Source organism: Coregonus clupeaformis, chromosome 8, assembly GCF_020615455.1.
Source record: "Coregonus clupeaformis isolate EN_2021a chromosome 8, ASM2061545v1, whole genome shotgun sequence".
Classification (NCBI taxonomy): domain Eukaryota; kingdom Metazoa; phylum Chordata; class Actinopteri; order Salmoniformes; family Salmonidae; genus Coregonus; species Coregonus clupeaformis.
Window position 1 is genome coordinate 53,737,839 of NC_059199.1, and position 71,782 is coordinate 53,809,620.

Genomic DNA, 71,782 nt, shown 5'->3' on the forward strand with positions numbered 1-71,782 from the left:
AATGAGGAGAATTGAAACCGAGGATAAACCAGGAAATCAGCCCCCCTTCAACAGTTTCCTTCATGCATTATTTACATGAATTTTCCACAGGCTGAGCTTAAGTTCACCAAGGCAGAGGTGCAGAAGATTATCCAGGAAAGACATGCAAAGATGGAGGAGATCAAACACTCAGTGGAGCTCAGCAAAGTAAGTCCTGACAGAAATAAAGCATGTTAGATTACCACACTGGATTGTCATAATGTGGATTTAGCCAGCAGTGGGAAAATGTATATAAAAACAATCAGTATTATTCAATTAATTGATCAGTTTATAGTACAGTATTATCCAAATAACCTGCTTTTGAAGTAGTTAACCTTACGTTTAATATTTTTTAATTAGAAAAGTACTGAGAAAGAAGTGGACAGTGAAATAATTTCACTGCACTGTTACATTCTATAACAAAAGGTAAACTAAGATTCTCAAGGTAGCTAACAGAGGAGAGGCAAAATGCAGCGGAGAGGCAAGCTAAGGGGCTCACAGTTAGAACAGGAAATCGCTGAGCTACAGAAGAGAAGCACTGAGCTGGAGCAGCTCTCACACACTTAGGACCACCTCCACTTCCTACAGGTCAGTGTCCCTGTCTCTCACACACATTAGGTACATTAGGTACACCACCCCATTCATGAAAATGGATTGCTCCTACAGACAGTGAGTCATGTGGCAGGCAGACAGGCATTAAGGCAAAGGGTTAGGGTTGGTCTATCTCATCAATATAAATGCATGAACTGAAAACTCGCTGAACTCCTGAGATAATGATTTTCTATTCTCTTGGCTGTAGAGTTCGCACCCCTCCATCCACTAAGAAATGGTCCAGGGTTAGTGTTAACACTGATCTGTGTGTGGGAACTGTGAGGAGAGCCTTTTCTCAAATTGATGAGAACATATGGGAGAAATAAAAGCACTTAAGGAAATATTTTTTTTAATAAGCATTTTAAAGAATCTATTATTCTATTCTTTTGACTTGCTATCTATTTTCTTACAGAACTTAAGAGAATGCAAGAGTTCAGAGGTGATATAAATTGTTATTAAAATTATAACAAAATGATAGTTTATTAAGAACAATGATCTGGCCCTTAGTTGTGGTATACGTTTGCAAATGTTACATACCTAATTGAAATACTGGCCCACATTTCTACCCCTCGGATGAAGTCATTCTGGACCCCAACACTGCTAATCATTGGCTACAGCTCTCTGAAGAGGGGACACAAATAAAGTAAGCCAAAACATCCAAGACTGTGTCTGACAACCCAGAGAGTTTTGACTGCTACTCAGTGGTCTTGGGAGAAAAGGGCTTCAACTCTGGACGCAATTACTGGGAGGTGGGAAGTCAGAGTTTCCAAGAAGACAGTCAACCGGAAGAAGGCGGTCAAAAAGACTTACCACCCCAAACAGTCCGTGTGTATGTGGATTACGAGAAAGGACAGGTGTCTTTTTATGACGTGCTGGAAAAGTCACACATCTACTCATTCTTTGGCCTGTCCTTCGCCGGTAATCTTTACCCTTACTTTTAACTCTACAGCATGAAAGAGAAGTCTGAGTCGCTGGTCATTTACATCGATTGGATAAAGAAGTACAAATACAGTTTGAGAGCTCTATCCAGTACTGCGAAGTGAAGATACAGGAACCATAAAAGGCTAGGTGTTCATTCAATATTACACAAAATTAAAGGACTTGGCACACCTCACTAGCTTCCTCTGACGTATTGAAATCCTAAAGTGTATATAGAATGTGTTTCCTCATAACCTAACATAGCAGACGTAAGAGAAACTCCTGAAACTAGATCCCCTACATACTGGTCTTGACTAGACTAAAAAACAAAATGCTGGGGGAGGTTCTCTTAAATGTGGAGGAGGAGTTAAGATGGAGTGTCACCTTGTTAACGTCCAAAAGGGGAAGTCGTGTCACAGGCTCTCTTCTCATTTCACCTGTCCCCTTAGAACCGGAAAATCCAGTTGTTGGGGACTCGGCAGAGGCTGGCTTCCTCATAACAAGCAATGGGGAAAGGAATACACGCTGTCATTATGCTGTCATCACATGTGTGTGAAATGATGCTTTATTTACATTTTTTTATGTGTAAGATTTGCAAGAGGGTAAAGTACAACTGATCATGGTGAACAAGGAAGGAACAACTCCACTTTAGGGAATGTTTATAAGAACATGTGGGGTAAGGAAGCTGCAATACTGCTCGTTCATAGTCCAAATGTTCCTCCCCTTTACCAGCAGTGACAAGGTGTGCCCTCATCTTGTGAGAGTACGAGTTTACAGCACATACACACTTGTGCCACTGTAGGCCTAGGACCTGACTTGACAATTCTTCATCCTTGGTACAGAGCTGGTAGGTAAAATGAGTTTTGGATTATTTATATTATTATATGAATATCACTAGTATTAATAAATGAAAGTACTTTTCATTTCATGTTTTTCTACACTGTGGTGTCATGCTGTATGTGCCTGTAGAGTTGTATTCTCTAGGATCTAGAGCCAGAGGTAGAGGAGCAGAGTTGCTGAAAGTAAGATGTCATCTAACATGTGTATGTGGTCATTTGGTTATGTTGTGGTTGATGATGCTGTGCCTTTATTTAAGCCTAATTCAGGACTAAAACACATGTTCTGTGGAGATTCTCCATTAAAAGTGCTTCTTAGTCCAGGACTAGGTTTAATCTGTGTTCGGGAAACCTGCCCAATAAGTTTACTGTGTTGCTGATAAAGTGGTCTCAAGAGTCACAGCGGATCTGTGGTATGTTTTGTTTGTATGAATGGTTATGGGCAGTTTACTGTACAATGGCCTCTAGTCACTAATGGGTTAACTATCTCTGTTCCAAGTCACAGAGGAAGCAGCATTATCACTAATGTTCAGATTACACTGAGGATTTATAAAGTGTTGCACAACGCACAGTTCCGGGAACACATTTGTTTTTATATGGTGTGCATCCTAAACGGAACCCTATTCCCTTTATAGTGCACTACATTTGAACAGGGCCCATAGGGATACATAGGGAATAGGGTGACATTTGGGACTCAGCCATGGCGTTTTATAACCATCACTATGATGACAATGCGATCTTGCATTTCTGTGTATGAGCGTGTAAATTCCTAGATTCTGCCTTCCTGTAACGATTCCGGCAGTCTGAGTCGGTTCCTGTCTGTGTATTAGTTTTTCTGCTCGGGATCTCCAGTTTCCCGAGGGTTCTGGAACGCTCCCTGCCTGGTTGCCGGGCAACGTTGCTAGGCGGGAGCTCTCTTGATTTCCGCACCTGCATCCCATCAGCAATCTGCACACCTGGTCCTGATCATCACCCTTCTTAGGCTCTGTCCTAACATCCATTCCCTGCCGGATCGTTAGCCATGAACATCACTCATCCGGAACCTTCACCCAACCTCTGCCTGATGGTCGGCGGCTGCCGAGCCATTACTGGACCTACCACTGCACCCTCAACAACCCATCCACGCCACCCGCTCTGTTCCCTGGATTATTCAGCCTCACTCGTGGATCTATTAAATAAACACTCACCTTTGTTTCAACCTACCTTGTCCTGGTCTGCTTCTGGGTTCTGGCTTAGTAAACCGTGACAGAACGATCCGGCCAGTAATGAACCCAGCGGACCTGGACTCTGTTCGCCATGCCATTACCCATCAGGAGAAGATGTTGGGCCATCATAGCACGGAGCTACAGGAGATCGCGTTGGCAGTTCGGAACCTTTCTACCGGTCTGACGGAGGTCCAGAACCAGCGCAAGTTTCCGGTGGAGGATCCACTACCGGTTTCACCCATCTCGCCTGCCGCTTCTGGAGCTGTGTCCTTCCGTGAGCCCAAGGTTCCGACGCCGGATAAATATGAGGGGGAGCTGGGAAGATGCCGTTCTTTCCTTATGCAGTGTGGGTTAGTGTTCGATCTACAGCCCTACTCTTATGCCACAGACAAGGCTAGGATAGCCTTTGTGATTGAGTTGCTGCGTGGTCGAGCGCTGGAGTGGGCTTCAGCCGTTTGGGAACGACAAGACCCCTGCATGGCTTCATACCAGGGGTTCACGGCCGAGATGAGGAAGCTCTTCGACCATTCCGTCCGAGGGAGGGACGCAGCTAGGCGCCTGTTTTCGCTTCGCCAAGGAACTCGCAGCGTGGCCGACTTCGTGATCGAGTTCAAGACGTTGGCTGTGGAGAGTGGGTGGAATGAGGAGTCTCTGCAAGCGGCCTTTTACCAGGGTCTGTCGGAGCAGCTCAAGGATGAGTTGATCTCCTATCCGAGCCTAGTGACCTGGACAGCTTGGTAGCCTTGTCTATTCGGGTGGATAATCGAGTCCGAGAGCGAAGGAGGGAGAAGCAATGGGTTCCGTCCAATCGATCAGCTTCTCAGGTTCCAGTCGGGTCGGGGATTGGACCAGAATACGTCGATCATCGTCCACCACACAGGATTAGTGGAGAGGTCCTGTCTCCCGATTCTGAACCAATGCAAGTAGGGCGGCACGGGTTAACCAAGGAGGAACGCCAACTCAGACGTAGGACTAACTGTTGCCTCTACTGTGGTGGTTCGGGACATTACCTCGCCACCTGTTCCCGGCGGTCGTCAAACTGCGCGGCTCGCTAAAGTTGGGAGGACTTTTAGCGAGCCAGTTTCGACCTCTCAATACCTCTGTCAGACCCCGTTTCCCGGCCACCCTTATGAACAGGAATCAGAGCTTAGCGATTAACGCTTTTATCGATTCAGGTGCCGATGGAAGCTTTCTTGATGCCGAGTTGGTGGAACAGCTGGGGCTTTCCAAGGAGCAATTGCCGGAAGCCATTGAAGCGACCACTCTGAACGGCAGTAGTCTGGCACGTATCACGATGAGGACTGAACCGGTTAAGATGCTGTTGTCGGGGAATCATTCGGAGATGATTTCATTCTTCATTCTGCCGTCTTCCCATGTTCCTCTGGTCCTTGGATACCCCTGGCTGAAGGAACACAATCCCACGTTCGATTGGGTGACGGGCAAGGTAACGAGTTGGAGCCTTGATTGTCATGCTAACTGTCTCAAGACTGCCTGTCCCCATTCGGTTCCCAGTCAGGTGATTGAGGCTAAACCCCCAGATTTGTCCCTGGTTCCCGAGACATATCACGATTTGGGGGAAGTGTTCAGTAAGCAGAAGGCTCTGTCACTCCCTCCCCACCGACCATATGATTGTGCCATCAACCTGTTCCCTGGAGCTGTCTACCCCAAGGGAAGGTTATACAGTATCTCCCGACCTGAACGTGAGGCTTTGGAGACCTACATCAAGGAGTCCCTAGCTGCTGGTCTCGTTCGTCCCTCGTCATCACCCTGGGGGCAGGATTCTTCTTTGTGGGTAAGAAGGATGGCTCTCTTCGACCGTGTATTGATTATCGGGGGTTGAATGACATCACGGTCAAGAACAAGTATCCCCTGCCCTTGATGAGTTCTGCCTTCGACTCCTTACAGGGTGCTACGGTGTTCACCAAGCTAGACCTACGCAATGCGTATCACATGGTCCGGATCAGAGAAGGGGACGAGTGGTTGACGGGTTTCAATACACCGATGGGTCACTTCGAGTATCAGGTGATGCCGTTTGGACTGACCAATGCTCCAGCGGTATTCCAGAGTATGGTGAACGACGTCCTGAGAGATATGATCGGTCTCTTTGTGTTTGTTTACCTGGATGACATTCTGATCTTCTCGAAGGAACCTTCCGACCACGTCCAGCATGTCCGGCAGGTTCTGCAGCGATTGTTGGAGAATCGCCTGTTCGTGAAGGCCGAGAAGTGCGAGTTTCACGCCCACACGACATCCTTTCTCGGGTACATCATCTCCAGGGGAGAGATTAGGATGGACCAGGAGAAGGTTAGAGCGGTTCTGGAATGGGCCCAGCCCGGTACGAGATTGCAGCTCCAGAGATTTTTGGGGTTTGCGAATTTCTACCGCAGATTCATCCGGGATTACAGCCGTGTGGCCGCTCCGTTAACTGCCTTGACTTCCAGTATCAGGACCTTCAAGTGGAATCCGGAGGCGGATCGAGCGTTTCTGGATTTGAAGAGGCGATTCACCAACGCACCGATTCTCTCTCAACCGGACACGGCCCGTCAGTTCGTCGTTGAAGTGGGACGCGTCTGATGTGGGGAGTTGGCGCCATCCTGTCGCAGCGATGCTCCACGGACAGTAAACTCCATCCCTGCGCCTACTACTCTCGTCGCCTTTCGCCTGCGGAGAGGAATTACGATGTGGGTAACCGGGAGCTTCTCGCGGTGAAACTTGCCTTGGAGGAGTGGCGCCACTGGTTGGAGGGGCGGAGCAACCGTTTATTGTCTGGACTGACCACAAGAATCTTGCTTACGTGCAATCGGCTAGACGTCTCAACTCCCGTCAGGCCAGGTGGGCGTTGTTTTTCGGACGATTCAATTTTTTCCCTGACGTTCCGACCTGGATCTAAGAACGGCAAGGCGGACGCCTTGTCCCGGATGTTCTCCAAGATGGAAAAGAGTGGGTCCAAGACCGAGACAATTCTCCCCCGGAACTGCGTCGTGGGAGCAGTTATGTGGAAGATTGAGGAGGAGGTGATGGCGGCCCTTCGGACGCAGCCCGGTCCCGTAACGGTCCACCCGGTCGGTTGTTTGTGCCTGAGTCGGTTCGTCCTGCTGTCCTCAAATGGTCCCACGCCAGCAAGATGGCTTGTCACCCTGGCGTGGCTCGGACGATGGCGTTTCTTCGCAGACGCTTTTTGGTGGCCTGCCATGGCCGAGGATACTCGGGGTTTTGTTGCTGCCTGTCCAGTGTGTGCGCAGAATAAGAGTACCAATCGGCCCAGCTCTGGACTACTTCACCCCCCTTCCTATTCCCCCGGCGACCATGGTCGCATCTGGCCCTGGACTTTGTCACTGGGTTGCCCGCTTCTGAGGGGAACACGGTCGTTCTGACTATCGTGGACAGATTCAGCAAGTTCGCCCACTTTGTGCCTATTGCCAAGCTTCCCTCTGCCTCGGAGACGTCCGAGATCCTGGTTAGGGGAGGTTTTCAGGGTCCACGGTTTGCCCAGTGATATCGTTTCCGACCGTGGCCCTCAGTTTACCTCTGCTGTCTGGAAGTCCTTCTGTTTGGCCATTGGAGCTACAGTCAGCCTCACATCTGGTTTTCACCCCCAATCTAATGGTCAGGCGGAGAGAGCCAACCAGAAGATGGAATCCACGCTACGCTGCCTTGTCTCCTCCAACCCCACCTCCTGGGTCTCTCAGTTGCCTTGGGTTGAGTATGCCCACAATACTCTCCCTACATCTGCCACTGGGATGTCTCCCTTCCAGTGCCTGTATGGCTACCAACCTCCCTTGTTCCCTTCTCAGGAGAAGGGAGCTCTCAGTGCCCTCTGTTCAGGCCCATATTCGTCGTTGCCACCGGACCTGGCATCGGGCCAGAAAGGCACTCCTTAGAGTTTCGGACCGGTATCAGCTCCAGGCGAATCGTCGCCGGATCCCCGCTCCCACCTATACCATCGGAGATAGGGTCTGGTTGGCCACACGGGATCTTCCTTTACGGACTGAGTCTAGGAAGTTGTCACCGAAGTTCATTGGTCCGTTTGTGGTGGAGAAGGTGATCAATCCGGTGGCAGTTCGACTCAAACTACCGAGGACGCTCAGAGTCCATCCCACCTTTCATGTCTCCTGCCTCAAGCCTGTTTTCCTCAGTCCTCTGTTGCCTCCTCTGCCTCCTCCTCCTCCTCCTCGGATGATCGGAGGTGGTCCTGCCTACACGGTGCGACGCATCATGGATTCCAGACGGCGGGGCCGGGGTTTCCAGTATCTCGTGGACTGGGAGGGGTATGGTCCTGAAGAGAGGAGTTGGATTCCGCGGCGACAGATCCTAGATGCTGACCTCATTCGTGACTTCTACCGCCTCCATCCTGGCGCTCCGGGGAGTCCGCCCGGTGGCGTTGGCCGGAGGGGGGGTACTGTAACGATTCCGGCAGTCTGAGTCGGTTCCTGTCTGTGTATTAGTTTTTCTGCTCGGGATCTCCAGTTTCCCGAGGGTTCTGGAACGCTCCCTGCCTGGTTGCCGGGCAACGTTGCTAGGCGGGAGCTCTCTTGATTTCCGCACCTGCATCCCATCAGCAATCTGCACACCTGGTCCTGATCATCACCCTTCTTAGGCTCTGTCCTAACATCCATTCCCTGCCGGATCGTTAGCCATGAACATCACTCATCCGGAACCTTCACCCAACCTCTGCCTGATGGTCGGCGGCTGCCGAGCCATTACTGGACCTACCACTGCACCCTCAACAACCCATCCACGCCACCCGCTCTGTTCCCTGGATTATTCAGCCTCACTCGTGGATCTATTAAATAAACACTCACCTTTGTTTCAACCTACCTTGTCCTGGTCTGCTTCTGGGTTCTGGCTTAGTAAACCGTGACACTTCCTTTATTTATCTGTACAAGAACTATCAAAATTGACCCAATATCCTGCAACTGATATGCTTCCAAACAACTGTAATTTATTCAGGAAATTGTTTCCTATACCCATGTACTATACCATTTTCTAATTTCACTCCAAAAAATAAGTTCCTTCATGGGAAAAATCAATTTATTGTATTCTATTCTCAGGGGATGTCTGCACTGCCTCAATGCTGCATCTGTCTAGATGACTTCACTAATCCAGTCTCTATCCCCTGTGGCCATCGTTTCTGCCTGGGCTGCATCGGGGAGTACTGGAGAGTCCATGGTGCCTGCCAGTGTCCCCTCTGTATGACATGTTTCCCCATACGGTAAAAAGCAAGAGTTTACACACACCTAAAACAGTAGGAGAGGTGCTGACTGAAGAAATAGTACATTAAATAGTACATTAAATACAGCACATAATAAAAAGAAAGTTTCACACTTTATATAATGCTCTACTCCCAATTATTTAAAGTGTATAAAATGGGTAAAAAACTTCATAGCTATAGAGTGTGTGCAACCTTTTTATACCGTTTCCCCCATCAGGCCACAGTTAAAAACGAAGCCAACCCTACATAATGGTGCCCCGTGGGAGGAAAACCAAACTCCACTCAGAGCAGGTGAGGTGCCCTGCGATGTCTGTCCAGAAAAGCGGTGTAGAGCGGTGAAGTCATGTCTGGTGTGCCTGGCCTCATACTGTGAGACCCACCTGGAGCCTCACTACAGAGACTCGGCTCTAGGGCGCCATCCACTGGTCACTGTGTGGAAGAACCTGGATGAGCCTGTCTGTAGACTCCATGGGAGGCAGTTGGCCAGGTTTTGTCGGAGCGATCAGACCTGCATCTGTGCTATGTGTGTCCAGACTGATCACAGGGGTCATCGGGTGGTCACAATCGCCATGGAAGCAACAAAAACGAAGGCAAGGCAAATACATGACATTTTTGTGTTGAAAATTATAGTTAGCCTATTGAGTTTTCACATTGCATTCATTCAACAGTTTTATGTACCAAGTCTGTCGTGTAGAGTAGGCTAAACTGAAAAATCTTAACTGAAACTTAAGCCTATATTAAACTTAAACTCTAACAAATAAAACGATGTCGGAGCCGCAAAATAACTTCTGTGCAAGGATGTTTATTTACATAGTGATTCCGAAAGAAAACAGTACTGTCACAAAAGCATACATTATAGCGACAGCTAAACACTTCTTATTGAAAAGGGTCCCCCCTTGAACTGAAAGAGAGGCTCGTTTTGTAGGGGAAGCCTCTCCCATTAGAACGTACCAAACTCATTAATTAATTAATTAAGCCATTACAAACATCGAAGCCTACATTTTCCGCTCAGCTAAACATATCATGAATTATCTTAATTGAACCTTTGCAATCGGTTTATCATAATACAATAAAGGACAATATAAAACATTTACATAACCCCATCACTACTGACATGGTGTCTTCCAATACGCCCATTCACATGAACGCGCAATTCAGGACAGGCACTACAATGCCAGCCCGATTGCCGTAGCTCGGGTCCTGGAGTCATGTATTACTGGATCTTAGTTATGGTAATAGTACTACAATGGAATGCTCAAAGCCTGTTGGCTAATGGGCAGGGGTTCAAGCAGTTCATTGTAAATATGCCAGCTAAGCCTGCTGTGATTTGTGTGCAAGAAACATGGCTCAAACCGACTGGAGTTTATCATACAGGGATATGTAGTGGTTCATAGGGACAGAGATGTAGTGGGAGGAGGCGATGTGCCACCTTCATAAAGCAAGGACTTCTTAACAGGATGCTAGGCAAAGGTATTGAACAGGGCATTTAGAGTACTGAAAAGGATGCATAACTTCCAACATCGGATTCAGTATAAGCAGGCCCAGGCCCTGGTGAGGAGAACTGTCCATCAGGCAAAGAGGTCATGTTGACGTCGGTTCTGTGACACCATTGGAAGGGCAACACCTGTGGGAGAGGTGTGGGGGATGATTAAGAGAATGAGTGGGGTCAGAAGGGAGTGGGATTATCCAATGTTGACGAGTGAGAAGGATGTGGCAGTAACAGATAAGGAGAAGGCAGAGATGATGGCCAAAGCGTTTGTCCAAGTGCATAGCTCAGCAAATTTGTCAGAGGAGGGGGAGAGGGGGAGAGAGAGAATGAGAGAGGAGCATCCTGGAGTGCTGGATAGGAGGGAGGATGTAAATGATGCGTTGAATGCACCATTTACCATGGCAGAGGTGAGAAGGGCAATAGGTAAGGCTGGGTTAACTTCACCTGGGAAAGATGAGGTGTGCTATGTTATGTTGATCCATCTTAGTGACGAGGCACTGGATAAGGTATTGGTGTTGTACAACAGAGGGTGGGAGGAGGGGAAACTACCAGCTAGCTGGAAGGAGGCAGTAGTGGTACCAATCCGGAAGCCAGGGAAGGACCCAACGAGGCCAACAATCTATCGGCCAATAGCTTTAAAATTACATGTATGTAAGATTATGGAACGTATGATTACGGAGAGGCTAACTTACTTCCTGGAGAGCAGGGGGCTAGTAACGGCACATCAGAGTGGGTTCAGGAAGGGCAGGGGAACTATGGACCCAGTGCTCTGCTTAGAAGCAGAGGTCAGGAAGGCTCAGGTAAACAAGGAGACTGTTGTAGCTGTATTTTTTTATGTGGAGAAGGCGTATGATATGATTTGGAAGGAAGGGTTGTTAATCAAGCTTGATATTATTAAAATTTTTAGCAGACGCTCTTGTAGTTAGTGCATACATTTTTCATACTGGCCCCCCGTGGGAATCGAACCCACAACCCTGGCGTTGCAAGCGCCATGCTCTACCAACTGAGCTACAGGAGGGTAGGAGGAAGACTGTACAACTGGATAAAATATTTCCTGTTTGGAAGGTCTATCCAGGTGTGGGTGGGGAAGTCTCTATCAGGCAGCTACCTGGTGGATAATGGTACAATGCAGGGGAGCGTGATTAGTCCTCTTTTGTTCTAAATTATGTTTACTCTCAGGTACGGCCGGATATTGGGAGATGATGGGGCCTTATGGAAGAGGGGAAGACATAATCAGGAAGGTACAGGAAGCAATTGATGAGGTAGAGCGGTGGGCATTAATGTGGGGATTCAGGTTCACTGTAGAGAAAACTCAGACAGTGTTCTTCACCAGGAGGAAGGTGGGAGATGAGGTATGCTTGAGGTTATATGGGAGAAACTTGAAGAGGGTGGGGGCCTTCAGGTTCCTTGGGGTGTACTTTGACACTAGACTGACCTGGGCAGAACACATAGAGAGAGGGGTGAGAAAGTGTAAGAAGGTGCTATAAAAGTGATGCGCTGTCTGACGGGGAAGGAGTGGGGGGCTGGGCGTTCCTCATTGAGGACCATGTATGTTGCATTGATCCGATCTGTTATAGACTATGGAAGTGTAGTGTATGGTTCGGCAGCCCGGACCTCATTGGAAGGCTAGATGTCATACAGGGGCAAGGACTCAGAGTATGTAGTGGGGCGTTTCGGACCTTGCCAGTGGCTGCACTACAGGTGGAGATGGGGGATATGGGACAGAAGAGAGGAGGTTATTTTTACAAGATTAAGGGTGGGACACAGCCAGTTGAATAATACCTTAAATGTGATAGGAAAGCATCCAACAGGAAAGTGTGATTATTACCAGGAAACAGAGACATTGGAGCATGTATTGCTAGAGTGTGGGAAGTAACAAAGGTAAAGAGAGAGGCTGAGATGTAGTATGAGGGAGAAGGGGATACAGAAAATTAGTTTAAAGAGTATATTGAGTAGAACGTCATTAGATATACTATCAAATATTTTGTTATCTTTTTTATTAAGAGCAACGGGGCTGGCAGGTAGGATTTAGTTTCTCCCGGTCTCTGGCCCACACTCCAGTACAGTAGGTGGCGGTAATGCGCCATAACGTTGGATGCCAACCGCCGATAAACCCCACTGAAGAAGCTCGGGTCCTTATTCCAGCATACCCGGAAGCTACATAGACGGAGCGAGAGTAACTGAATCAAACAGAGCGCTCATCCAAAACATTGATAAGTACAATAAACGTTACTTAAATTAAACATGAAAGCTTGTCTGCGTATTCTTAATACCATACCAAACTGTTACTGAAGGGAGGTAAGAATAATGTGTGTAATGTATGAACTGACATCGCTAAGTTAACTTGTGTATCGACCCACATTGTTAACGTAGCTGAAAACGGAGCAGGGAGGGTGGAGATGAGTGTGTGGGTGTATCACCAAACGCTGCCCTCAGCCAGTGACTTTTTTATAAATGTACCAAACATACACCTAACGTTCAGAGGTACTGTATCTGTAATAATCTGTACATACATCCGTACATACAGTATGTACTGTAAGCGATTCGGGGTTTTTAAACATTAGGCCAAAATGCAGATTTGATTTAACTGCGTCCATAGATAAGTGTTTTTCCAATTTAGAGAGTTGACTGATATTGTACATTTTTCTGATTGAATTCCACTGATTCATCCACAGATTAAGATAAAGAAGTCCATGATGAAGTTTCAGCAGATGATCCAGGAGAGACTGAAGAAGATGGAGGACCTCCAACACTCAGTGGAGCTTGTTGAGGTGACTGAAGAGAAACAGAAAGCAGCAGAGAGGCGGGCTGAAGGGCTCATCAAAGAGCTGGAGCAGGAAATAACTGAGCTACAGAGGAGAAGCACTGCACTAGAGCAGCTCTCACACACTGAGGACCACCTCCACCTTATACAAGTCAGTGTCCTCATTTGCTGTCTTTATAAATCAACATGATCACTTTTTTGGGGCAACATTTATATAGATTTAATTTCACAACACAAACAAGCCAAAACAACAAGTTGTTACTCTTTTTGACGGGTTTCCCCCCTCTACATATAGAGATTCCCGTCACTGTCCACTCCTCTACACAGCAAGGACTGGTCACACATCATCAAGTCCCTGATCCAAGAACTACAGGGGAAACTAGAAATATCCTCAAGAGATGGTAGAAAACTACAATGAGCCTCCTCTAAAAACTCAGGAACATTTTGATTGCCAATGTGCTTGCTTCAGCAAGACCACTCTAGATATTCAACATACTTCTGACTGATTATTTAGATCACTACTGCTTTTACATTTTTGTCTGTCCTCAAGAGATTTTTACCATGAGAAAACCAGGAACTATTTATTTATTGTAACCTTGAGTTACCATTTTACCAAAGAAAATGTGACTTTAATGTCTATCCTTTATGCTTATCTAGAGAGATTATCATTGTGTCTATCCTATCTACAGTGTAAATGGTTGATTATTTATGTCTTGTTAAATTTTTACCCGAGTAAATGTGAATGTGTTATATATCATTTATCTTATTTATTTTAATTGTTTAGTACTGTGCCAGAGAACGTATGACCCACCAATCAAGTATTATGTGGGGTTAGCCCAATTTGTGATTGTGCATTTAGCAGAGTTTGTCATAGGCTGTAGCCTTTCGTTAACGTAATAGAAAGGTGTTTGACTGTCAAATCTCAAACAAAACAAACAGGCATGCACACACACCAGAGGAGACTGGTGCAAGGAGCTAAAGGAGGACGGGCTCATTGTAATAGCTGGAATGGAATAGAGTCAAACGTGGTTTCCATATGTTTGTGTTTGATACCATTCCATTTAATTCCATTCCAGCCATTACAATGAGCCCGTCATCCTATAGCTCCTCCCACCAGACTCCTCTGGCACACACACACAGACAGGTTTTCCACATAGGCATGCATAGACCAACTTTAATACCGATGAAGACACCTCCTTCAAGGAAAGGGAAATGGTTATTATGTTGGCTGAAATGAAACTCAAGGGAGAAAGTAAATTATCCCCATATGAGCCCAGAGTAAAGGAAGATCACATCATCTGAAAGGTACCAGCAATACTTTTTTTTACATATATAACAGATTTTATGGCTTTTAAGTGTACATCATGCTACTGTCAGGAAATGATGTACGATGCATATACATGTAATAAATGAGATGATGAAATAATGTAGTGTACTATAGATATACTTATCGTACATTTTGACACATTACAGTAATTACTACAATGTTGTTTTTATTTCTGTATCGAAACCAGTCAACAATTTCCCTTATTTAATAACTCCTTGGAAGATAGTGAAAACATAGAAAAAGGACACTTCTACTATCATATACTGTTATTATGTTTGCGGTTTGTGATTGTTTTATTCTTTATTGTGTTCTGATTATTGTGATACGCTAGTTACTGTAGGTACACAAGTGCCTTCAGGCTTTTCTCATTACCTAGGTGTGCCAGTCATACCATCTGTGGGCATACCCGTATGTCTGTGTGCTTACTGCTCACTCTCATTTGGCTAAGGCAAATACCTCAATAGACAATGCACCCTAGAGTCTAGACCATGGATGGCAACTCCAGTCCTCGGGGGCCTGATTGGTGTCAGACTTTTGCCCCAGCTAACACATCTGACTCCAATAATCGTTTCATGATCTTCAGTTTAGAATGCTATAAGTTTAATCAGCTGTGTTTGCTAGGGATGGGAAAAAAGTGTGACACCACTCCGGCCCCCGAGGACTGGAGTTGCCCATCCCTGGTCCGGTTGTACGGTACTCCTACCACCAGAGGGCAGTAGTTCACTGTAATTCAGTGGTGCACTACCTTCCACAACCTCCAAAATTGTGACTTGTGAGTAGTTGAAGTGGGTAGTGAAAAGTAAGACCAAGAATGTACATAAACTCCTTCCTTTCATCAGAACTTGAGAGCCCACATAGGAAAGAGATTACATCTCTGACATGCTTTTAGTCTCTCAGTGAATGATGAATACTTACCCTGCTGAAAAAAACAGAATAGACCAGACTACATTTCAAGCTGGTCCATGCTGGTCATTGCTGTGCTGTTCAAGTATGACCAGCATGATCTAGCTGGTTAGGCTGGCCGACTAGCTGATCAAGCTGGTATGTTGATGATGCTGGTATGCTGATGACCAGTTTAGGCTGATGATGCTGGTATGCTGGTCTATACTGGTCCAGCATGGTCTAAGTCAAGCTGGTCTGACCAGCATGGTCTATCTGGCAAAACCACTCCCATCATTATCATATTTCCCAGCATGCTCTATTGCAGTTAGATTTTTTAAATTGTTTGTTTCAATATATGTTTTTGCATGTACGTTGATTGATTAATTGATTAATTCATCTTATGCTACACAAAGATAAATAACATAAATGTTTCTTAACTAATCGAATAATCCAATCTGTTAGTTGGATTTATTGCACCCGTTACTGAAATAGTTGGTTTAGATGGTTTAGGTAGAATATTTTATTCATCTTTCTAACTCTGGCAGTCATTCTGAATGCAGATAAAAATGTCCCATCAGCACAGTGACTTGAAGGCCTGGTGTGGTGGCTGTATTAGGGAAAAACTAGGCCCTCAAATTAAGGCCTTATATATAATGTATTATCTTCAATAATTAAGCATTTTGATGCTGGTTAACTGCACCACCAGCATATGCTGGTCACCAGTGCCCAAAACACAGTGAAGACAGGTCACCAGCAAAACCAGCACTAGTCACCAGCATATGATAAATATCTCTTAACACCCCCCTCTTTCAACGTAAAAAAAAAAATCAAATTGCAGACAACAAACACTCTCTGAAATACTTCATATTGACAGATTAAAGGAATCCAGCTCCAGACATGGCCTCCTTTTCCTTCTCCTCTGTCTCTGTCTACAAGGACACCCCTGTTCTGATCGAACAACATCTCAAGTGCTCTATTTGTCTGGACCTGTTTGAAAACCCAGTCACCACCCCCTGTGGCCACACCTTCTGCCAGTCCTGCCTGGACCGCAACCTCCAATTGAACGACAACATATGCCCCCTCTGCAAGGAGTATCTGAAGAGGAACCCAAAGGTGAAATATTAGTCTTCTTCTTCTTCTTCTTCTTCTCCTTCTCCTTCAAGACGCATATTTGGAGAAACCGACAGGTAATAAGTCAGTCCAGACATTTAAGTGCTAGAAAAACTAAATATAACACATCCTGTCTTGGCCATTTTCCCAATCAAAATAGTTGTTTGAGGGGATGTATTGTATTGGGGAATGATGTCTGTTGTGTACTATATTTTTCTATGTGGAGGGTGTTGTGTTGATTATGATACTTGTAACTTGTAACCTTTGTTGAACTGAAATTGGTACATAACCAAGTATATGTTATTTTCCAAATCACAAAAATGTATCTGATGTTTTATGCATTGGGCCCGTAACCGAAAGTTCGCTGGTTCGAATCCCTGAGCCGACTAGGTGATAAAGCTGTCGATGTTCCCTTGAGCAAGGCACTTAACCCTAATTGCTCCTGTAAGTCGCTCTGGATAAGAGCGTCTGCTAAATGACAAAAATGTGAACAAAATTGGATGGTACCCTCATTGATCGTGTCACCGCTTATAAATATTTGGTCATCTATATTGATTATAGGCCTTCCTTCAAACAGCATGTTGATGAGTTAGTTAAGAATTAAAACGGGCTGCTTTTATAGGAATATGTCATGCCTTTTGTTAAATAGCAGAAAATCATTCAGTCGACATTCAGTCCTGTCTTAGACTACGGCAATATCATCTATATCAACTCAGCTACCACTGTATTGAAACCACTGGATGCAGTTTATGCATTACGCTTTATTACGTGCGATAGTTTCAGCACACATCACTGAACTCTGTACCAGAAAGTAGGCTGGCCATCTTTGAAGTCTCATAGATGCATTGCACGCTTTTTGTTTATAAATCCACCGTACCTCACTTCTCTGTTAACCTACGGAAATACAAGCTATCAGACACGGTCTCAGGGATGGCTCACTCTGGAGATCCCTTAGATCTCAACAGAGTTAGGTAAATCTGCCTTTAGCTATTTTGCACCTTGCTTGAGGAATGGTCTATAGCCCTCAAACTCAACTCTGGACCTCAAAGCAGGTTCCACTGCATTTTTTCATTGTTCCCATCTAATGAGGGACTGATTGAGACCTGGGACACCAGGTGTGTGCAATTAATTATCAGGTAGAACAGAAAACCAGCAGGCTCCGGACCTCGTAAGGTAAGAGTTGAGTACCCCTGGTCTACAGAGTTCGCTGAAATTGGAGGAATTGGTGAAGAATGTGTTTCTTATGATTCTGTGCTCGATGTTGTTTCTATAAAAATGTGTTTTGTGTTTGTGTTTTTTGCTTGCTTATATATTTGGTAGGTTAACTATACATTTTAAATATGTTTTATAACTTTCCCTAAGTCATTGATGTAAATCAGGAATAAAAAAATACATATTAACTGACTTGCCTTTCTTAATTGTCCCTGAGGTGATAAATAAAGTTGTATTAGATTGAATAATGAACGGATAAACAAAGCATAATAGCGCAATACAATATTACCCACAGGTGAACATCATCCTCAGGACCCTAATCCAAGAACTGAAGAAGGCCCAGGAAAGGAAGCCAGGGGAGTATTCCGGAGCCTTGGGCGAGGTGGCCTGTGATATCTGCACTGAGAAGAAATTCAATGCCCATAAGTCCTGCCTGGTGTGCCTGGCCTCATACTGCGAGACTCACCTGCGAACCCACACCTCTGCAGATAGGCTGAAGGGCCACAGGTTGACTTTGACTTTATTGATTCTTAATCACAGTTCATACAGTTCAAAAACTTGAAGAAACTCAGAACATCATACGAAATAGCATCAGAAAACACACACTTGGATACACTTGTTTTTTATTCTTACTTTTCTTGATTGGAAAGTGTAAAAATGTATACACAGGCTGGTGGCCCCCGTGGAGGACCTGGATGGGAGGGCCTGTCTGACCCACGGTCGACCCCTGGAGCTGTACAGCAGGGCGGAGGGGCGTTGTGTCTGTGCTCTCTGCATGGAGGAGGGTCACGAAGTCGTCTCCACAGAAACGGAGTGGGACAAGAAGAAGGTGAGGTCATAATTCCTAAGGGTTCAATGATGGCTGTAAATGTTTCGCTGTGTTTCCATGTGTATAGTATTGGGTGAGTCTGAAGGAAAGTGTGTATTGAGTGATTATTACATAAAATTACATCAACTATGATAAAACTAAGATATAATTTCCTTTTCTTTCCGTGTTTTTGAATATCCAAGGGTGAGCTGGTCAGCAGCCAAGCTGAGATGCAGGAAAGGATCCTGGAGAGAGAGAGAAAGGTGGAGGAGATCAGGGAATCCATGGACCTCTGCAAGGTGAGTCCTGAGTGATTCAGAGTGAGGTACTACATGTCTACCTGCAAACACAGAGCTGTGCTGTAACAGTGCTCTACAAGAAGAGAGAGAGCGAGAGCAAAGATAGTAAAAAAAAACTAGGCTCTGTGTTTGCAGGTAGACATTAGGTATATACACCACCGGTCAAAAGTTTTAGAACACCTACTCATTCAAGGGTTTTTAATATTTTCTACATTGTAGCAATAATAGTGAAGACATCAAAACTATGAAATAACACATATGGAATCATGTAGTAGCCAAAAAAGTGTTAAACAAATGAAAATATATTTTATATTTAAGATTCTTCAAAGTAGCCACCCTTTGCCTTGATGACAGCTTAGCACACTCTTGGCATTCTCTCAACCAGCTTCATGAGGTAGTCACCTGGAATGCATTTCAATTAACAAGTGTGCCTTCTTAAAAGTTAATTTGTGGAATTGATTTCCTTCTTAATCCGTTTGAGCCAATCAGTTGTGTTGTGACAAGGTAGGGGGGGTATACAGAAGATAGCCCTATTTGGTAAAAGACCAAGTCCATATTATGGCAAAAACAGCTCAAATAAGCAAAGAGAAACGACAGTCCATCATTACTTTAAGACATGAAGGTCAGTCAATACGGAACATTTCAAGAACTTTGTACGTTTCTTCAAGTGCAGTCTCAAAAACCATCAAGCGCTATGATGAAACTGGCTCTCATGAGGACCGCCACAGGAATGGAAGACCCAGAGTTACCTCTGCTGCAGAGGAAAAGTTCAATAGAGTTAACAGCCTCAGAAATTGCAGCCCAAATAAATGCTTCTCAGAGTTCAAGTAACAGACACATCTCAACATCAACTGTTATATAATAATAATAATAATATGCCATTTAGCAGACGCTTTTATCCAAAGCGACTTACAATCATGCGTGCATACATTTTTTGTGTATGGGTGGTCCCGGGGATCGAACCCACTACCTTGGCGTTACAAGCACCGTTCAGAGGAGACTGTGTGAATCAGGCCTTCATGGTTGAATTGCTGCAAATAAACCACTACTAAAGGACACCAATAATAAGAAGAGACTTGCTTGGGCTGAGAAACATGAGTAATGGACATTAGACTGGTGGAAATTTGTCATTTGGTCTGGAGTCCAAATTGGAGATTTTTGGTTCCAACCGCCATGTCTTTGTGAGACGCAGTGTGGGTGAACGGATGATCTCCGCATGTGTATTTCCCACCGTAAAGCATGGAGGAGGTGTTATGGTGTGAGGGTTCTTTGCTGTCTGTGATTTATTTAGAATTCAAGGCACACTTAACCAGCATGGCTACCACAGCATTCTGCAGCGATACGCCATCCCATCTGGTTTGGGCTTAGTGGGACTATCATTTGTTTTTCAACAGGACAATGACCCAACAAGGGCTACTTGACCAAGAAGGAGAGTGATGTAGTGCTGCATCAGATGACCTGGTCTCCACAATCCCCTGACCTCAACCAAATTGAGATGGTTTGGGATGAGTCGGACCGCAGAGTGAAGGAAAAGCAGCCAACAAGTGCTCAGCATATGTGGGAACTCCTTCGAGACTGTTGGAAAAGCATTCCAGGTGAAGCTGGTTGAGAGAATGCCAAGAGTGCGCAAAGCTGTCATCAAGGCTGTCACGCCCTGACATTGAGATCTCTAGTTGAGTTGGTCAGGGTGTGAAATCTAGTTTATATATTTCTATGTTGGCCGGGTGTGGTACCCAATCATAGGCTGCTGTCGGTCGTTGTCTCTGATTGGGGATCATACTTAGGCAGCCATGTTGCCTACCTTAGTTGTGGGATCTTGTTTCTGTTTGGCTTGTTTGATGTTTAGCCTCTCGAACTTCAAGTTCTGTTGGATTTTGTTATTTTGTCGGTGTTTATTAAAATAAACGACTATGTACGCATACCACTCTGCACCTTGGTCCGATCCTTTACACAACGAACGTGACAGAAGATCCCACCACCAATGGACCAAGCAGCGTGGCCAGGAGGAGCAGACATGCTGGACACAGGTGGGGAAAACATTCTGGACACAGGAGGAGATATTGGCCGGTAAGGGACCCTGGGCGAAGGAAGAAGCCCAGCCAAGAGAGAAAAAACGGCGACTCAAAAGTTCCCGCTCACGAAGGAAGCCCGAGAGGCAGCCCCAATAAAAAAAAATTGGGGGCACACGGGGTGGTTGACGGAGCAGCAGGAGGCCCTGGAAGGGCTGATTGTGGAGAGGGAGATGGCGAGAGAAGAAGCCGCTATGATAGATGCCCTCCAAGACCTGCAGCTCAGTACTCTGAGAGAGGAGACCACCGCCTTACAGGAGCTGTTAGTTAAGAGGGAGCAGATGCTCTCCCTTCAGAAGGAGGCGCTGCAGGAGGCCCACAGGGAGAAGGAGTCAGTGGATGCACGGAGAGAGGAGCTGGCCAGGCAACAGGAGGAGCTGAGAGAGGAGTTAACCCTCCAGCAGCAGAGAGCTCAGGCCTTAGAGCAGAGGCTGGCGGAGCCAGGTTTAGCATAGCCAACTCCCCGCACTCGCTTTGAGGAGCGTGTGACCGTGCAGGCACCAGGCTATGCGCCGGCTTTACGCACTGTGCCACCAGTGCGCCTTCACAGACCGGTACGGCCCGTGCCTGCTCCTCGCACCAAACCAGTGGTGCGTGTCTCCAGCCCGGTACGGCCTGTGCCTGCTCCTCGCACCAAACCAGTGGTGCGTGTCTCCAGCCCGGTGCGCCCCGTACCTGCTCCTCGCACCAAACCAGTGGTTCGTCTCCCCAGCCTGGTACGGCCCGTTCCTGCTCCTCGCACCAAACCAGTGGTGCGTGTATCTAGTCCGGTGCGCCCCGTACCTGCTCCTCGCACCAAACCAGTGGTGCGTGTCTCCAGTCCAGTATGGCCCGTACCTGCTCCTCGCACCAAACCAGCGGTGCGTGTATCTAGTCCGGTGTGCCCAGTACCTGCTCCTCGCACCAAACCAGTGGTGCGTGTCTCCAGTCCAGTATGGCCCGTACCTGCTCCTTGCACCAAACCAGTGGTGCGTGTCCCCAGCCTGGTACGGCCCGTACCTGCTCCTCGCATCAAACCAGAGGTGCGTGTCTCCAGCCCGGTGCGCCCCGTACCTGCTCCTCGCACCAAACCAGTGGTGCGAGTCTCCAGTCCGGTACAGCCCGTACCTGCTCCTCGCACCAAACCAGTGGTGCGTGTCCCCAGCCTGATACGACCCGTGCCTGCTCCTCGCACCAAACCAGTGGTGCCTGTCTCCAGCCCGGTGCGCCGCATACCTGCTCCTCGCACCAAACCAGTGGTGCGTGTCTCCAGCCCGGTGCGCCCCATACCCGCTCCTCGCACCAAACCAGTGGTGCGTATCTCCAGTACGGTACGGCCCGTGCCTGCTCCTCGCACCAAACCAGTGGTGCGTGTCCACAGCCCAGTGCGTCATGTGCCAGCGCCAGTGATGATCCATGGCACGAAGCCACCAGTGATGATCCATGGCACGAAGCCTCCAGAGATGATCCATGGCCTGAAGCCTCCAGTGATGATCCATGGCCCGAAGCCTCCAGTGATGATCCATGGCACGAAGCCTCCAGTGATGATCCATGGCACGAAGCCTCCAGTGATGTTCCATGGCACGAAGCCTCCAGTGATGATCCCTGGCAAGTAGCCTCCTGTGATGGTCCATGGCCCGGAGCCTAGTCCAGCTCCAGTCAGCTGCTCCACTCCAGTGCCAGAGCAGTCCGCTCCACCGGTGCCAAGTCCAGCTCCGGTCAGCTGCTCCACTCCAGTGCCAGAGTAGTCCGCTCCACCGGTGCTTAGTCCAGCTCCGGTCAGTTGCTTCACTCCAGTGCCAGAGCAGTCCACTCCACCGGTGCCAAGTCCAGCTCCGGTTATCTGCTCCACTCCAGTGCCAGAGTAGTCCGCTCCACCGGTGCCCAGTCCAGCTCCGGTTATCTGCTCCCTACCAGAGCCGGGGAAGTCCACTTCACTGGTGCCCAGCCCGGGTCCGGTCGTCTATTCTTCCCCCATGCCGGAGCCATCCGCTCCACCGGGGTCCGAGCCGGAGCCAGACGTCAACCCCTCTCCAGGGTCGGGGTCTCCCACACCAGGGTCCAGACAGGACTTGGTGCATCGCGGGAGGACTGCTGGGCCGGGACCAGACGTCAGCGCCTCTCCAGGGTCCAGATAGTGCTTGGTGCATTGTGGGAGGACTGAGAGGGGGAGCATCGCGCTGGGGTCCAGACCGGACCGGGCGTGCAAAGGGGAGGCAGGATGGGAGAAGAGTTTACTGCCTACGTCAGGTCCGAAGCCGGAGCCGGAGCCGCCACCGAGGCTAGATGTCCACCCGGACCCTCCCCTAATGAGTCAGGTTTTTGCGGCCGGACTGTCACGCCCTGACATTGAGATCTCTAATAGAGTTGGTCAAGGTGTGAAATCTAGTTTATATATTTCTATGTTGGCCAGGTGTGGTTCCCAATCAGAGGCAGCTGTCGGCCGTTGTCTCTGATTGGGGATCATACTTAGGCAGCCATGTTGCCTACCTTAGTTGTGGGATCTTGTTTCTGTTTGGCTTGTTTGATGTTTAGCCTCTCGAACTTCAAGTTCTGTTGGATTTTGTTATTTTGTCGGTGTTTATTAAAATAAACGACTATGTACGCATACCATGCTGCAACTTGGTCCGATCCTTTACACAACGAATGTGACAAAGGCAAAGGGTGGCTATTTGAAGAATCTCAAGTATAAAATATATTTTGATTTGTTTAACACTTTTTTGGTTACTACATGATTCCGTATGTGTTATTTCATTGTTTTGATGTCTTCACTATTATTCTGTATGAGTCAGAGTAAGGTACTACAAGTCTACATGCAGATACAGAGATGGAGGACTGTAACAGTGAGATAGTTCAACATGAGACAGAGACCTGTTGCTCATAGAGAGGGACAAGAGATACAGAGCGTGAGACATGCATACATAAAGAGACCTGGAGACAAAGCACAGATAAAGGTAAAGTGAGAAAGACAGTGAGGCAAACACAGAGAGGGAATGAGATAGACATTGAGGTGATACTGAGTTGTTGTCCACCATCTATCTCTTTAGGCCCAACTGGATAGGGAGAGGAGGGAGATAGACTCTGTGTTTGAAGTGGTTATGATAGCTGTAGAGGAGACCCAGCGAGAGGCTCTCAGGCCCCTGGAGGAGAGGCAGCAGGATGTGGAGAGAGAGGCAGGAGAACTCACCCAGGAGCTGCAGAGAGAGATCAGACAACTGAGAGACATCATCGATCAACTGGAGGACGTTGCTAACCTAGAGGATCACATTCACTTCCTGCAGGTGAGTGACTTTACTTGAACTTAAACCATTTTGCTCTATGAGGAGCATAGGTCATCCACAAATGATTCCTCCCGGCACCGCATTGTATCGCTCTAGTTGACTGAACAGTCTGCAAGCTGCTCGCACTCTGTATTGGGCTAGATGATTGAAAAGTCTGCAAGCTGCTCGCACTCTTTTTTGTGCTAGATGATTGAGTAGTCTGCAAGCTGCTCGCACTCTTTTTTGTGCTAGATGATTGAATAGTCTGCAAGCTGCTCGCACTCTGTATTGGGCTAGGTGACTGAAAAGTCTGCAAGCTGTTCCTAAGTTGGTTTATGCATGTGTTTGTGTACCAGTATGTGTGAAATGGATGGATTGTACTGGGCTGGGTTGTCTATTGTCTGTCAAATTGTTTTTGAATTAGAATTATATAATTATACACTATAATGATATAATGAAATAAAGCTGTTGAATCATCTTTCTCTGTGACACTGTCTCTCTTTTCCTCTCTCTCCCTCTCTCCCCTCCCCTCTTCTATCCATATGTCTCTCCACCAGACCTTCCCATCTCTGTCATGGCTGGGTGATGGTAGAGACTGGACTGAGGTCTCTCTTGATACCAAAGTCTCCTTTGGCACCATGAGAAGCAGCTGTTCAGCCATGATGGAGAAAATTGAACAGGAGCTTGAGAAGCTCTCCTCGATTGGTAAGATAAAGACAGTGTTGAAAACCATACATATACAGTGCATTCAGAAAGTATTCAGACCCCTTGACTTTTTCCACATTTTGTTACGTTCCAGCCTTATTCTAAAATGGATTAAATAAAAAAATTTCCTCATCAATCTACACACAATACCCCATAATGACAAAGTGAAAACAGGGTTTTTGAAAAACTGAAATACCTTATTTACATATGTATTCAGACCCTTTGCTATGAGACTCGAAATTGAGCTCAGGTGAATCCTGTTTCCATTGATCATCCTTGAGATGTTTCTACAACTTAATTTGAGTCCACCTGTGGTAAATTGATTGGACATGATTTGGAAAGGCACACACGTGTCTATACAGTGAGGGAAAAAAGTATTTGATCCCCTGCTGATTTTGTACGTTTGCCCACTGACAAAGACATGATCAGTCTATAATTTTAATGGTAGGGTTATTTGAACAGTGAGAGACAGAATAACAACAGAAAAATCCAGAAAAACGCATGTCAAAAATGTTATAAATTGATTTGCATTTTAATGAGGGAAATAAGTATTTGACCCCTCTGCAAAACATTACTTAGTACTTGGTGGCAAAACCCTTGTTGGCAATCACAGAGGTCAGACGTTTCTTGTAGTTGGCCACCAGGTTTGCACACATCTCAGGAGGGATTTTGTCCCACTCCTCTTTGCAGATCTTCTCCAAGTCATTAAGGTTTCGAGCCTGACGTTTGGCAACTCGAACCTTCAGCTCCCTCCACAGATTTTCTATGGGATTAAGGTCTGGAGACTGGCTAGGCCACTCCAGGACCTTAATGTGCTTATACTTGAGCCACTCCTTTGTTGCCTTGGCCATGTGTTTTGGGTCATTGTCAGGCTGGAATATTCATCCACGACCCATTTTCAATGCCCTGGCTGAGGGAAGGAGGTTCTCACCCAAGATTTGACGGTACATGGCGCCGTCCATCGTCCCTTTGATGCGGTGAAGTTGTACTGTCCCCTTAGCAGAAAAACACCCCCAAAGCATAATGTTTCCACCTCCATGTTTGACGGTTGGGATGGTGTTCTTGGGGTCATAGGCAGCATTCCTCCTCCTCCAAACACGGCGAGTTGAGTTGATGCCAAAGAGCTCGATTTTGGTCTCATCTGACCACAACACTTTCACCCAGTTCTCCTCTGAATCATTCAGATGTTCATTGGCAAACTTCAGACGGGCCTGTATATGTGCTTTCTTGAGCAGGGGGACATTGCGGGCGCTGCAGGATTTCAGTCCTTCACGGCGTAGTGTGTTACCAATTGTTTTCTTTGTGACTATGGTCCCAGCTGCCTTGAGATCATTGACAAGATCCTCCCGTGTAGTTCTGTCTGATTCCTCACCGTTCTCATGATCATTGCAACTCCACAAGGTGAGATCATGCATGGAGCCCCAGGCCGAGGGAGATTGACAGTTATTTTGTGTTTCTTCCATTTGCGAATAATCGCACCAACTGTTGTCACCTTCTCACCAAGCTACTTGGCGATGGTCTTGTAGCCCATTCCAGCCTTGTGTAGGTCTACAATCTTGTCCCTGACATCCTTGGAGAGCTCTTTGGTCTTGGCCATGGTGGAGAGTTTGGAATCTGATTGATTGATTGCTTCTGTGGACAGGTGTCTTTTATACAGGTAACAAGCTGAGATTAGGAGCACTCCCTTTAAGAGTGTGCTACTAATCTCAGCTCGTTACCTGTATAAAAGACACCTGGGAGCCAGAAATATTTCTGATTGAGAGGGGGTGAAATACTTATTTCCCTCATTAAAATGAAAATCAATTTATAAAATTTTTGACATGCGTTTTTCTGGATGTTTTTGTTGTTATTCTGTCTCTCACTGTTCAAATAAACCTACCATTAAAATTATAGACTGATCATTTCTTTGTCAGTGGGCAAACGTACAAAATCAGCAGGGGATCAAATACTTTTTTCCCTCACTGTATAAGGTCCAACAGTTGGCACTGCATGTAAGAGCAAAAACCAAGCCATGAGGTCGAATGAATTGTCCATAGAGCTCCGAGACAGGATTGTGTCGAGGCACAGATCTGGGGAAGGGTACCAAAAAATGTCTGCAGCATTGAAGGTCTGCAGCATTGAAGGTCATTCTTAAATGGAAGAAGTATGGAACCACCAAGACTCTTCCTAGAGCTTGCCGCCCAGCCAAACTGAGCAATCGGGGGAGAAGGGCCTTGGTCAGGGAGGTGAACAAGAATACAATGTTCCCTCTGACAGTTTTTCAGCGGCAGGGACTGGGAGACTAGTCAGGATCGAGGGAAAGATGAACGACGCAAAGTACAGAGAGATCCTTGATGAAAACTTGCTCCAGAGCACTAAGGACCTCAGACTGGGGCGAAGGTTCACCTTCCAACAGGACAACGACCCTAAGCACACAGCCAAGATAACGCATGAGTGGCTTCGGACAAGTCTCTGAATGTCCTTGAGTGGCCCAGCCAGAGCCCGGACTTGAACCCGATCTAACATCTCTGGAGAGACCTGAAAATAGCTGTGCAACGACACTCCCCATCCAACCTGACAGAGCTTGAGAGGATCTGCAGAGAAGAATGGGAGAAACTCCCCAAATACAGGTGTGCCAAGCTTGTAACATCATACCTAAGAAGACTCGAGGCAGTAATCACTGCCAAAGGTGCTTCCACAAAGCACTGAGTAAAGGGCCTGAATACTTATGTAAACGTAATATTTCAGTTTTGTATTTTTTTAATACATTTGCAAAAAAAATTCTAACAACCTGTTTTTGCTTTTTCATTATGGGGTATTGTGTGTAGATTGATGAGGGGGAATAAAGCTGTAAGGTAACAAAATGTGGAAGAAGTCAAGGAGTTTGAATACTTTCTGAATGCACCGTACATTTTAGATATTTAATCCGCATACAGGGTTTTTTGTTTAGCTTTGTCATACTACAATTGACCATGACAGCCCAAAAATGTGTTTCTTCCACAGAACTTGAGAGGATCCTAAAGTTTGCAGGTGTGTATTGTTTCATTTCATGGTAAAAATACATGAGCATATAAAGACTTCAATCTGCATTAGCGTACATTGATCTCAACCACATTCATTTTGTAGTAGGCCACATTTGAACCTCATTCAGGCCAACTCATAGGCCTTGTATATGCCCAAATACTGTGCTGTATCTTGTCATAACAATAACGTCCATATCTGATATTATTCAGTTGATGTGACCCTGGACCCAGACACAGCCAACATACAGCTGGTTCTCTCTGAGGACGGGAAAGAGGTGAGAGACGGAGGGAAGATACAGGACCTCCCTGACCGTCCAGATCGCTTTGATCACTTCGGCAGCGTCCTGGGGCACAACATGTTAACCTCTGGGAGATCATACTGGGAGGTGGACGTCGGGAACAAGACGGGTTGGGATCTGGGAATAGCAAGAGGAGACGCCAACAGGAAGGGGAAACTCTCTGTGAATCCTACTAATGGTTACTGGGCAATAGTGCATTATAATGGGGCCCAATATGGAGCCTTGGGGGATCCTCCTTTTCTCCTGTCACTGAGAGAGAAACCTCAGAAGGTGGGGGTGTTTGTGGATTATGAGGAAGGGTTGGTGTCTTTTTATGATGTGGATGCTAAGGCTCATATACATTCTTTCACTGGGTATTCCTTCACTGGGGAAATGTATCCATATCTCAGCCCACATCTTCTGAATGGGAAGAAGAACTCAGATCCACTGGTCATCACAAACACAGGCTGATCACTCATTGTTTGGCCTTGAAGGTGAAAGACTTGCTTCAGGCTGGGATTAGGGCTACAGCTAGGGTTAGGGTTGGGTTAGGATCAGATACAAATATTGTATTTTTTCACTTTATTACACATAGAAATATTTGAATTATTAATACATATACAGTGCCTTCAGAAAATTCACACACTATTTCTACATTTTGTTGTGTTACAGCCCGGATTTAAAATTAAATTGAGACTTTTTGTCACTGGCCTACACACGATACCGCATAATGTCAAAGTGGAATTATATTTTTCGAAACGTTTACAAATTAATAAAAAATGAAAAGCTGAAATGTCTTGAGTCAACTTTTGTTATGGCAAGCCTAAATAAGTTAAAGAGTAAAAATGTGCTTAACAAGTCACATGAACTCCCTCTTTGTGCAATAATAGTGTTTAACATTATTTTTCTATAACTACGCCATCTCTGTACCCCACACATACAATTACAGTGCCTTCAGAAAGTCTTCATACCCCTTGACTTATTCCACATTTTGTCATGTTACAGCCTGAATTCAAAATTGATTAAATATTTTTTTTCTCAGCCACACAATAACCCATAATGGCCATGTGAAAACATGTGTTTTTACATACAGTTGAAGTTGGAAGTTTACATACACCTTAGCCAAATACATTTAAACTCAGTTTTTCACAATTCCTGACATTTAATCCTAGTAAAAATTACCTGTCTTAGGTCAGTTAGGATCACCACTTTATTTTAAGAATGTGAAATAATAATAGTAGAGAGAATGATTTATTTCAGCTTTTATTTCTTTCATCACATTCCCAGTGGGTCAGAAGTTTACATACACTCAATTAGTATTTGGTAGCATTGCCTTTAAATTGTTTAACTTGGGTCAAACGTTTCAGGTAGCCTTCCACAAGCTTCCCACAATAAGTTGGGTGAATTTGGCCCATTCCTCCTGACAGAGCTGGTGTAACAGAGTCAGGTTTGTAGGCCTCCTTGCTCACACACGCTTTTTCAGTTCTGCCCACAAATTTTCTATAGGATTGAGGTCAGGGCTTTGTGATGGCCACTCCAATACCTTGACTTTGTTGTCCTTAAACCATTTTGCCACAACTTTGGAAGTATGCTTGAGGTCATTGTCCATTTGGAAGACCCATTTGCGACCAAGCTTCAACTTCCTGACTGATGTCTTGAGATGTTGCTTCAATATATCCACATCATTTTCCTTCCTCATGATGCCATCTATTTTGTGAAGTGCACCAGTCCCTCCTGCAACAAAGCGCCCCCACAACATGATGCTGTCACCCCCGTGCTTCACGGTTGGGATGGTGTTCTTTGGCTTGCAAGCCATCCCCTTTTTCCTCCAAACATAACAATGGTCATTATGGCCAAATAGTTCTATTTTTGTTTCATCAGACCAGAGGACATTTCTCCAAAAAGTACGATCTTTGTCCCCATGTGCAGTTGCAAACCGTAGTCTGGCTTTTTAATGGCGGTTTTGGAGCAGTGGCTTTTTCCTTGCTGAGCGGCCTTTCAAGTTATGATGATATAGGACTCGTTTTACTGTGGATATAGATCGTTTTGTACCTGTTTCCTCCAGCATCTCCACAAGGTCCTTTGCTGTTGTTCTGGGATTGATTTGCACTTTTCGCACCAAAGTACATTCATCTCTTGGAGACAGAATGCGTCTCCTTCCTGAGCGGTATGATGGCTGCGTGGTCCCATGGTGTTTATACTTGCGTACTATTGTTTGTACAGATGAACGTGATACCTTCAGGCGTTTGGAAATTGCTCCCAAGGATGAACCAGACTTGTGGAGTTCTACAAAAAAAAAGCATCGGAGGTCTTGGCATTTCTTCATTTTCCCATGATGTCAAGCAAAAGAGGCACTGAGTTTGAAGGTAGGCCTTGAAATACATCCACAGTTACACCTCCAATTGACTCAAATGATGTCAATTAGCCTATCAGAAGCTTCTAAAGCCATGACATCATTTTCTGGAATTTTCCAAGCTGTTTAAAGGCACAGTCAACTTAGTGTATGTAAACTTCTGACCCACTGGAATTGTGATACAGTGAGTTATAAGTGAAATAATCTGTCTGTAAACAATTGTTGGAAAAATGACTTGTCATGCACAAAGTAGATTTCCTAACCGACTTGCCAAAACTATAGTTTGTTAACAAGAAATGTGTGGAGTGGTTGAAAAACGAGTTTTAATGACTCCAACCTAAGTGTATGTAAACTTCCGACTTCAACTGTAAGTATTAACACCCCTGAGTCAATACTTTGTAGAATCACCTTTAGCAGCGATTACAAGTGTGAGTCTTTCTGAGTAAGTCTCTAAAAGCTTTCCACACCTGGATTGTACAATATTTGCCCATTTCTTCTTTTTTTATTCAGAAAACAGCGTGCTGCAAAAAGAAATGGCTTCCAAAAATGTAATTAACCTAACGATACAATTTAAAACCAATGCTGCTTGTTGACCTAATTCCTATACAGTTTTTCTAATGTACAGTATTATGCAACTAAGTAACAGTATTTTACTTTATAAAGTTACTAGTTGCAGTTGTTCACATTTTTGTATAATGCAGGATGTACTGTAAATGTACTGTAGATAAGTGTTATCACAGAGAGTTCCCAGCCCATACAAGTACTGGGAACGGTGTAGATGACGTCGACAATAATACACACATCAGTGTTAGAATCTGCCCATAACAGTTTACAGTGTTGGAAAACTCCCAGATGGTGTCAGTCCTTCCCTTCTAATATAAAGAAGGTACTTCCACAAGGTCAAATGGGTTTTGAGCAAGAAGAGGAGAATCAGCATCAGACTGAACAACTCCAGGTAAAGTTTGTGGGAAGGAAAGAATGTTTAGAATTAGGAATTAGAATAATTTAATAGGATCTCAATGAGAGAACGTTTCAGTATTCAGATGTGTTTTCATGTAGGCCAGGTTTAGGGTCAGTTGGAATTGGAATTGCAGGCAGTCAATTCAGAAAGTAAACTTAAATTACAATTGTATATATTTTTTAAAGGCATCTACTTTCAATAACTTCTCAATAAACTATACTGAACAAAAATAGAAACGCAACATGCAACAATTTCAAAGATTTTACTGCTTTACAGTTCAAATGAGAATATCAGTCAATTTAAATGAATTAGTTAGGCCCTAATCTATGGATTTCACATGACTGGGAATACAGATATGCATCTGTTGGTCACAGATACCTTTAAAAAAAATGGGCCTCACAATGGGACTCAGGAACTCATCAGAGTATTTCTGTGCATTCAAATTGCCATTGATAAAATGCAATTGTTTTTGTTGTCCGTAGTTTATAACTTCCCATACCATAACCCTACCACCAACATGGGGCACTCTGTTCACAACGTTGACAGCAGCAAACCGCTCGCCCACACGACGTGTGGGGATCTATTTTCTTACAACTAGATGTGATGCCTAGCTTAGAAAGAATACATTAATGATTAAACATAATAGGTTTGTGCTGTACTGATATAGATTGTTTAACATAACAAGCTGTGATTAATGTGAGGAACCGTTAGGGGGTAGGCTGAGATAGACTCACACACACACACACTGCCTCTTTGTTAAACTGCTCAAGGACATGTGTTCTGCTGCAATGAAGAAGAACAAACTATGTCTGAGGTTGCTGACTCGAGACAAGTTGTAAAGATAACAACTAATGCCCGGCAACAGTGAAGCGCCAAGGGGCTGGGACCAGCCTGAGCGCCATCGATAGGTTGGGTAAGTTTAAACCACACCCAGCCTCTATTCTGACAGGCCCAGCAGGGAGCGGGAACTATCTCTGTCAGAGTATTTAAAGAAGAACTTATAACAATAGCTCAGTTTTCTGTCTGCCCTGCGTGGTGTTTCAGTGGGCCCGTATATACGAACATCATATTTACCATTCAAGTGTTTGCATTAATTAAAATACTAGTCTATTTTAGAAGACGTGTATTAACCTCTTTTTGTTCCTATACCAGATTTGAATTGACGCAACTTAACAGACGCCATACACGTGTTATGCGGTTGTGAGGCCAGTTGGACGTACTGCCAAATTCCCTTAAACAATGTTGGAGGCGGCTTATGGTAGAGAAATGAACATTAAACTCTCTGGCAACAGCTCTGGTGGATATTCCTGCAGTCAGCATGCCAATTGCACTCTCCCTCAAAACTTGAGGCATCTGTGGCATTGTGTTGTGTGACAAAACTGCACATTTTAGAGTGGCGTTTTATTATCCCCAGCACAAGGTGCACCTGTGTAATGATCATGCTGTTCAATCAGCTTATTGATATGCCACACCTGTCAGGTGGATGGATTATCTTGGCAAAGAAGTAATGCTCACTAACGGGGATGTAAACAAATTTGTGCACAGAATTTGAGTGAAATAAGCTTTTTGTGTGTATGGAAAATTTCTGGGATCTTTTATTTCAGCTCATGAAACATGGGATCAACACTTTACATGTTGCGTTTGTAGAGAGTACAAACAAGGAATTTAAATTAAAATCACTTCCTGAATTGGGCTTTAATAAATTGACCACTGATGAATGTTAAAATTTGTGTGTTTTCTTTTTTCCTTTTCTCCAAAGCAGACAGAATAAACTTCACCCGTCTCGCTGCAATTCTTATTTTTCTGGCCATCACTCACATCACTCAAGGAGAGGTCAGTGATGACCACAACAACGAAACAAGCAGCGTCGCTCAGCCACTGCACACTACTGTAACGACTTGGCCTGAAAGAACATCATGAAGTCCTCCTTCAACACAACGAGTGGAGAAGGTACTGTAGGACCCGACTGACTACATAGTTCATAGATAAAAGACAACAAATATTGTTATTTGTAACGGAAGTAATGTTAATGTGGCATATTTTAAGAAAAGAGACACAAATCTATATATTGCATGGAAGTGGTACAAAACCACTTGAATCAACTTCCTCACAAGTACTGTATAGCTATAGCAGTATGCTAGGTGGTTTCGTAACAATAAGTGCAACATTAACATTCGGACTGAGACAGCTAGGCTAGGCTAGCTAGTTTTTCAGCTGCAAGGTCTGGGAGACTTGAGGGAACGATGAACGGAGCAAAGTACATAGAGATCCTTGATGAGTGCTCAGGACCTCAGACTGGGGCGAAGGTTGACCTTCCAACAGGACAATGACTCTAAGCACACAGGCAAGACAACGCAGTAGTGGCTTCGGGACAAGTCTCTGAATGTCCTTGAATGGCCCAGCCAGAGCCCGGACTTGAACCCGATCGAACATCTCTGGAGAGACCTGAAAATAGCTGTGCAGCGACGCTCCCCATCCAACCTGACAGAGCTTGAGAGGATCTGCAGAGAAAAATTTGAGAAACTCCCCAAATACAGGTGTGCCAAGCTTGTAGTGTCATACCCAAGAAGATTCAAGGCTGTAATTGATGCCAAAGGTGCTTCAACAAAGTACTGAGTAAAGGGTCTGTATACATATGTAAATGTGATATTTCAAATTTGCAAACATTTCTAAAAACCTGTTTTGCTTTGTCATTATGGGGTATTGTGTGTAGATTGATGAGGGGAAAAAACGATTTAATCCATTTTAGAATAAGGCTGTAATGGAACAAAATGTGGAGCAAGTCAAGGGGTCTGAATACTTTCCGAATGCACTGTATATATTGTATTCTACTGTTTTCTAGTCAATGCCACTCTGACATTGCTCATCCTAATATTTACATATTCTTAATTCCATTCTTTTACTTTGAGATTTGTGTGTATTGTTGTGAATTGTTAGATATTACTGCACTATTGGTGCTAGGAACACAAGCATTTCACTACACCCGCAATAACATCTGCTAAATATGTGTATGTGACCAATAAAATGTTATTTTATTTGATATTGCAGAGTTATTAAGGACTCTTATTGTAGATTTGACCTTTTTATTGTTCCTAATGGCAAGCTTTGTGAAATCTCAACAAAGATGCTGTGACGATCCCGGCTGTCTGAGTCGGGTCCTGTCTGGTGACTAGTGTTCCTGCTCGTATTCTCCAGTTTCGAGGGTTCGGGAACGCTCCGGGAGCGCTCTGGTTTTCCGCACCTGCATCCCATCAGCAATCTGCACACCTGGTCCTGATCATCACCCTTCTTAGGCTCTGGCCCAACATCCAGTTCCTGCCGGATCGTGCAGCCATGAACAGTATGTTTGTCAGCGTATCGGCCTTTGAGTTCTAGCGTTAGTTTTGTTGTTTTGCACCTTGTTGATTTGCTGTGTACTCACCTCCGTTTTGTTCTGTCTGCAGTTCTCACCCGGAACCTTCACCCAACCTCTGCCTGATGGTCGGCGGCTGCCGAGCCAGTACCGGACCAACCACTGCACCCTCAACAACCCATCCACGACCCGCTCTGTTCCCTGGATTATTCCGCTTCACTCGGACTCTATAAATAAACACTCCACCTTTGTCTCACGTACCGTGTCCTGGTCTGCTTCTGGTTTCTGGCTTAGTAACGTGACAAACGATCCGGCCAGTAATGAACCCAGCGGACCTGGACTGTTCGCCATGCTATTACCCAGCAGGAGAAGATGTTGGGCTATCACTGTAGCACGGTACTACAGGAGATCGCGTTGTCAGTTGGAACCTTTCACCGGTTGACGGAGGTCCAGAACCTAACGCAAGTGTCCGGTGGAGGATCCACTACCGGTTTCACCCATCTCGCCTGCCGCTTCTGAAGCTGTGTCCATCCGTGAGCCAAGGTTCCAGCGCTCGGATAAGTAGAGGAGGAGAGCTGGGAAGATGCCGTTCCTTCCTTATGCAGTGTGGACTAGTGTTCGATCTACAGCCCTACTCTTATGCCACAGACAAGGCTAGGATAGCCTTTGTGATTGAGTTGCTGCGTGGTCGAGCGCTGAGTGGGCTTCAGCCGTTTGGGAACGACAGGATCCCTGCATGGCTTCATACCAGGGGTTCCACGGCTCGAGATGAGGAAGCTCTTCGACCATTCCGTCCGAGGGAGGGACGCAGCTAGGCGCCTGTTTTTAGCCGCCAAGGAACTCTCAGCGTGGCGACTTCGTGATCGAGTTCAAGGCGTTGGCTGTGGAGAGTGGGTGGAACGAGGAGTCTCTGCAAGCGGCCTTTTACCAGGGTCTGTCGGAGCAGCTCAAGTGATGAGTTGATCTCCTATCCGAGCCTAGTGACCTGGACAGCTTGGTAGCTTTGTCTATTCGGGTGGATAATCGAGTCCGAGAGCGAAGGGAGGGAGAAGCAATGGGTTCCGTCCAACCGATCAGCTTCTCAGGATCCAGTCGGGTCGTCAAACTGCGCGGCTCGCTAAAGTTGGGAGGACTTTTAGCCAGCCAGTTTCGACCTCTCAATACCTCTGTCAGACCCCCGTTTCCCGGCTACCCTTATGAACAGGAATCAGAGCTTAGCGATTAACGCTTTATCGATTCAGGTGCCGATGGAAGCTTTCTAGATGCCGAGTTGGTGGAACAGCTGGGGGCTTTCCAAGGAGCAATTGCCGGAAGCCATTGAAGCTACCACTCTGAGCGGGCAGTAGTCTGGCACAGTATCACGATGAGGACTGAACCCGGTTAAGATGCGGTTGTCGGGGAATCATTCTGAGATGATTTCATTCTTCATTCTGCCGTCTTCCCATGTTCCTCTGGTCCTTGGATACCCTGGCTGAAGGAACACAATCCCACGTTCGATTGGGTGACGGGCAAGGTAACGAGTTGGAGCCTTGATTGTCATGCTAACTGTCTCAAGACTGCCTGCCCCGATTCGGTTCCCAGTCAGGTGATTGAGGCTAAACCCCCAGATTTGTCCCTGGTTCCCGAGACATATCACGATTTGGGGGAAGTTTTCAGTAAGCAGAAGGCTCTGTCACTCCCCTCCCCACCGACCATATGATTGTGCCATCAACCTGGTCCCTGGAGCTGTCTACCCCAAAGGGAAGGTTATACAGTATCTCCCGACCTGAACGTGAGGCGTTGGAGACCTACATCAAGGAGTCCCTAGCTGCTGGTCTCGTTCGTCCCTCGTCATCACCCCCTGGGGGGCAGGGATTCTTCTTTGTAGGTAAGAAGGATGGCTCTCTTGACCGGTGATTATCGGGGGTTGAATGACATCACGGTCAAGAACAAGTATCCCCTGCCCTTGATGAGTTCTGCCTTCGACTCCTCACAGGGTGCTACGGTGTTCACTAAGCTAGACCCTACGCAATGCGTATCACCTGGTCCGGATCAGAGAGGGGGACGAGTGGTTGACGGGTTTCAATACACCGATGGGTCACTGAGTATCAGGTGATGCCGTTTGGACTGACCAATGCTCCAGCGGTATTCCAGAGTATGGTGAACGACGTCCTGAGAGATATGATCGGTCTCTTTGTGTTTGTTTACCTGGATGACATTCTGATCTTCTCGAAGGGAACCTTCCGACCACGTCCAGCATGTCCGGCAGGTTCTGCAGCGATTGTTGGAGAATCGCCTGTTTGTGAAGGCCGAGAAGTGCGAGTTTCACGCCCACGACATCCTTTCTCGGGTACATCATCTCCAGGGGAGAGATTAGGATGGACCAGGAGAAGGTTAGAGCGGTTCTGGAATGGGCCCAGCCCGGTACGAGATTGCAGCTCCAGAGATTTTTTGGGGTTTGCGCAATTTCTACCGCTGATTCATCCGGGATTACAGCCGTGTGGCCGCTCCGTTAACTGCCTTGACTTCCAGCATCAGGACCTAAGTGGAATCCGAGGCGGATCGAGCGTTTCTGGATTTGAAGAGCGATTCTACCAACGCACCGATCTCTCTCAACCGGACACGGCCCGTCAGTTCAGTCGTTGAAGTGGACGCGCGTCTGATGTGGGAGTTGGCGCCATCCTGTCGCAGCGATGCTCCACGGACAGTAAACTCCATCCCTGCGCCTACTACTCTCGTCGCCTTTCGCCTGGGAGAGGAATTGCGATGTGGGTAACCGGGAGCTTCGCGGTGAAACTTGCCTTGGAGAGTGGCGCCACTGGTTTGGGGGCGGAGCAACCGTTTATGGTCTGGACGGACCACAAGAATCTTGCTTACGTGCAATCGGCTAAAGCGTCTCAACTCCCGTCAGGCCAGGTGGGCGTTGTTTTTGGACGATTCAAGTTTGCCCTGACGTTCCGACCTGGATCTAAGAACGGCAAGGCGGACGCCTTGTCCCGGATGTTCTCCAAGACGGAGGAGAGTGGGTCCAAGACCGAGACAATCCTCCCCGGAACTGCGTCGTGGGAGCAGTTATGTGGAAGGGTGAGGAGGAGGTGCTGGCGGCCCTTCGGACTCAGCCCGGTCCGGTAACGGTCCACCCGGTCGGTTGTTTGTGCCTGAGTCGGTTCGTCCTGCTGTCCTCAAATGGTCCCACGCCAGCAAGATGGCTTGTCACCCTGGCGTGGCTCGGACTATAGCGTTTTCTTACGCAGGACGTTTTGGTGGCCTGCCATTGGCCAGGATACTCGGGGTTTTGTTGCTGCCTGTCCAGTGTGTGCGCAGAATAAGAGTACCAATCGGCCCAGCTCTGGACTACTTCACCCCCTTCCTATTCCCGGCGACCATGGTCGCATCTGCCCTGGACTTCGTCACGGGGTTGCCCGCTTCTGAGGGGAACACGGTCGTTCTGACTATCGTGGACAGATTCAGCAAGTTCGCCCACTTTGTGCCAATTGCAAGCTTCCCTCTGCCTCGAGACGTCCGAGATCCTGGTTAGGGAGGTTTTCAGGGTCCACGGTTTGCCCAGTGATATCAGTTTCCGACCGTGGCCCTCAGTTTACCTCTGCTGTCTGGAAGTCCTTCTGTTTGGCCATTGGAGCGCGGTCAGTCTCACATCTGGTTTTCACCCCCAATCCAATGGTCAGGCGGAGAGAGCCAACCAGAAGATGGAATCAACGCTACGCTGTCTGGTCTCTTCCAACCCCACCTCCTGGGTCTCTCAGTTGCCTTGGGTTGAGTATGCCCACAATACTCTTCCCTACATCTGCCACTGGGATGTCTCCCTTCCAGTGCCTGTATGGCTACCAACCTCCCCTGTTTCCTTCTCAGGAGAAGGAGCTCTCAGTGCCTGGTTCAGGCCCATATTCGGCGTTGCCACCGGACCTGGCATCGGGCCAGAAAGGCACTCCTCAGAGTTTTCGGACCGGTATCAGCTCCAGGCGATCGTCGGATTCCCGCTCCCACCTATACCATCGGGAAGATAGGGTTTAGTTGGCCACACGGGATCTTCCGTTACGGACTGAGTCTAGGAAGTTGTTGCCGAAGTTCATTGGTCCGTTTGTGGTGGAGAAGGTGATCAATCCAGTGGCAGTTCGACTCCAAACTACCGAGGACGCTCAGAGTCCATCCCACCTTTCATGTCTCCTGCCTCAAGCCTGTCTTCCTCAGTCCTCTGTTGCCTCCTCCGCCTCCTCCTCCTCCTCCTCGGATGATCGGAGGTGGTCCTGCCTACACGGTGCGTCGCATCATGGATTCCAGAGGCGGGGCCGGGGTTTCCAGTATCTCGTGGACTGGGAGGGGTATGGCCCTGAAGAGAGGAGTTGGATTCCGCGGCGACAGGTCCTAGAGCAGACCTCATCAGTGACTTCTACGCCTCCATCCTGGCGCTCCGGGAAGTCCGCCCGGTGGCGTTCAGGGGGGTACTGTGACGATCCCGGCTGTCTGAGTCGGGTCCTGTCTGGTGACTAGTGTTCCTGCTCGTATTCTCCAGTTTCCCGAGGGTTCGGGAGCACTCCGGGGAGCGCTCTGGTTTTCCGCACCTGCATCCCATCAGCAATCTGCACACCTGGTCCTGATCATCACCCCTTCTTAGGCTCTGGCCCAACATCCAGTTCCTGCCGGATCGTTAGCCATGAACAGTATGTTTGTCAGCGTATCAGCCTTTGAGTTCTAGCGTTAGTTTTGTTGTTTTGCACCTTGTTGATTTGCTGTGTACTCACCTCCGTTTTGTTCTGTCTGCAGTCTCTCACCCGGAACCTTCACCCAACCTCTGCCTGATGGTCGGCGGCTGCCCGAGCCAGTACCGGACCAACCACTGCACCCTCAACAACCCATCCACGCCACCCGCTCTGTTCCCTGGATTATTCAGCTTCACTCGGACTCTATAAATAAACACTCACCTTTGTCTCACGTACCGTGTCCTGGTCTGCTTCTGGGTTCTGGCTTAGTTAACCGTGACAGATGCAGGCTATGTGTTGTAATGTGCTATAATGATTTGTACCTTGGTTTGTCTTGCTGTTGGTTTTTCTTCACAATAATATAGCAGCTGGATTAATATTGTATAATCAAATATTTTGGGGGGGAATGTCGTACAAGAAAATCAAACCATTCAGACCTATTCAATTATTAAATATAGATAATGCTTAAAGATGTTTATCTTCTCCTTAGAAGGTACTCTTTGACCACATTTCTTGTAAACAAATAATGAAATACATTAAGCTATAAAATATCAGAAGAAAAACGTTTTTATTGCTTTTTAATAAAGGTTGTAGTCATTTGTCTTGGTGTTAAGCAAGAATACATACAAACATCAACACAGCAATCACATCAGAAACCCAACCCAATTTACAACATTTATTCTGGACTGATTGCGGATGTTTTTTGTAAAATAAAATATATATTATTCAGGTTTCATTCTAGCCATGTAGTTTGAAGAAATGAAACACATGCCTATAGAAATATTAAAATTGTGTGCTTCCTTATGTTCAGAACTAGTTTCAATTAGGTAAATGATGATCTAGATGTGGTTTACCCTCTTAGGACAGAACATTGACATAGTTGTGTCGTTCCCACACAATCTGTTCAAATTCACACTGGTGTGCAACCCTGTTAATCATTAACCTTCTGAGATAAAAGGCATCTTTTGGACACCAAAATACTTTCCCACAGTTTGTCTTCGGTGCCACATACAGTGCAAGCATCTGGGCAAACACACACCATGTACTGGTTCGTACAGATGGGAACACATAGGTCACGTTCCAGGTCGAGTACATCGCAGACGTTGCATTCATTCTATCAACCAATGGTTGTGTGCACGTCATCGACTGAGCAGACAGGCATCAAATAGCTATACCATTATGATGTGGTTAGCTGATTGTTGAACACCTATCCAGGCGTTGAGAGATCTGGCATGCGTCTGCAATGTAGCCGGCAGTGGTGTAGTGGAGGGTATATGCAGGTATACGCCTTATACCCAGATATTTTTCAGTGGGCATTGCGCATACTCACTTCTTAATCCCCACGATGCGTATCAAAGTAGTGTAGTGGAGGTATACGGCCTATCAATTAATATGGCTGATGGAACAGATCAGAATGTTTTTGTTTAAAATGTTGATAAACGATTATTTCTTCAGAATTTCAGCGCAGCAATGTGCACACAGCGGTAGGCCCAGAACTGTGGGAATGTTCCAAAATGCAATTTGCGGGGGAAACACAACATCTGTTAGTAATTTAGAGGTGAGATCTAAAGATGCAACAACTATCATTGTTTGCTAATAAGACTAGGATAAAGCCTTTGGCTGCTAGATAATGAAAGAAAGTTGAAAGAGAACCAATAGGCTGGAACAGGAGAACACATATGAGGAAGTCTTTATAAAATAATTGCTTCCATGCTTCTATGTTGGGATTTTGGCTATAGGCTACTTTCTCAAACAAGGTAAGACATGCCTCATAATATGAAGCATAATGTCCAGGTTGCAAACAATTAAAGAACAGGAAAAATATAGCAATGCTAATGATAGGTCTAACCATCTTCTGGCTTTCCCCAAAATTAAATGTTAACTAGCTACAAACTGTCCTATGCCTACCAGTGGCCATTTATTTTGCTTTACTCCATCTCAAACACCGCTAACCAAACAAAAGTGCTAGGTGACTGCACACTTGAATTAGAGGTTAATCTAGATTTATTAACTTTTTACCAGACCTCAAAGTGGTCTCCGGATGTGGTTTAAGCATTGTTGTGGACATAGAACACTGTGTGACTTAGAGAGCGAAAACCTGAAAATAATTGGACAAATCAGAATAATGTGAAAAAATGTCTGACTCAGTTCACAGCCTCATGTATCTTGTTTCAATGGTAGGCCTACTATTAGCCTACTTGCACAGTACAGCTTTGGTTGGCCTGACTGTGAAAGACCAATATTATTAGGCTTGGTGGGGGACTCAGGTGCAGAGACGGACACACGGACAACAGAGGGTGAATTAGGATGTCGTTTATTCAGCGTGAATTGGCAGAGAGAAACAGTTCAGGGTGGAATAGCTTCAGACCGGGGTAGGAGCTGAGTGGGGGGAGAGCCAGTAGTCCGGAGAGCTGGATGACGAGGATATCAGACAACAGATGAGCAGGTTGCGGCGTGGGAATGGCAGGTAGGCAGGCAGCAGGAACAGACGGGATCTGGTCGAAGGAGAGACAGGTTACAAAACGTGGCAGAAACAACTATAATGCTGAGATAGTAACAACTAGACTGAGATTGCTGTACGGGGCCAAGTTACCACAGGTAGTGTAGGAACGAACTGGCGCTGGAGAGGTGTCCAGCCCGGGTAGATAACTGCTGGTTGATTGATGACAATGAGCCGCAGCTGGAAGTAACGGAGCATGAGAGAGAATGGCCACGCCCCTGACCTAGATCCTCTGACTGGGCTGCACAGCAGGGGGAGACAGACACAGACAACACACACACACAGGGGGAAAAAGGAAAAGGGGAAACAAGCGGGAACCGGACCAACAGTGCCGAACCGTAACAGTACCCCCCTCAACGAGGCGCCACCCGCGACTCCACCCGGCTTGTCAGGGTGGTCCCTATGGAAGTCAGCCACCAGCTGCGGATCCAGTATAAATCGTCGGGGAATCCAGGACCTCTCCTCGGGACCGTATCCCTCCCAGTCCACCAGGTACTGAAGCCCTCTACCACGCCTCCGGACGTCCAGCAGTCTCCGCACCGTGTAGGCTGGATGGTCGCTCAATACGCGGTGGCGGAGGGGGATCCACAGGCGGACACAAAGGGCTGGAGGAGACCAGCTTCAGCTGGGACACGTGAAATGTAGGATGGACTCTCATGGCCTGGGGAAGCTTCAACCGAACAGCCGAAGGGTTGATGATGGAGTCGATCTCGAAAGGACCCAAATACCGGGGCGACAGCTTACGGGAGTCAGTGCGCAGGGGGATGTTGCTGGAGGAGAGCCAGACTCGCTGACCAGGCTGGAACTGGGGAGCGACTACCCTGTGCCTGTCCGCCACCCTCTTGTTACGCTCTGCTGTCCGTAGAAGGGCCTCACGGGTGTCCACCCACACCTTGCGGCAGCGACGAAGGTTATCCTGAACTGACGGGACGGCTAACTCCTTTTCTTGGAGACGGGAACAATGGCGGTTGGTACCCCAAAGCCGCCTCAAAGGTGAGAGGCCGGTGGCAGATGAGGTGAGGGAATTGTGGGCATATTCGACCCACGGGAGATGTTTGGCCCAGGTGGACGGGTTCTGGGATGTCACACAGCGTAGAGCAGCCTCCAGGTCCTGATTGGTCCTCTCAGTCTGGCCATTGGACTGGGGATGGAAACCTGATGAGAGACTGACAGAGGCACCCAGAGCCGAACAAAACTCCTTCCATACCCGAGAAATGAACTGTGGACCTCTATCGGACACTATGTCCACAGGTATTCCATGGGGACGGAATACATGTAGGACAAAGAGGTCGGCTGTCTCACTGGCAGACGGTAATTTTGGTAATGCAACAAAATGGGCAGATTTAGAGAATCTGTCCACGATGGTGAGTATGGTGTCATTACCCTCAGACATAGGAAGTCCAGTGACGAAGTCCAAGGCCACGTGAGACCAAGGACGACTCGGGACTGGGAGAGGCCGCAGCAGGCCCGAAGGAGCCCTGTGGGAAGCCTTATTTTGGGCACAGATGGAACAGGCCGCCACGTACTCCCGGACGTCAGCCTCGGCGGATGGCCACCAAAAAGTGCCTCTTAAGTAGCGACAGTGTACGGTTCATACCAGGGTGGCAGGAGAATCGTGAGGTGTGGATCCAGTTGAGCACTTGCGGCCGCACGGCTGCGGGGAACATAGAGAAGGTCGGGGGCCATCGGCCGGTCCAGGTTCCAACTCTTGTGCCGATCGGACGAGGGACTCGATTTCCCAGTGAACAGCCGCCACCAAACAGGGAAGCGGGCAGAACAGGTTCAGGATTGCTGAAGTCTTCATTGTCTGTAAACTGGCGAGAGAGAGCATCAGGCTTGACATTACGTGTGCCAGGACGATATGTTAAAATAAACTTGAACCTGCTGAAGAACAGAGCCCATCTGGCCTGACGGGGAGTTCAGCCTCTTGGATGACTGGATGTAAGCCAGGTTCTTGTGGTCTGTCCAGACTATGAAGGGTTGCTCTGCTCCGTCTAGCCAGTGCCTCCACTCCTCCAACGCCAACTTGACAGCAAGCAACTCCCGGTTACCCACGTCGTAGTTCTTCTCAGCAGGGGTCAATCTCCTGGAGAAAAAGGCCACAGGATGGAGCTTCTGGTCCGTGGGGGAACGTTGTGACAGGACTGCCCCCACCCCCGAATCAGAGGCGTCCACTTCCACAATAAACTGCAAACTAGTGTCTGGATGAATAAGAACAGGTGAGGTGGTGAACAGTTCCTTCAATGTACTCACAGCTGACTCGGCCTCAGGCGTCCACAGGAATGGCACCTTAGGGGAGGTGAGCTTGGTCAGGGGGGCAACCACTCGGCTGAAACCCCTGATGAAGCGGCGGTAGAAGTTGGCGAGCCCAGGAAGCGTGTAGCTGCTTCCGAGACGTGGGGTGTGGGCCACTCCACAACCGCTCTGATCTTGTCAGGGTCTGGTGACACTTGTCCCCGCTCGATAATAAAGCCCAAAAAGGGGACGGACTGCCGGTGGAACTCACATTTTTCTGCTTTCACATACAGTTTATTTTCCATGAGGCGTTGGAGAACCAGACGGACGTGGGAGACGTGTTCATCCTGTGACTTAGAGAATATTAGAATGTCATCCAAATAGACAAACACAAAACGGTGTAGAAAATCCCTCAACACATCGTTAACCATGGCCTGAAACACTGCTGGGGCGTTAGTGAGACCGAATGGCATGACTAGGTATTCAAAGTGTCCGAGAGGGGTATTGAACCCAGTCTTCCATTCGTCTCCCGGCCTGATCCTAACGAGGTGGTAAGCGTTACGTAGGTCGAGTTTGGTAAACACGGTGGCACCATGAAGGGGTTCAAATGCTGAGTTGATGAGAGGCAGGGGGTACGTATTTCTGACTGTGATGTTATTAAGTCCTCTGTAGTCAATGCAGGGGGCGTAATGTTTTGTCCTTCTTCTCTACAAAAAAAGAACCCAGCACCAACAGCGGAAGATGAGGGACGAATGATGCCAGAGGCTAGGGAGTCGCCATGTAGGTTTCCATAGCTTCTCTCTCAGGACGGGACAGATTGAAAAGCCGACTGGACGGCAAAGGGGCTCAGGCAGTAACTCAATAGCGCAATCGTATGGCCTATGAGGTGGTAATGAAAGTGCCTTGGACTTACTGAATACCTCGGCCAGGTCCAGGTACTCCTCAGGGACTGAAGAGAGGTCTGGGGTTTTGACAGGGGGAAGCAGGGGAACCTACCGAGGGCGGAATAGCCGACCCAAGGCAAACAGAATGGCAGTGAGTGCTCCAACTGTGTATTTTGTGGTTTTGCCAGTCAATATGGGGGGTTGTGAATGCTAAGCCAAGGGAAACCGAGGATAAGGGGGGGAGGCCGAGGAGGAGACTACTTTAAACTGGATGGTTTCTTTGTGATTGCCGGACAGCATGAGAGAAACGGGGACAGTTTGATGGGTGATGTTGGCAAACTGATGGCCGTCAATAGCGGTTACTGTTATAGGCTTAGGCAGGGGCTTAACAGGGATCTCAGCCTGAGTGACCAGGTTAACGTCAAGGAAACTATCCTCAGCACCAGAGTCGATGAGAGCAGCTAGTGGGAGAGATAGATTCCTGAACTGGACTGTAGCTGGGATAACTAGACGGGGTGCTGTGGGCATTGAGTCAGGTGTAGCACTCGCAAGTATGCCCACTTTTACCTGCGAGCTTGGTCTTTTGGGCGAACCGGACAGTTAACCAGGAAATGAGTGCGGTCCCCACAGTACATGCACTCACCAGCCCGCATGCGCCCGTTCCCTTTTCGGCAGGGGACAGACGAGCACGGCCCAGCTGCATGGGCTCGTCTAGTTCCGTGGAGGGATCCGCTGCGGTGTGTGGGCGGTGTCCGAGTGGTGGTGTAGCTCGGGCTGCAGAAAGCGAGGGGGCCCCGCCTGCGGTGTGGACCCGACCGCCCCTCTCCTGTCTCCTCTCCCGTAGCCTGTTGTCTATTCGTAGCAAGGGAAACGAGAACATGAAGGTTAGCAGGCTCATTCACGAACAGCTAGTTCATTCTTAATCGTGTCACTTAGACCGTTAACAAACGCTCCCTGAAGAGCTTCGTCATTCCACTTGGAATCGGCTGCCAAGGTCCAAAAATCAATGGCGTATTCAGCCACGCTACCCGTGCCCTGTCGTAGCTTCAATAGTCTCTTTGTGGCGGTCCCGGCATGGTCCGGGTGATCAAACACAACTTTCAATTGAGAGGAAAAATCGTCAAATGACAGGCTGGCAATCTGCTGAGTAGAACAAGCCGCTTCTGCCCAAATCAAAGCTTTGCCCTCATTAACCCCAGTGCGTAATGTACCTTTGAGGATTCCGTGGAGAAAGACAGGGGCTTCTGTTGAACACCAAGCGGCACTGAAGCAGGAAACCACGGCATTTGTTCAGGTCCCCGTGAAAGGTTCGGGTGAGGTTGTAGGGGGTTCCCCGAAGGGCAGGAGCGGAAGCCGAGCCTGGAGCCACTGTAGGAGGAACAGGCGGAGGAGAAGCAGAGGGAGGAAGGGTAGTGAGTGTTACCAGGTTAGCTACCTGAGAGGTGAGATGAGATACTTGATCCAACAACTGCTGGTTGTTATCCACAAGAGTCCGGATGAGTTGGTCGTGTTGTCCCAATAACATTCCCTGTGAATGGAGGGCGCGTTGTACGCCATCACCCGTTGTTTCATGTGGCATCTCTGCTGAGTCCATGTTTGGCCAGTTCGTTCTATTAGGCTTGGTGGGGACTCAGGTGCAGAGACGGACACACGGACAACAGAGGGTGAATTAGGATGTCGTTTATTCAGCGTGAATTGGCAGAGAGAAACAGTTCAGGGTGGAATAGCTTCAGACCGGGGTAGGAGCTGAGTGGGGGGGAGAGCCAGTAGTCCGGAGAGCTGGATGACGAGGATATCAGACAACAGATGAGCAGGTTGCGGCGTGGGAATGGCAGGTAGGCAGGCAGCAGGAACAGACGGGATCTGGTCGAAGGAGAGACAGGTTACAAAACGTGGCAGAAACAACTATAATGCTGAGATAGTAACAACTAGACTGAGATTGCTGTACGGGGCCAAGTTACCACAGGTAGTGTAGGAACGAACTGGCGCTGGAGAGGTGTCCAGCCCGGGTAGATAACTGCTGGTTGATTGATGACAATGAGCCGCAGCTGGAAGTAACGGAGCATGAGAGAGAATGGCCACGCCCCCTGACCTAGATCCTCTGACTGGGCTGCACAGCAGGGGAGACAGACACAGACAACACACACACACAGGGGAAAAAGGAAAAGGGAAACAAGCCGGGAACCGGACCAACAGTGCCGAACCGTAACAAATATAGGATTTATCATTTTAGGTAATTCTGAGTGTATGTCACTGTTTCTCATATAATGTTTTATACAGGGTGCCTTTGGAAAATGTTTAGCAAAATTAGAGTATCTCCAGGCACCACTACACCACTGGTAGTCGAACTTAACCATAATGTTGACCCTGGGAGACTTCCAGGCTTGGGTTCAATCTCCTAGCTGCCCGGATGTACTCCAGGTTACGGTGGTCAGTCAAAATGAGAAAAGGGTGTTGAGCCCCCTCAAGCCAATGCCTCCACACCTTTAGGGCCTGTACCACGGCTAACAGCTCCCTGTCCCCTACGTCATAATTTCGCTCCGCCGGGCTGAGCTTTTTGGAGTAAAAAGCACAGGGGCGGAGTTTAGGTGGCGTGCCGGACCGTTGCGAAAGTACGGCCCCAATACCGGCCTCTGACGCGTCAACCTCTACCTGAAATGGAAAAGCGGGATCCGGATGCGTCAGCACCGGAGCCGAAGAAAACAGGTCCTTCAGTCTCCCAAAAGCCCTGTCCGCCTCGACTGACCACTGCAAACGCACCGGACCCCCCTTCAACAGAGACAATATGGGAGCTGCCACCTGTCCAAAACCCCGGATAAACCTCCGGTAGTAATTTGCAAACCCCAAAAACCGCTGCACCTCTTTAACAGTGGTTAGAGTTTGCCAATTACGCACAGCTGACACTCGGTCAACCTCCATCTTCACCCCTGACGCAGACAACTGATAACCCAAAAAGGAGATCGACTCCTGGAAAAACAGACATTTCTCTGCCTTGACATACAGGTCGTGCTCCAACAGCCTCCTCAACACTCGGCGCACCAGGGCTACATTCTCGGCTCGGGTAGAAGAGTACACAAGAATGTCATCAATGTACACGACCACACCCTGCCCCTGCATGTCCCTGAAGATCTCATCTACGAAGGATTGGAAGACTGAAGGAGCGTTCATCAACCCGTATGGCATGACGAGATACTGTAATGACCTGAGGTGGTACTAAATGCTGTCTTCCATTCATCGCCCCCTCTAATGCGCACCAAGTTGTATGCGCTCCTGAGATCTAATTTTGTGAAGAAACGCGCCCGTGCAATGACTCCGTCATAGTCGCAATCAGCGGGAGTGGATAACTGTATTTCACCGTGATCTGATTGAGACTACGGTAATCAATGCACGGGCGCAAACCTCCATCCTTCTTCTTCACAAAAAAGAAGCTCGAGGACGCAGGGGAAGTGGATGGCAGTATGTATCCTTGTCTCAGAGATTTGGCTATGTAAGTCTCCATAGCTCTCTTCTCCTCTTGAGACAGAGGATACACATGGCTCCGTGGAAGCGCTGCTCCTGCCTGGAGGTCTATCGCACAATCTCCCTGCCTATGAGGAGGCAACCGCGTCGCCCTCGATTTACTGAACACGATTGCCAAATCCTCATCCTCATACAGGCATCCAAGATGGCGAAGTAGTGCAGTCCTGTTTCTGTCGTGTGTCTGTAAATAGCCTGTAAATACCCTGTTTTTTTGTATTTTTCGTACATATTTCCCTATCAGACTTTTCATCCTTCTACAAAATATACTTTCCTGCAACCCGCCTCACTCAATGTGGAACGGATTCTATTTTTGACTTACCTTTATCTAGAATCTAGAATCTCCAGTTGAAACTAGCTAGCCAGCTAACTAGCTACTTGCTATTAGCCACAGCTAGCGGTGTTTCACCCAGAACATTGGATTTTTTCCGCGGGATTAATTTTAATCACTGGACATTGATCACCGGATATTCGGCCAGTCTGCACAGCGCGTTATCGACCCAGAACATATCAGTTTTTCCGCCGGAATCACTGAATCACTGGACCTTTAACTCCGGATTCATCGCTACCAGCTGGCTACAACAAAACGGACGCTGTGGTCTGGCTAATCATCCTGAGCTAGGCCCATCTCCCGGCTATCTACCTCTCTGTCAACCGGACGGGACCACCTAGTGTTGACACGAAGCCCCGCCGATCCTACACGACTGGTCTGCCGACGAAATCGTCTGATGTGGTTACGACGTTAACCACGAAGATTCCATCCATCTGCTAGCCCTGGCCCGCTAGCACACGCTATCCGTGGCCTCTTACTCACAAGTGCTTCACCACCGGACCTTATGATAACTCAGCTATACAGCTGATATCTGCTGGACTGTTCCTTTTTACGGTACTACATCCTGTTTATGTTTAGCCTCAGCCCAAACATGGTTAGTTTATTGTTGTTTCGGTTATTTCTAATTGTACTATATCACTGTAGACCCCCCAGCCTAGCTAAACCTGCCTTAGATAGCTCCTTTGTCCCTTCCCCCATACACTCAGAGACCGATTCAATTGATGCCTCTAGAGATACTATCTCTTTCATTGTTACCCAACGCTTAGGTTTACCTCCACTTTACTCATATCCTTCCATATCCTTGTCTGTACATAATGCCCTGAATCTTTTCTATAACACCCGGAAATCTGCCCCCTTTATTCTATGTACCCAACGCACTAGAAGACCAGTTCTTAAAGCCTTTAGCCGTATCCTTATTCTAGTCCTCCTCTGTTCCTCTGGTGATGTAGAGGCTAACCCAGGCCCTGCAGCCCTCAGTATCACTCCTACTCCCCAGGCGCTATCATTTGATGACTTCTGTAATCGCAAAAGTCTTGGTTTCTTGCACATAAATATCAGAAGTCTACTTCCTAAGTTTGAGTTATTCACTGCGTTAGCACACTCTGCCAACCCTGATGTTCTAGCAGTGTCTGAATCCTGGCTCAGGAAGGCCACCAAAATTCTGAAATTTCCATCCCCAACTATAACATTTTCCGTCTAGATAGAACTGCCAAAGGGGGTGGAGTTGCAATCTACTGTAGAGATAGCCTGCAGAGCTCCATCATACTATCCAGGTCTGTGCCCAAACAGTTTGAGCTTCTACTTCTAAAAATCCACCTTTCCAGAAATAAGTCTCTCACTGTTGCCGCTTGCTACAGACCCCCCTCAGCCCCCAGCTGTGCCCTGGACACCATATGTGAATTGATTGCCCCCCATTTATCCTCAGAGTTTGTACTGCTTGGTGACCTAAATTGGGATATGCTTAATACCCCAGCCATCCTACAATCCAAGCTAGATGCCCTCAACCTCACGCAAATTATCAACGAACCTACCAGGTACAACCCTAAATCCGTAAACATGGGTACCCTCATAGATATCATCCTGACTAACATACCCTCTAAATACACCTCAGCTGTCTTCAACCAGGATCTCAGCGATCACTGCCTTATTGCCTGCGTCCGTAACGGGTCCGCGGTCAAACGACCACCCCTCATCACTGTCAAACGCTCCCTAAAACACTTTAGCGAGGAGGCCTTCCTAATTGACCTGGCCCAGGTATCCTGGATGGATATAGATCTCATTCCGTCAGTAGAGGATGCCTGGTTGTTCCTTAAAAGTAATTTCCTCTCAATCTTAAATAAACATGCCCCATTCAAAAAATACAGAACTAAGAACCGATATAGCCCCTGGTTCTCCTCAGACTTGACTGCCCTTGACCAGCACAAAAACATCCTGTGGCGTACAGCATTAGCATCAAATAGCTCCCCGCGATATGCAACTTTTCAGGGAAGTTAGGAACCAATATACACAAGCAGTCAGGAAAGCAAAGGCTAACTTTTTCAAACAGAAATTTGCATCCTGTAGCACTAACTCCAAAAAGTTTTGGGACACTGTAAAGTCCATGGAGAATAAGAGCACTTCCTCCCAGCTGCCCACTGCACTGAGGCTAGGAAACACTATCACCACCGATAAATCTACAAAAATCGAGAATTTCAACAAGCATTTTGCTACAGCTGGCCATGCTTTCCATCTGGCTACCACTAACCCGGCCACCAACTCTGCACCCTCTGCTGCAACTTGCCCATGCCCCCCCCGCTTCTCCTTCACACAAATTCAGACAGCTGATGTTTTGAAAGCGCTGCAAAATCTGGACCCCTACAAATCAGCTGGGCTAGACAATCTGGACCCTTTCTTTCTAAAACTAGCCCCGAAATTGTCGCAACCCCTATTACTAGTCTGTTCAACCTCTCTTTCATAACGTCTGAGATCCCCAGAGATTGGAAAGCTGCCGCGGTCATCCCCCTCTTCAAAGGGGGTGACACTCTAGATCCAAACTGCTACAGACCTATATCCATCCTGCCCTGCCTTTCGAAAGTATTCGAAAGCCAAGTTAACAAACAGATCATCGACCATTTCGAATACCACCGTACCTTCTCCGCTATGCAATCCGGTTTCCGAGCTGGTCACGGGTGCACTTCAGCCACGCTCAAGGTCCTAAACGATATTATAACCGCGATTGATAATAGACAGTACTGTGCAGCCGTCTTCATCGACCTGGCCAAGACTTTCGACTCTGTCAACCACCGCGTTCTTATTGGCAGACTAAATAGCCTTGGTTTCTCAAATGACTGCCTCGCCTGGTTCACCAACTACTTCTCAGATAGAGTTCAGTGTGTCAAATCGGAGGGCCTGTTGTCTGGACCTATGGCAGTCTCTATGGGGGTGCCACAGGGTTCAATTCTTGGGCCGACACTTTTCTCCGTGTATATCAATGATGTCGCTCTTGCTGCTGGTGACTCTCAGATCCACCTCTACGCAGACGACACCATTTTGTATACATCTGGCCCTTCATTGGACACTGTGTTAACAAACCTCCAAACGAGCTTCAATGCCATACAACAATCCTTCAGTAGCCTTCAACTGCTCTTAAACACTAGTAAAACTAAATGCATGCTTTTCAATCGAACGCTGCTAGCACCCGCCCACCCGACTAGAATCACCACTCTCGACGGGTCTGACCTAGAGTATGTGGACAACTACAAATATCTAGGTGTCTGGTTAGACTGTAAACTCAACTTCCAGACTCACATAAAGAATCTCCAATCCAAAGTTAAATCTAGAATCGGCTTCCTATTTCGCAACAAAGCCTCCTTCACTCATGCTGCCAAACATGCCCTCGTAAAACTGACTATCCTACCGATCCTTGACTTCGGGCGATGTCATTTACAAAATAGCCTCCAACACTCTACTCAGCAAATTGGATGTAGTCTATCACAGTGCCATCCGTTTTGTCTCCAAAGCCCCATACACTACCCACCACTGTGACCTGTACGCTCTTGTTGGCTGGTCCTCACTACATGTTCGTCGTCAAACCCACTGGCTCCAGGCCATCTATAAATCACTGCTAGGCAAATCCCCGCCTTATCTTAGCTCATTGGTCACCATAGCAGCACCCACCCGTAGTCTGCGCTCCAGCAGGTATATCTCTCTGGTCATTCCCAAAGCCAACACCTCCTTTGGCCGCCATTCCTTCCAGTTCTCTGCTGCCAATGACTGGAACGAATTGCAAAAATCTCTGAAGCTGGAGACTCTTATCTCCCTCAATAACTTTAAGCATCAGTTGTCAGAGCACCTTACTGATCACTGCACCTGTACACAGCCCATCTGAAATTAGCCCACCCAACTACCTCATCCCTATATTGTTATTTATTTTGCTCTTTTGCACCCCAGTATCTCTATTTGCACATAATCTCTTGCACATCTAGCATTCCAGTGTTAATACTATTGTAATTATTCTGCACTATAGCCTATTTATTGCCTTACCTCCATAACTTGCTACATTTGCACACACTGTATATATATTTTCTGTTGTATTTCTGACTTTATGTTTTTTTTTACCCCATATGTAACTCTGTGTTGTTTTTATTGCACTACTTTGCTTTATCTTGGCCAGGTCGCAGTTGTAAATGAGAACCTGTTCTCAACTGGCTTACCTGGTTAAATAAAGGTGAAATAAAAAATTAAATTTTTTAAAAAAATACTCGGGGGGAATGTGCAGCGCGGGCACCTGGTTTGGACTCTCCACCAAGGTCGCCCCCACGGAAACACCTAGACATCGCCCCACACACTGAGCAGACCACTCCTTAAGAGCCCTCTGTTGCCACGAAATAGAAGGATTATGGGTAATCAACCAGGGAAGCCCCAACACCACCGGATACGCAGGAGAGTCAATCAGATATAGCTGAATAGTTTCCTCATGACCCCCCTGCGTCCTCATCCTAAGTGGCGCTGTGACCTCCCTAATCAACCCTGATCCCAGGGGACGGCTGTCTAACGCATGGACAGGAAATGGGGCGTCGACTGGAAGAAGGGGAATTCCTAGTTTCAAACAAAAATGTCGATCAACAAAATTCACAGCTGCGCCTGAATCTACTAGCGCCTTATGCTGGGAATGAGGTGCAACCTGTGGAAAATGTACAGGTAAACAGACGTGCACAACAGAGAGCTCTGGGTAAGTGGGACGCCTACTCACATGGAATGACTCCCCAGTGCGTAACCTGTCGTCCTCTCCCCTAGGAGACCCTCCCCAGCACCTGGCCGCAGTGTGCCCTCCACGGCCACAGTTGGTGCAGGGGACAGCCCCCCTCGGGCTCCTCCTCCTCCTCTCTCTAGCGCCAGCACCTCCGAGCTCCATAGGGATCGGCTCGGAGGTGCTGGAGGGTCGAATGGACGACCCCCACTCGGAACGTCCGCGGGTTGCCAGCAGGGTGTCCAGCCGGATGGACATGTCTACCAGCTGGTCGAAGGTGAGGTGGGCATCCCTGCAGGCCAACTCTCGACGGACGTCCTCCCGTAGACTACAACGGTAGTGGTCGATGAGGGCCCGCTCACTCCACCCTGCATCCGCCGCTAGCGTCCGGAACTCCAGGGCGAACTCCTGTGCGCTCCTCCTCCCCTGTCGGAGGTGGAACAGACGCTCCCCCGCCGCCTTCCCCTCAGGTGGATGGTCGAACACTGCCCTGAAGCGGCGGGAGAACTCCGCGTAGGTGATGGTGGCGGCGTCTATTCCCCTCCATTCGGCGTTGGCCCACTCCAACGCCTTGCCGGTGAGACAGGAGATGAGGGCGGAGACGCTCTCGTATCCCGAGGGCGCCGGGTGTATGGTAGCCAGGTAGAGTTCCATCTGCAGGAGGAACCCCTGACACCCGGCTGCGGTACCATCATATGCCCTCGGGAGTGAGAGCCGACTACCACTGGGTTCCGGTGCTGGAAGAGAAGGACTGGCCGATGGTGATGGTATGGTGTGCGGAGGTGTGGGCACCTCTCCGGTGACCAAACGGCGCAGAGTGTTAGACACCTCGTTCATGGCAGCCCCAAGTTGCCGGATCATGGTGTCCTGATCGCTGATCCATTCCTTCAGCGACTTGGGTGCCGCCGCTGCTCCTGCTGACTCCATGGGGGTGTGTTATTCTGTCAGGAACTGATGTGGATGTGGTGTAGGAGTCAGGCGCAGGACACAGAGGCTTAGTCCAACAGACTTTACTAGTCATAAAGTGACAAAATACAAAACACGGGCCTCGAAACAAACAGAGGCGAGCGATTACGCAAACTGTGCGTAAAAACACCAAACAAATAAACAGAGCAGAAACTCGCAGCTCCTACCGACAGGCGGACAATAACACACAACACAAGACTAACCAAACGAGAAACTTATAGGAGACATAATCAACCAAACAGGAAACAGGTGTACACAATCAGACAAAACCAAACAGACATCGAAAACATCAAACGGTGATAGCTAGTACTCCGGGGACGACGACCGCCGAAACCTGCCCGAACAAGGAGGAGGAGCAGCCTCGGCCGAAACCGTGACATATATTCTTAATTCCATTCTTTTACTTTGAGATTTGTGTGTATTGTTGTGAATTGTTAGATATTACTGCACTATTGGTGCTAGGAACACAAGCATTTCACTACACCCGCAATAACATCTGCTAAATATGTGTATGTGACCAATAAAATGTTATTTTATTTGATATTGCAGAGTTATTAAGGACTCTTATTGTAGATTTGATATTGTTCCTAATGGCAAGCTTTGTGAAATCTCAACAAAGATGCAGGCTATGTGTTATAATGTGCTATAATGATTTGTACCTTGGTTTGTCTTGCTGTTGGTTTTTCTTCACAATAATATAGCAGCTGGATTAATATTGTATTATAATCAAATATTTTTGGGGGGAATGTCGTACAGGAAAATCAAACCATTCAGACCTATTCAATTATTAAATATAGATAATGCTTAAAGATGTTTATCTTCTCCTTAGAAGGTACTCTTTGACCACATTTCTTGTAAACAAATAATGAAATACATGAAGCTATAAAATATCAGAAGAAAAACGATTTTTACTGCTTTTTAATAATGGTTATAGTCATTTGTCTTGGTGTTAAGCAAGAATACATACAAACATCAACACAGCAATCACATCAGAAACCCAACCCAATTTACAACATTTATTCTGGACTGATTGCGGATGTTTTTTGTAAAATAAAATATATATTATTCAGGTTTCATTCTAGCCATGTAGTTTGAAGAAATGAAACACATGCCTATAGAAATATCAAAATTGTGTGCTTCCTTATGTTCAGAACTAGTTTCAATTAGGTAAATGATGATCTAGATGTGGTTTACCCTCTTAGGACAGAACATTGACATAGTTGTGTCGTTCCCACACAATCTGTTCAAATTCACACTGGTGTGCAACCCTGTTAATCATTAACCTTCTGAGATAAAAGGCATCTTTTGGACACCAAAATACTTTCCCACAGTTTGTCCTCGGTGCCACATACAGTGCAAGCATCTGGGCAAACACACACCATGTACTGGTTCGTACAGATGGGAACACATAGGTCACGTTCCAGGTCGAGTACATCGCAGACGTTGCATTCATTCTATCAACCAATGGTTGTGTGCACGTCATCGACTGCAATGTAGCCGGCAGTGGTGTAGTGGAGGGTATATGCAGGTATACGCCTTATACCCAGATATTTTTCAGTGGGCATTGCGCATACACACTTCTTAATCCCCACGATGCGTATCAAAGTAGTGTAGTGGAGGTATACGGCCTATCAATTAATATGGCTGATGGAACAGATCAGAATGTTTTTGTTTAAAATGTTGATAAACGATTATTTCTTCAGAATTTCAGCGCAGCAATGTGCACACAGCGGTAGGCCCAGAACTGTGGGAATGTTCCAAAATGCAATTTGCGGGGGAAACACAACATCTGTTAGTAATTTAGAGGTGAGATCTAAAGATGCAACAACTATCATTGTTTGCTAATAAGACTAGGATAAAGCCTTTGGCTGCTAGATAATGAAAGAAAGTTGAAAGAGAACCAATAGGCTGGAACAGGAGAACACATATGAGGAAGTCTTTATAAAATAATTGCTTCCATGCTTCTATGTTGGGATTTTGGCTATAGGCTACTTTCAAACAAGGTAAGACATGCCTCATAATATGAAGCATAATGTCCAGGTTGCAAACAATTAAAGAACAGGAAAAATATAGCAATGCTAATGATAGGTCTAACCATCTTCTGGCTTTCCCCAAAATTAAATGTTAACTAGCTACAAACTGTCCTATGCCTACCAGTGGCCATTTATTTTGCTTTACTCCATCTCAAACACTGCTAACCAAACAAAAGTGCTAGGTGACTGCACACTTGAATTAGAGGTTAATCTAGATTTATTAACTTTTTACCAGACCTCAAAAGTGGTCTCCGGATGTGGTTTAAGCATTGTTGTGGACATAGAACACTGTGTGACTTAGAGAGCGAAAACCTGAAAATAATTGGACAAATCAGAATAATGTGAAAAAATGTCTGACTCGGTTCACAGCCTCATTTATCTTGTTTCAATGGTAGGCCTACTTGCACAGTACAGCTTTGGTTGGCCTGACTGTGAAAGACCAATATAGGATTTATCATTTTAGGTAATTCTGAGTGTATGTCACTGTTTCTCATATAATGTTTTATACAGGGTGCCTTTGGAAAATGTTTGGCAAAATTAGAGTATCTCCAGGCACCACTACACCACTGGTAGTCGAACTTAACCATAATGTTGACCATGGGAGACTTCCAGGCTTGACAGTATTAGGACGTGCAGGAAAACATGCACTAGATGACCAAAAGTATGTGGACATCTCATTCCAAAATCATGGACATTAATATGGAGTTGGTCCCCCCTTTGCTGCTATAACAGCCTCCACTCTTCTGGGAACGCTTCCCACTAGATGTTGGAACATTGCTGTGGGGACTTGCTTCCATTCAGCCACAAGAGCATTAGTGAGGTCGGGCACTGATATTGAGCGATTAGTCCTGGCTCACAAAAGGCGTTCCAATTCATCCTAAAGGTGTTCGATGGGGTTGAGGTCAGGGCTCTGTGCAGGCCAGTCAAGTTCGTCCACACCGATCTCGACAAACCATCTCTGTATGGACCTCGCTTTGTGCACGGGGGCATTGTCATGCTTAAACAGGAAAGGGCCTTCCCCAAACTGTTGCCAGAAATTTGGTAGCACAGAATTGTCTAGAATGTAATTGTATGCTTGTAGTGTTAACTGGAACTAAGAGGCCTAGCCCGAACCATGAAAAACAGACCCAGACCGTTATTCCTCCTCCACCAAACTTTACAGTTGGCACAATGCATTCGGGCAGGTAGCGTTCTCCTGGCATCCGCCAAACCTAGATTCGGCCGTTGGACTGCCAGATGGTGAAGCGTGATTCGTCACTCTAGAGAACGCGTTTCCACTGCTCCAGAGTCCAATGGCGGCAAACTTTACACCACTCCAGGCGACGCTTGGCATTGCGCATGGTGATCTTAGGCTAGTGTGCGGCTGCTTGGCCTTGGAAACCCATTTCATGAAGCTCCCGACGAACAGTTCTTGTGCTGACGTTGCTTCCAGAGGCAGTTTGGAACTCGGTAGTGAGTGACAGATTATTTTTACACGCTTCAGCACTCAGCGGTCCCGTTCTGTGAGCTTGTGTGGCCTACCACTTGCGGCTGAGCCATTGTTGCTCCTAGACATTTCCACTTCACAATAACAGCACTTACAATTGACCGGGGCAGCTCTAGCAGGGCAGAAATTTGACGAACTGACTTGTTGGAAAGTTGGCATCCTATGACGGTGTCATGTTGAAATTGCATTGCTGTGTGCTCGATTTTATACACCTGTCAGAAACGGGTGTGGCTGAAGTAGCCGAATCCACTAATTTGAAGGGTTTTGCACATACTTTTGTATATATAGTGTAAGTGGAGAGCCTGTGGTCCTTCTCACCAGAGAACCTCCGCCCAGTCACAATTTTATCTCCACTAGTGCTGACCGACCGTTATTCACCATGGGGCTCCGGTGTGGCGTTTTTGTTTTGCTGTTGTTTCCTCTGCTTTCCCATGGGGAAGTGACCTCCTTCACAAAATGCAGTCAGTTCTTTGTGAACCATGTTCCTCCTACGGTTCTCAGTGATCCTACGAACAATAATCGCTACCAGCAAATATGCCAGTGTCTCCTGGACAATAATAATAAACTGCAATACTTCTATGCCACACTCTACGACACCAAGAATAAGATTCCTGTGTATTCTGCCTACGAGCTTCAAAGTGCAGACATTGAACGAAAGGACTATTGGTATATCGAACCTCAGGTAGGCATATCATTGTATTTACTGACATGTATAGCATTTGTTTTCACACCTTAACATTTTTGTAACAGTTTGCTTGAAGTGGGTATACAGTACATAAGGCATTCAGAAGGCCATTATGAGTGTTGCAGTATTTTCCATAACAACCTTCAATACACATTTATTCAATATCATTCAAAAGGAGTTTTCAAACTAGATCTTTATTTATCCATTTTACAATGTACATTGTTTTTTTTTACTGCCACAGTACCCAACCCTCTGACACAAAATAATGTAACAGGCGCAGGTTGTCATTTATTGGGATGACTCATGCACTGGAGGCAGCTCTGCAGAGTGGGCAATAGCTGGCACAGCCACAAAGTCATAAAATCTGATTTTATACCTAACCCTAACCTTAAACCTAACCTTAACCACAATGCTAAACCTAATGCCTAACCTTAACCTTTCATTAATTTTTACAATATAGCCAATTCTGGCTTTGCAGCTGACCCATCTAGTGAAAATCGCTCGATTCTGTCTCCAGGGCAAGATTCATTACAATAAATGTCAACATGCTTAACAGGCTGGGAGCAGCACAGGGTTAGCACAGGGTTAGAACAGGGTTAGCTGTCAGTGACTGTTGTACATCCTCTCTGATGATCTCTCAATTTGGCAGAATGCCACTGGGTAAACATTCCTTAGAAAATCATCATGAATTATCATATTCAATTCTGTACTTTTCTTAGACGATATCCGCAAGAAGGCGGATCTGAAGTAAACAGAGTACCTTGTCTAGAGCGAGTTCTGAAGCACCAGGCATACAGCATGTTCTCTGTCTAGATAAGCCAAAAACGTGTTTTTATGGTATATTGGGTTATAAAAATAACAATGTCTGTTGTACAATGGATACATAAAGATCTACTTGAAGGGACAATTATTTTTGAAAACTCCGTATGAATGATGTTGAATAAATGTTTTATGAAGGGTATTATGAATGATGATGCAATACCTATAAAGGTGTTAATGTCTTGAGTGTACCCCCTTCAAGTAAAGTGTAACCTAAATGTCTATATATTAATGTCTATATATATATATTTTCAAACATACAGTATTTTGTGCATTCACCAACAAGCTACACAGACAGAACAATGGTATACATTTAGTATTTTAAGTTTTACGTGCATGTCACGCAAATTGCTTCATGAATTTCCACAGACTGATAAGACTGATAAGAAAATGTGTTGCCTGTAATCAATGACTTTCCTTGACTCTCACAGCTCGATGGTGGTAGTCACCTCTGCATGAGCGGACTGAACCAAATCCCATCCAACAATAGGGGTGACCACCAGGCCTTGAACCGAGACTACGAGAGCTCTGGCTACGACAAGGGCCATCTCTACCCCGTCCACCACACCTCCACCCATTCCTCCATGCTAGCCACCTCCACCCTGACCAACGCCGCTCCCCAAGACCCAGGCTTCAACCGGGGCCAGTGGAGGGTACATGAAGAGGACCTGGTTAAATTACTGAATAACGCCTGCTCCAAAGCCTATGTGGTCACGGGTGTAGTGCCTGGTGACACCCAGATAGGTGATGGTGTGAAAGTGGCTAAGTACTACTGGAGCGCATACTGTTGTGTTAGGGAGAGTGACACTACAGAGTCTGCAGGGTATGTTGGTCCTGATAACAATGGCAAAGTGCAAACGTTGACTGTGAATGATCTGGAGACTAGACTCAGTGGATATTATGGTTCACGTTTCTATGTGTTCCAAGGTAGATGCTAATGCTATATCAGCTAGCTAATGCTAATTTAATCTTGAACAACACTATAATTGTAACAATGATACATTTGACTGTTTTTAACACAAATTGTATTTTTGTTCAATAAAATACCAACTGTTCATCGTAATATGACAGCTGTATCTCCAGTATGTGTGAATTAGTTGACTTAGACAATGACAAGGATACTATTTTATGTAAATTAATATTTAATATAAATACTTGAGAAATATTCTGTAAATATCAGTAATTGATCATAAACATTTTATTATCTATTACATCATGTGTACCGTTCAGTAGATTCAATTCCTTTATATTTCAAGTCACATACTATCAAGTTTCACGTTTTATTAGTCGTATGTACAGGATACACATGGTATAAACCATCCAACAAAACGCTTACTTGCAGGTTTCTTCTCAACAATGCAACAACAATAACAAATAATACAATATTAGAATACGAACATAAAGTAAATGGCTCAGTAGAATATAATAAATATGTTAGCATCAGTATAATACAGGAAAGCACAATTTATAGTCCAATATTTACACGTGTTTCGGGGAAGGGGGGATTGGGGGGCAAGTGTTTAAATTGTGCAGTATTTAGCAATCATAATAAGAGTCTGGTAGCAGCAGTTGTGATGTGTGTGTAGCATGAATGTGTGTCGTCCAAAAAGTTATACTTTTGAATCATCTGTCCATAGAACATTCTTCCAAGTCTTGATGATCATCCAGGTGCTTCCGGGTGCTTTTTGTCAAACTTGAGTCAACTTTTTGGACGACATGGGTACCATTATGCCTGGCAAAAACCAAACTCTGCATTCCACAGTAAGAACCTCATACCAACGGTCAAGCATGGTGGTGGTACTGTGATGGTTTGGGGATGCTTTGCTGCCTCAGGACCTGGACGACATGCCTTAATAGAAGGAATCATGAATTCTGCTCTGTATCAGAGAATTCTACAGGAGAATGTCAGACCATCCGTCTGTGAGCTGAAACTGAAGCGCAGCTGGGTCATGCAGCAAGACAATGATCCAAAACACACAGTCAAGTCTACATGAAAATGGCTAAAAAGCAACAAATTTGAAGTTTTGGAATGGCCTAGTCAAAGTCCAGACCTAATCCCAATTGAGATGTTGTCGCAGGACTTGAAGTGAGCAGTTCATGCTTGAAAACCCACAAATGTAGCTGAGTAAAAGCAGTTCTGCATGCAATAGTGGACCAAAATTCCTCCACAGCGATGTGAGAGACTGATCAACAACCACAGGAAGCATTTGGTTGCAGTCATTGCAGCTAAAGGTGGCACAACCAGTTATTGAGAGTAAGGGGGCAATTACTTTTTCACAGAGGGGAATTGGGTGTTGCATAACTTTGTTAATTAAATAAATAAAATAAGTATAAAGGTTCCCTTTACCTAATATTAGGTTTTGGTTAAAGATCTGGCAAATATTTTTTCACGCCACTGTATATGCCAACTTTGTCTGGAATATCTTTGTCAAGATTATTGTCCATTGGACAGCCCGGTTAACCATTGGCAGAGCTGAGAACCAATTGTCCCTTCCTGTTAGCAGTTGCCCTGGTAACACCAAGTTACTCAGTCATCCTTATTCTCCACATGAACCTCCCAGTAGGTCCTCCAAGCACTACCCATAATGCCCAACACATACAGTAGGGGTCTTCATCATCTTGTTTCTCACAGTCAATCAGTCTCTGTGGTATTTCCTTTTTCCAGCACTTTCCCATCCTCTGATATCTGCAGGTTATGATCAGATGTCTATAAATCCAGAGTAAAATCCACTGAGGATAACAGAAGTTACACACAGTTGAATAATACTTTTTTTTCCATAGCAATTCAGTTTACAGAAATGGCCAGACATGTATTTAGAAATTACTTGAGTGTACGAAGAGGCAGGACGCAGACGCAGGAATTAACAAGGTCAAGGTTTACTTAACAATGACAAAGAGACATAACAAAGATAGAGTAAACGACACGACGCTAAAAAATCACACACAACATTCCAGAACAGTCCAGGGCTAAATAGGGTGGTGATGAGATGATGAGGTGCAGGTGCGCTGGAGGTGATTAGGGTGCGTTGGGTTTCCATTCCGGTGTTGCAGAGGTGGTGCGCTCAGACCGGTGGCTCAGTAGACCGGCGAATCAGAGCGCCGGAGGGGAGCAACGGGAGGAGATGTGACAACAACAATAATTTAGTCAATAGTCATTATTTTTGAAGAAATGACATTTTGCTGAAGACATGTAGGCATAATATGTTAAGAATTTACTAAAAGCGATAGCTTACTACTATCAGAATGAAATTAGTGAACAAAGAGAAAAGTAGTACAAAGTGTCATAGTATGAAAAATGTATGCACTCACTTACTGTAAGTCGCTCTGGATAAGAGCGTCTGCTAAATGACTAAAATATAAATGTAAATATTGAATTCAGTATTATTTTGTTCTATTGAAAATAGAATCATGTCCAGATGACTGTCTGCTGGTCTGCACTGTTGCATCTATTACTGCAATGGTAAATCAGAATAAGGTTAGCTAAATATGATCTGTAAAGACAACATCAGATGCTGATTAGATACATTAGTATATTACCTTCAGGTGAGCGTTTCAGGTTTATATCTGTAAAATTATATTGCAATTAGGAACACATTGAAAGAGTTATACAAAGTCCCACATTTTAATTGTATTAGCGTTCTGATTAGTAGACTATATAAATGTTATAATTAGCTACCGGTTGATTGTTCCATGCATCAACTTATGCATCAACTTCAAAAGGTATTTTATTAGGATCCCCATTAGCTGTTGCAAAAGCAGTAGCTACTCTTCCTGGTGTCCACACAAAACATGAAACATGACATAATACAGAACTTTAATAGACAAGAACAGCTCAAGGACAGAACTACATCAATTTTAAAAAGGCACACGTAGCCTACATATCAATACATACACAGTCTGGCATGCTATTTGGCTGTGGCGTCATATGACTAGGTGCCCTGGACGGTTTGCACGGAAGAATACTGTACCAAGTTAGCTAGCTGAATAAACTAAGTTAGTATATTCCTAGAAAACATTGAACCGCTGTAGTTTACAACAATTATAGTTTCTGAGGTGGAAGTTGGGAGAGTAATATTTGGGTGTTTCAGTGAAACGTAAGTGAGGGAGGCCCCGCTCTCTTGCTTTCCCAGATGTTTAGTTCATTTCGTTCCGATCTCCTTTGCATTATTGTAGCCATTTTCTGTAGCCTGTCAACTATGCCTCTGTCTATCCCTGTTCTCTCCTCTCCGCACAGGCTATACAAACGCCTCACACGGAGTGGTTGCTGCCTCTCTAACCTGGTGGTCGCTGCACGCACGACCCACGTGGAGTTCCAGGTCTCCGGCAGCCTCTGGAACTGCCATTCTGCGGCCAACAAGGCAGAGTTCATCTCAGCCTATGCTACCCTCCAGTCCCTCGACTTCTTGGCGCTGACGGAAACATGGATTACCACTGAAAACACTGCTACTCCTACTGCTCTCTCCTCATCTGACCATGTGTTCTCGCATACCCCGAGAGCATCTGGTCAGCGGGGTGGTGGCACAGGAATCCTCATCTCTCCCAAGTGGACATTCTCTCTTTTTCCCCTGACCCATCTGTCTATCTCCTCATTTGAATTGCATGCTGTCACAGTCACTAGCCCTTTCAAGCTTAACATCCTTGTCATTTTTCGCCCTCCAGGTTCCCTTGGAGAGTTCATCAACGAGCTTGACGCCTTGATAAGTTCCTTTCCTGAGGATGGCTCACCCCTCACAGTTCTGGGTGACTTCAACCTCCCTACGTCTACCTTTGACTCATTTCTCTCTGCCTCCTTCTTTCCACTCCTCTCCTCTTTTGACCTCACCCTCGCACCGTCCCCCCCTACTCACAAGGCAGGCAATACGCTTGACCTCATCTTTACTAGATGCTGTTCTTCTACTAATCTTCCGCTACTCTCTCCTCTTCCATCCTATCATCTCTTCCCTCTGCTCAGTCCTTCTCCCTCCAATCTCCTGATTCTGCCTCCTCAACCCTCCTCTCCTCCCTTTCTGCATCCTTTGACTCTCTAAGTCCCCTATCCTCCCGGCCGGCTCGGTCCTCCCCTCCTGCTCCGTGGCTTGACGACTCATTGCGAGCTCACAGAACAGGGCTCCGGGCAGCCGAGCGGAAATGGAGGAAAACTAGACTCCCTGCGGACCTGGCATCATTTCACTCCCTCCTCTCTACATTTTCTTCATCTGTTTCTGCTGCTAAAGCCACTTTCTACCACTCTGAATTCCAAGAATCTGCCTCTAACCCTAGGAAGCTCTTTGCCACCTTCTCCTCCCTGCTGAATCCTCCTCCCCCTCCCCCCCCTCCTCCCTTTCTGTGGATGACTTCATCAACCATTTTGAAAAGAAGGTTGACGACATCCGATCCTCGTTTGTTAAGTCAAATGACACTGCTGGTCCTGCTCACACTGCCCTACCCTATGCTTTGACTTCTTTCTCCCCTCTCTCTCCAGATGAAATCTTGCGACTTGTGACGGCCGGCCACCCAACAACCTGCCCGCTTGACCCTATCCCCTCCTCTCTTCTCCAGACCATATCCGGTGACCTTCTCCCTTACCTCACCTCGCTCATCAACTCATCCTTGACCGCTGGTTATGTCCCTTCCGTCTTCAAGAGAGCGAGAGTTGCACCCCTTCTCAAAAAACCAACACTCGATCCCTCTGATGTCAACAACTACAGACCAGTATCCCTTCTTTCTTTTCTCTCCAAAACTCTTGAGCGTGCTGCCTTTAGCCAACTCTCTTGCTATCTCTCTCAGAATGACCTTCTTGATCCAAACCAGTCAGGTTTCAAGACTGGTCATTCAACTGAGACTGCTCTTCTCTGTGTCACGGAGGCTCTCCGCACTGCTAAAGCTAACCTCTCTCCTCTGCTCTTGTCCTTCTAGACCTGTATGCTGCCTTTGATACCGTGAACCATCAGATCCTCCTCTCCACCCTCTCCGAGTTGGGCATCTCCGGCGCGGCTCACTCTTGGATTGCGTCCTACCTGACCGGTCGCTCCTACCAAGTGGCGTGAGAGAATCTGTCTCCGCACCACGGTGCTCTCACCACTGGTGTCCCCAGGGCTCAGTTCTAGGCCCTCTCCTATTCTCGCTATACACCAAGTCACTTGGCTCTGTCATATCCTCACATGGCCTCTCCTATCATTGCTACGCAGACGACACACAACTAATCTTCTCTTTCCCCTTCTGATAACCAGGTGGCGAATCGCATCTCTGCATGTCTGGCAGACATATCAGTGTGGATGACGGATCACCACCTCAAGCTGAACCTCAGCAAGACGGAGCTGCTCTTCCTCCCGGGGAAGGACTGCCCGTTCCATGATCTCGCCATCACGGTTGACAACTCCGTTGTGTCCTCCTCCCAGAGTGCGAAGAGTCTTGGCGTGACCCTGGACAACACCCTGTCGTTCTCCGCTAACATCAAGGCGGTGACCCGATCCTGTAGGTTCATGCTCTACAACATTCTGAGAGTACGACCCTGCCTTACACAGGAAGTGGCACAGGTCCTAATCCAGGCACTTGTTATCTCCCATCTGGATTACTGCAACTCGCTGTTGGCTGGGCTCTCTGCCTGTGCCATTGAACCCCTATAACTCATCCAGAATGCAGCAGCCCGTCTGGTGTTCAACCTTCCCAAGTTCTCTCACGTCACCCTGCTCCTCCGCACACTGCACTGGCTTCCAGTTGAAGCTTGCATCTGCTACAAGACCACGGTGCTTGCCTACGGAGCTGTGAGGGGAACGGCACCTCCGTACCTTCAGGCTCTGATCAGTCCCTACACCCAAACGAGGGCATTGCGTTCATCCACCTCTGGCCTGCTGGCCCCCCTACCTCTGCGGAAGCACAGTTCCCGCTCAGCCCAGACAAAACTGTTCGCTGCTCTGGCATCCCAATGGTCGAACAAGCTCCCTCACGACGCCAGGACAGCGGAGTCACTCACCACCTTCCGGAGACACTTGAAACCCCACCTCTTTAAGGAATACCTGGGATAGGATAAAGTAATCCTTCTACCCCCCCTTACCCCACCCCAAAGAGAAAATATATATATATATATATTGTGAAGTTGTTATCCCACTGGCTATAAGGTGAATGCACCAATTTGTAAGTCGCTCTGGATAAGAGCGTCTGCTAAATGACGTAAATGTAAAAAATTTAAATGTACACACAAACTATCTAGGTCAAATAGGGGAGAGGCGTTGTGCCATGAGGTTTTCCTTTATCTGTTTTTTGAAACCAGGTTTGCTATTCATTTGAGCAATATGAGATGGGGCAGAGTTCCATGCAATAATTGCTCTATATAACACTGTACGCTTTCTTGAATTTGTTCTGGATTTGGGGACTGTGAAAAGACCCCTGGTGGCATGTATGGTGGGGTAAGTGTGTGTGTCAGAGCTGTGTGTAAGTTGACTATGGAAACAATATGGGATTTTCAATCAGAATACATTATTATACTCATAGCTAAGCAGGGCTCACTTGAAAAAGAGATGTCAGTCTCAATGTGACTTCCCTGGTTAAATAAAGGATAAATAAATAAATAATGACTAGAAAAGGTAGACAGTTGCAATTGTGAATAAGGAAAAGTTGTGGGACTTAAAGCTAATAACGGAATACACAGTAACTAACACGTCTTCCCATTATCATATTAGCAGACTCAGAATATAATAATTATTACCTGTTGACTGACTTATTGTGGTCTACACAGATGCATCAACAGCTGCAATGGTAAATAAGAATAAGGTAGGGAACTTAAACCTGATAATTACACTGTAATAAACCTGATAGCATCATTCTTAATATGATACTATCAGAAATATAATAATGACCAGAGGACTGTCTCCTGATCTGCATTTTCACATGTACAACTGGAATACCTATGTAAAAAAAAATATATATATATATTTTTACAAAAATAATGTATGCACTCACTAACTGTAAGTCGCTCTGGATAAGAGCGTCTGCTAAATGACTAAAATGTAAATGTAAATGTAAGAAGGCTGACTACAGCTCAGCCTTCAACACCATAGTGCCGTCCAAGCTCATCACTAAGCGCAGGGCCCTGGGTCTGAACCCCTCCCTGTGCAACTGGGTCCTGGACTTCCTGACGGGCCGACCCCAGGTGGTGAAGGTAGGCAACAACACCACCGCCACCCTGGTCCTCAACACAGACGCCCTACATGGGTGCGTGCTCAGCCTCCTCCTGTACTCCCTGTTCACCAATGACTGTGTGGCCACTCTAACTCAATCATCAAGTTTGCTGACAACACAACAGTAGTTGGCCTGACTACCAACAACAACGAGACAGCCTACAGGGCGGAGGTGAATGTCTTGGTGGTGTCAGGAAAATAACCTCTCCCTCAATGTCAACACAGCGAAGGAGCTGATCGTGAACTACAGGAGACAGCAGAGAGAGCACACCCCCATCCACATCGACGGCGTCGCAGTGGAGAGGGTCAAAACCTTTAAGTTCCTCGGCATCCACATCACTGAGGACCTGAAATGGTCCCTTCACACCGACAGTGTGGTGAAGAAGGCGCAACAGCGCCTCTTCAACCTCAGGAGGCTGAACAAATGTGGCTTGGCCCCTAAGACCTTCACGAACTTCTACAAATGCACCATTGAGAGCATCTTGTCAGGCTGTATCCCCGCCTGGTATGGCAATTGCACCGTCCGCAACCGCAAGGTTCTCCAGAGGGTGGTGCGGTCAGCCCAACGCACCATTGGGGACACACTGCCTGCCCTCCAGGACATCTACAGCACCCAGTGTCACAGGAAAGCCAAGAAGAGGACGTTAGCCACCCAACCAACAGCCTGCTCACCCCACTACCGTCTAGAAGGCAGAGACAGTACATGTGCATCAAAGCTGCCCCGGTCAACTGTAAGTGCTGTTCTTGTGAAGTGGATATGTCTAGGAGCATCAACGGCTCAGCCGCGAAGTGGTAAGCCACACAAGCTCACAGAACGGCAACGCTGAGTGCTGAAGTGCTGTCCTCGGTAGCAACACTCACTACCGAGTTCCAAACTGCCTCTGGAAGCAACGTCAGCACAAGAACTGTTCGTCAGGATCTTCATGAAATTGGTTTCCATGGCCGAGCAGCCGTACACAAGCCTAAGATCACCATGCGCAATTCCAAGCGTTGGGTGGAGTGGTGTAAAGCTCGCCGCCATTGGACTCTGGAGCAGTGGAAACACGTTCTCTGGAGTGATGAATCACGCTTCACCATCTGACAGTCCGACAGACAAATCTGGGTTTGGCGGATGCCAGGAGAACGCTATCTGCCCGAATGCATAGTGCCAACTGTAAAGTTTGGTGGAGGAGGAATAATGGTCTGGGGCTGTTTTTCATGGTTTGGGCTAGGCCCCTTAGTTCCAGTGAAGGGAATTCTTAACGCTACAGCATACAATGACAACTTTGTGGCAACAGTTTGGGGAAGGCCCTTTCCTGTTTAAGCATGACAATGCCCCCGTGCACAAAGCGAGATCCATACAGAAATGGTTTGTTGAGATCAGTGTGGAAGAACTTGGCTGGCCTGCACAGAGCCCTGACCTCAGCCCCATCGAACACCTTTAGGATGAATTGGAACGCAGACTGCGAGCCAGGCCTAATTGCCCAACATCAGTACCCGACCTCACTAATGCTCTTGTGGCTGAATGGAAGCAAGTCCCCGCAGCAATGTTCCTACATCTAGTGGAAAGCCTTCCCAGAAGAGTGGAGGCTGTTATAGCAGCAAAGGGGGACCAACTTCATATTAATGCCCATGATTTTGGAATGAGATGTTCGACGAGCAGGTGTCCACATACTTCTGGTCATATAGTGTATAATTCTGATTAGCAGACTGTAGAATTGTGAAGTATCTTGAATAATTGAAAAATCTAAACCCTTTTAATAGAGATGGACTTACTGCATGGATCCTTCTTCTGCAGACCCCTCCGTGCACACTCCCCCCCCTTTGGCACCTGAGACTCCCGGCCCAACACATATCCTTACTCCTAGAATCCTGCAGTGAGATTTTCTACAGGCTAATTCTTCCTGGTGTAAAGGCAGGTGAACAGGCGACCTCACATTTATAGAAAATGTATTTGGAAAATGTATTTATACATACAACTGTGTGGTGGTGTAGTGTTGATGAGGAGTATCTGGTTGTCAAGGGCTCATTGGCTGTAAAGGAGACTGGGTCTGGCTGTTGAACCATCTCTGTCTCAGGGGCCAATGGCTGTTGTGTGGACTGTACAGATTTCAAGTTTTAATGTCACGTGCACACGTACAGTGAAATGCCTTCCTTGCTAGCTCTAAACTCAACAATGCAGTAATCAATATCAATGTAGTCCTAAAAATAACATAAGGTAGAACAAAAACACACAATAAATAAAAATAAGAAGAACACGAGAAATAAGTAAGCTATATACAGGGTCAGTTCCAATACCATATTTACAATGTGCAGTGATAGTGGAGTGATAGAGGTTATGTGGTGGTGTAGTGTTGTTGAGGAGTATGAGGCTGACGAGACTCTCTAGCTGTGGAGGAGACTGGGTCTGTGTGTCGAGGGGACTGGATCGTTGTCTGATCAGGGGACTTGATCTCTGTTCGTTGATGCGTCTCTGTCTCAGGGAGCAATGGGCCATGAGCTGTGGGGACTGTTGAGGAGTGTCAACAGGCGTCTCAACCATGGTTGAGCGGCACCTGGCAGTGGAGTCATCTTTGTCAGTGGAGGGGCCTTTCCATCTGCAAATGTGTGAGAGAGGTTGAACTACATCATGAATGCATACATATTTACACAGTCCAATGGATGAGCTAAAAGGATGTAATACTGCCAATAACTTAATACACTGTAACTACCATTGTGGTATTGTTTTGTCCTTACTGAAAAGTACATTTAACATTTTAGTCATTTAGCATGCTCTTATCCAGAGCTACTTACATTCAGACAACATTGAAAGTACAGTGCAGCAGATTTGAGATTGATCATCCTTTGTGTATGTATGATGACAACATTACCAACAGTACTTATGGAAATATCCCATATATTATATGGTTTGTAAGATCTTACTTTATAACACCATACAGTATAATGTGACCGCAGCTGCTTAACCTTGATCCCTTGATCTTTGGAAGTACCAAAAGCCACAAGCACAACACAAGAGCACTAGTATGCCAGCCCATAATACACAATCCAGGAGCCATTGTAGCAGAACATAGGCTATAGGCTAGTCTGCGAGCAAGATAGTGATTTTTTTACTAGGCCTAATCAACAACAATAAAATCGGAAGAAGACAGGGGCTCAGGGTTGGAATATCCATTGCATTGTGTACTGCAGCCTAGTTGTATTTACACCATCCCAGCAGCTATCTTAGAAATATAACTTTGCTCTGTGTTTCTCCGAGCATACGCTATGGACCTATAGCCTATACGAGCCTATACGCTATGGACCATTTGATTGAGGCCACACTAAATAGCCTATAGGCGCACTTGATATTGAACGCCCAGCGGAGAATCATAGATGAGGGGCGGCATCGGGCACACATCGATATGTATTTACGTTTTACATTTACGTCATTTAGCAGACGCTCTTATCCAGAGCGACTTACAAATTGGTGCATTCACCTTATGATAACCAGTGGGACAACCACTTTACAATTAATTTTTTTTTATTTTACAAATTTTTTAATTCTTAATTTTTAGAGTATATTTCTAATTTTCATTTGTTTTGTATCTATAATTTTACTATGATTTAAATAATTTTTCATAAAAAATATTTTTCTTTTTACCTTTTGCTTTTGTAATTTTTATTTTTCCTTTTCTATCTTTTATTATATAAAAAAAATCTCTATTTATTTAATCTTATTTTTTATATTTAATTTTTTTAATTGTTTTAGAAAGTTTTTGTAAATATTTTTTTGTAATTATTTTTTGTGGGGGTGGGGTAGGGGCGGGGGGGTAGAAGGATTACTTTTATACTATCCCAGGTATTCCTTAAAGAGGTAGGGTTTCAAGTGTCTCTGGAAGGTGGTCAGTGACTCCGCTGTCCTGGCGTCGTGAGGGAGCTTGTTCCACCATTGGGGTGCCAGAGCAGCGAACAGTTTTGACTGGGCTGAGCGGGAACTGTGCTTCTTCAGAGGTAGGGAACTATCACTAGACTCCGTAACAGGGACCAGCAGTCCAGAGGTGGAAGAACGCAATGCCCTCGTTTGGGTGTAGGGACTGATCAGAGCCTGAAGGTAAGGAGGTGCCGTTCCCCTCACAGCTCCGTAGGCAAGAACCATG

General features: G+C 46.5%; 3 protein-coding genes across 3 annotated transcripts; all 3 read left to right on the forward strand.

Annotated features, from left to right (window-relative positions):
• The first annotated feature begins 2,076 nt into the window (after nucleotides 1-2,076).
• LOC121571337 (E3 ubiquitin-protein ligase TRIM47) lies at nucleotides 2,077-14,028 on the forward strand. The gene is made up of 5 exons (XM_041882743.2): nucleotides 2,077-2,374; nucleotides 8,620-8,780; nucleotides 8,998-9,370; nucleotides 12,945-13,184; nucleotides 13,329-14,028. The coding sequence occupies exons 2-5, from the start codon at nucleotides 8,623-8,625 to the stop codon at nucleotides 13,449-13,451; spliced, it is 894 nt and encodes a 297-aa protein (XP_041738677.1). The 5' UTR covers nucleotides 2,077-2,374; nucleotides 8,620-8,622; the 3' UTR covers nucleotides 13,452-14,028.
• Nucleotides 14,029-14,103: 75 nt separating this feature from the next.
• On the forward strand, nucleotides 14,104-28,713 carry LOC121571336 (E3 ubiquitin-protein ligase TRIM39-like). Its single transcript, XM_041882742.1, has 9 exons — nucleotides 14,104-14,338; nucleotides 16,117-16,355; nucleotides 17,860-18,071; nucleotides 18,234-18,393; nucleotides 18,576-18,671; nucleotides 23,767-24,000; nucleotides 24,537-24,684; nucleotides 27,667-27,693; nucleotides 27,897-28,713. Exons 2-9 carry the CDS (start codon nucleotides 16,140-16,142, stop codon nucleotides 28,433-28,435), a joined length of 1,632 nt encoding a protein of 543 aa, XP_041738676.1. The 5' UTR covers nucleotides 14,104-14,338; nucleotides 16,117-16,139; the 3' UTR covers nucleotides 28,436-28,713.
• Nucleotides 28,714-58,268: 29,555 nt separating this feature from the next.
• Nucleotides 58,269-60,574, forward strand: wu:fd46g04 (endonuclease domain-containing 1 protein). The gene is made up of 2 exons (XM_041884769.2): nucleotides 58,269-58,689; nucleotides 59,943-60,574. The coding sequence occupies exons 1-2, from the start codon at nucleotides 58,387-58,389 to the stop codon at nucleotides 60,447-60,449; spliced, it is 810 nt and encodes a 269-aa protein (XP_041740703.1). The 5' UTR covers nucleotides 58,269-58,386; the 3' UTR covers nucleotides 60,450-60,574.
• The last annotated feature ends 11,208 nt before the right edge of the window (nucleotides 60,575-71,782 follow it).

Coding starts and splice junctions, on each gene's coding strand:
- LOC121571337 (XM_041882743.2), top strand. CDS start 8,623: ATGTCTGCACTGCCTCAATGCTGCATCTGTCTAGATGACTTCACTAAT. Junction 9,371..12,944: donor TGGAAGCAACAAAAACGAAG/GCAAGGCAAATA, acceptor ATTCATCCACAG/ATTAAGATAAAGAAGTCCAT. Junction 13,185..13,328: donor ACCACCTCCACCTTATACAA/GTCAGTGTCCTC, acceptor CTCTACATATAG/AGATTCCCGTCACTGTCCAC.
- LOC121571336 (XM_041882742.1), top strand. CDS start 16,140: ATGGCCTCCTTTTCCTTCTCCTCTGTCTCTGTCTACAAGGACACCCCT. Junction 18,394..18,575: donor CGGAGTGGGACAAGAAGAAG/GTGAGGTCATAA, acceptor TGAATATCCAAG/GGTGAGCTGGTCAGCAGCCA. Junction 24,685..27,666: donor TGAGAAGCTCTCCTCGATTG/GTAAGATAAAGA, acceptor TTTCTTCCACAG/AACTTGAGAGGATCCTAAAG.
- wu:fd46g04 (XM_041884769.2), top strand. CDS start 58,387: ATGGGGCTCCGGTGTGGCGTTTTTGTTTTGCTGTTGTTTCCTCTGCTT. Junction 58,690..59,942: donor ATTGGTATATCGAACCTCAG/GTAGGCATATCA, acceptor TGACTCTCACAG/CTCGATGGTGGTAGTCACCT.